This window comes from Eupeodes corollae, chromosome 3 (assembly GCF_945859685.1).
Source record: "Eupeodes corollae chromosome 3, idEupCoro1.1, whole genome shotgun sequence".
NCBI classification, from domain to species: domain Eukaryota; kingdom Metazoa; phylum Arthropoda; class Insecta; order Diptera; family Syrphidae; genus Eupeodes; species Eupeodes corollae.
Genome location: NC_079149.1, coordinates 8,714,475 through 8,786,563, shown reverse-complemented (window position 1 = coordinate 8,786,563; position 72,089 = coordinate 8,714,475). Strand labels below are relative to the sequence as shown.

At 34.5% G+C, this 72,089-nt stretch overlaps 2 protein-coding genes across 2 annotated transcripts; both read right to left on the bottom strand.

Annotated features, from left to right (window-relative positions):
• Positions 1-23,063: 23,063 nt before the first annotated feature.
• LOC129951643 (UDP-glucosyltransferase 2-like) lies at positions 23,064-25,017 on the bottom strand. The gene is made up of 3 exons (XM_056063890.1): positions 24,163-25,017; positions 23,930-24,098; positions 23,064-23,854 (listed from the first exon to the last, which is right to left on the bottom strand). Exons 1-3 carry the CDS (start codon positions 24,828-24,830, stop codon positions 23,129-23,131), a joined length of 1,563 nt encoding a protein of 520 aa, XP_055919865.1. The 5' UTR covers positions 24,831-25,017; the 3' UTR covers positions 23,064-23,128.
• A 201-nt stretch (positions 25,018-25,218) lies between these two features.
• Positions 25,219-34,108, bottom strand: LOC129951642 (UDP-glycosyltransferase UGT5-like). Its single transcript, XM_056063889.1, has 3 exons — positions 33,405-34,108; positions 26,011-26,179; positions 25,219-25,947 (listed from the first exon to the last, which is right to left on the bottom strand). The coding sequence occupies exons 1-3, from the start codon at positions 34,073-34,075 to the stop codon at positions 25,225-25,227; spliced, it is 1,563 nt and encodes a 520-aa protein (XP_055919864.1). The 5' UTR covers positions 34,076-34,108; the 3' UTR covers positions 25,219-25,224.
• Positions 34,109-72,089: the final 37,981 nt, after the last annotated feature.

Sequence of the window (72,089 nt, the reverse complement as noted above, 5' to 3'; positions counted from 1 at the left end):
TCAATTGGATTGAGATCTGTACTGTAGGGAGGCCAACTAAGTACACCGATATTATCTTCTTCAAAGTACTTTTTAAACTTAGAAATGGAAAAAAATCCAAATATTATTTTTAGTCAAAATAGTTTAAGCTTTATTTAAAGCTTAATATTAGTCAGTTATGATAAAAATAAAAAGAAGTTTATGCTTACAATTTTGGCTGTATGAGAAGAAGCGTTTTTTTAGTTGGAGCAACAGTCCGTAGAGAACCAAGGACTTACAACTCTCAACCATTCCTATAACATCAGGGATGGAGGGCACCTACAGTTTATATTCCGAATCCAAACGTTTAATTTGAGAAAGCACTTTTTCTTGAAAAGAATCACTCTTGGAGAATTTGTCAATTACTCACAACAGGTAGCACCCGTGAATAAAGCGTCCCCAAAAAGCTCTGGCACAGTGGGCTCCAATATGTTTTCGAAGGTAAACCTTTGCATTGACTTTGGATTTTAGAAAGCTTATTCTACCTTTTCATCTCCAGAAAAGCATCCCCACACCATCAAACCTACAGTTTTGGAAGGCATCCGCAAAATGCAATCAGATCAAAGCCTTTCTTTAGGTTCTTTTTGGGAAAGGATCCTCCCATCTCTAACATGGAGATTGAATTTTGATTTGTCGAAAATTTGATATTGTTCCACATGTCTTGAGTCCAATTAAGGTGATTCTGAGCCCAGACTAATCGTTTTTCTTTGGCAAATCCAACTTCAGTACTGGCTTGAGCTTTTACGAGCCTTTTTCTCATTGAGATTGACAAAATTACTTTGCCTGTAGCTCGACACAGATCGTTTTTAAGGTCCACCGAAGTCCTGAGCTGATGCTGACGACTGTACAGCACCAAAAAACGAACTTGCACTCTCGCAGTCTTTTTTGGCCTCCTTGATTATTTTTTATTGCTTGTAGTCCCGGTGTCTCACGGTTTTTGTTCAAATTCCATGGCAAAATTTGTTGAACAATATTAAGTCTTTTAAAAATGTTGCTTGCTGTCAAATTAAGACTTGAGAGACACAAAATATTGGCTTTATGTTCCGAACTGATTTTCACCATTTTTTTCCACAAAAGCACTTCGGTTGTATTGGACTACTATGACGGACGAAATACAGCTCTTATTGATAATAGCTTCAACTTTTGTACAGTGTTTGAATGATATGTTACTACCTAGTGCAAAAAAAACCTGTAGCGTTCCTTAATTCCAAGAACTGATCTCGAAAAGGGTAATAAGTTGTTTGAACATCATTTTTCGAACAGCACTGTACATTATAAAATTTAAATTGTTCCAAAAATTCTGCTTACTGTTAAGGGTTTTCTCCAAGTATGAAAGAAGTTCTTACCCCTTCTGATCTAAATATAATTTACAAGGCTTTTATTCGTGGGAAACTCGAGTATAATTCTGACAATAATGTTCTTAAGTCTTTTCGACGAAATTGGAGACATTTGATACTCTTAAGCTCCATGGCAAGGTCCTATACCGATCAATTTATATCGCTATTTTCCTTAACAATGGTTCAGTGAAAAAGCCAGTTGCATTTCCCCCACCCTCAAACAATTCAATTATAATACCGATACTTCTAGAAATGGTTTTGTATCAAAGAATGTTCTTTTAAACATTTTTATTAAACAAACCTATTTTTAATTAAGAATTTAAGTATAGACTCAATTTTTAAATTCTATTGAAAAATTGATATCCTGAATCTTCCAAGAAACTCAAACTCTTTCTATTTATGTATTTTTCCTCATTCTAAATGATGTCCTTTTAAAATTACTTCCAACGAAAATAACTCATGACCTTCTTACACGTTTTGTTCACTTTAATATAAGAGCGAGAAAAGTCCAAGATCCCAATTTTGCGTAAGGTATTTCCATAATATGCAAAAGTAGGCAAATACCTTAAGTGATGTAAGCGAACTTGAAATGAAGAAATCTTAATTCCTCCTCCTCTAAACGCTTCCTTTTAAATATTTAAATTAACTGAAATAAGTTTATTCTACGTCTTCAGGGAATTCAACCAATAAATATTTGCTTACATTTCGTCATCCTAAACAAACATTTAAATCATTTTCTCTAGAATCCACTCAAAAAAGAATTTGAATGTCCTAAATTCTAATGATAGAAACGGGTTTTTCTTATTGTTCAGGACCTTACCTCACCTCAACACACTTCTATGATGATCATAGTTTAAAATAAATAGCCTTCGGATATTTGTTTAAAGTAAAATATCCTTATTTTTGCTACAAGAAAGGCTGTATACATTGTTAAGTCCGAAGCGGGTCTATTTGCCCTCCTCAAAGCCTCATATTCAAAAAATATTTCCATTATTATCTATATCTATCTCCACCCCCTGATTCCTGGTCTCGTATTGCTTTATAAACAAACAGCTGAGGCTACAACAACAAAAATAAGATAAACCAACGACAAAAATTAATGTATTTTCTCTGTGAGGCGGTAGCGGCTATGAAACGGTCCTGAACCTTCTGCTGCTACTGGGAACTGATGTTCTGGATGTTATTTTAGTAGACTTTTGTAGCCTATCCTTGAGGGCAATTGGTTCCCGAAAACATCATATTCGTAGAAATCCCCATATGACATGATGTCCAACCAGAAGCATAATAATGGTCTCTTCATCAAAATGAAAATGTTTAACCCGAAAGTCCGCCACCACCGCCGCAGTCTATCGTCGCATCCGTCAGTGTTGTATGTAGGTACCCATGTTGTTATATTTTTGGCAGGGATTGGTTATGTTATTGTATATACCCGCTCTGGCGCGGGTTGCCTCTAGTATTTTGGTCCTTCGCTCTTTCGCTGTCGCTTACTCACGCATCCTTTTGTATTACGACGATGATGAGGATGTTGCTGATGGTAATGCTGGGTGCATATAATGTCGATGTGGAGATCGTTAGTGGCGAAGCTATTAAGGTCTATTTTTTTTTCGTCGTGATTACATGCAAAATAACGTCCTCAAGCCGTAGGAACAGAAAACAGAACAGATAAACATAATTTAACACCCCTGGGCTCGGGTATTGGATAAAATCATGGAAAACGGCTTATACCAGCTCTTCAACAAATTGGCTTGCGACGAGGAACAACATTGGTAACAAATATGGCGATAGCGATGACGATGGTGATGGTGATGGCGTTGCGTATATGCGAGGACCTAATGATAGTGGTCAGATGTCCTTTTTCGCAGTCTGGATGGTCATAATTTAAATGGTTTCGTGCGGTGATTTCAGCTTATAAGGGTATGGGCCTTAAAGCTTCTGCGGTATCAGCGGTGGCGGTGGATGTTATAAATGTTTGTTGTAAACATGTTTCGATGGATTTTTTGGCATTCCATATTGCTACTTTATTGATTTTAAACAGTTTACAAAAGTGAAATATTTTCAAGCCCCTCCCTTCTTCCAACTCAAATTCATCGTCGTGGGTTGTAAGGAATATTAATTGATATATAGACGAATTACACATCCGAATTCCATCAAAGGGAGTCGGAGTCATTCCATTTAGGAACTTGGTATAGGTTTGTCTATATGCAATTTGAATGAACACACAATAAATCGTAAATCATAGATAGGTTTGGAATTTCGTGTACTCTTATTGCCTAATTGATACAAATTGATATTTACTCTCTCGGTTATTGCTGGATGGCTGAATATGGAATTCGTGTAGGACTGTGCTGTTCCTGATTCTGTCAGTCGATGGTATATTTCCGTAAATATCCTTTGTCTGGTGAAATGGAAAGTGATGGCTAAGCTTTGCATGCGAAAGGTATGCAAATGATTTACAAATATGCACTCTATCAGCTCTCATAATATAGAACTCAGTACATATTCAAAATATAAATACAGCAGCATCAGAGACACACTGAATGGGAAGTCGAAGTATTAAATGGAATATATGTAAAGATTATTATTAATGTTCAAGGAACTGTGTTAAGTTCCATAACAGATCAAACACTAAAAGGTAGTTTTAAATACACATGACTTTGCACAATAATTTACGAGTACATATTCGTATCAATATAAATAAATGAAGGTTTGCAGGTACCTTTAGTTTTATATGTTTTTTTTTATATTTTTTATATGTTTTTGTTTTTATATTTGTTTTTGTTTGTGTCACCGTGTCTATTCTACTTAAAACTAAACCCTATAACTATAAAAGCAGGTACGTAAGGCGGCCAAGGCTTAAAACCGAAACCCATCCCGACTACCCACTATCAAGTGCCGATTGAAGCAACCAAGACTGGTTCTCCTGCTTCACCCTATCAGTTCGGTCACGTTCGGACACATCCCTACTGAACCGAAGGAGCTCTGCTCCGCCTTTTGCCATAACGCCTCGATTGTTCAGGAGACACCTATCCACGGTTCGTCGTCTGACGTGGTAGATTAGCGGAACTGCCAATCTATCCTGTATCAGACAGCATCTGTCTAAAAAGAGGAATGCCTCTGGTGGAATGAAGCCGCTCAAACGTGCACTCTTAAAATACTCGTCGCTCGGATAAAACGCCCCAAAACTTGTTGGTCGCAGACATAGCTCTTGCAATAAGACCTCGAACGAGTTTTATCGCGAAACTGTCTGTTCTGTTGATTGTAGCCCCGTTGTATAAGACCTCGTAGGACTGGTAATGCACGTAGGAAGATTTGGCTGTTCGATATAAGCCGGTACAGCGTCGTAAACACTGCCGCTCGAACACCCGAAGCTTCTACATCTGGGAAGGGGTAACGTTGAAATACACAGGACAATTAAAAATGATCATCGGCCGTCTGGGGCCATTTAGCAAATGACCTTCTTTCTGGGGTCAAGCCGACTGCTGTAAAACAGCCGCTTCGTCAGAGCGAAGGCTCCCCTGGCTCTGGTCAGAGCAGCATTTATATGTCTATCGAAATATAAATACTGATCTAACCAGATACCGAGACACTTCACAACACTTCAAGATAATGACCATATCTTGCGCCAATACTTGCGCGTATCCCTCGTGGCCCTTGCCAACGGAGTCCGAAACAAAATTGTTTTCGACTATTGGACATTTATTTTCAGTTTCCAGTCGTCGTAATATCGCTGAATTTTGTCGAAATCACGCTGCAAGAGAATTCTAATAACCTCAACCTTTCGGGCCGTTCTGTACGCAATTAGATCGTCGGCGTACGTAATTGCCTTTGTAGGACTATCCATCAGATCGCTTGTGTAAATGCTGAAGAGAATCGGCTAATTCACCGCTCCCTGTGGAAGAATGTTGTGGTAGAAGTAACATTGCCACTTTTGACAACTAACTTTCTACCGTTAAGCATATTATAAAGTATATACAGCAATGGCTATGCCAAGCCCGCTCAGCCTCTAACCATACGGTGTCAAAGGCCTTTTCCAAATCAACCAGAACAGCACATGTGCATTGTTGTTTTGATTTATCCCGTGGATATCAGAAACGAGTTTAGACGCAGCATGAATTGTGTCATGACCCGCCTTGAACCCGAACTGTTTATCCGGCATTATTTTGTTGTCCACAGCCCACTAAGTCAGAGCCCGATCTTTTCGGAAACTTTGTTGATACTCGGAAGAAGACTTGTCGACTGAAGATTTGACTTTCTTTTGCTTTTTCGGGAGAGGATGAACCACAGCGGTCTTCCAATGCACTGGATAATATGCATTATTCAGTGCATTATTGAAGAGTGTGGTGTAAATGTCAATTGCTTCCATCGGTAAATGTCTTAGTACAACGTTGGATATACCATCGACACCTACTTACTTTTTATTTTTTATTGAGTTTAAGATGAGCTGAAGCTCAACCTTCGTCACTAACTAGGGACTTGGTCCCGTTTGCTCGGTGATAATGGCATTTTCCAAGGCATAGTCGTAGAACCGCATGAGACCGCGGTTCTCAGATCGCCATTGTGTCATATCATTTCGAAGGTAAAAGTGATTAAATACGGCTATGTTTTCCAGGTCGTGGTTGGGGCGAATTTTAACATTCACCTTGTGCACTTACTGGAAAGCAGCTATACCACCGGCTCCACTTTTTCCTTCGTATCTTCAAATATTGTAAAAGCCATCGTCAGAGATGGCTTCTTCTGGTTTTTTTCCGCTGCCCTGAGTGCGTCCCTGTTCTCTTCTGTTCTTTGGAGTTTCAAATACGGAAGGTCATTATCGTTCATTTGTCTGAATATGTTTCTGATTTTAGGGAACATACTAGGGTCACTGGAATTAACTGACCGAATCTTGCGGTCCCAGTGCTTATTAATTGATAACCTGTAGTTCTCCTTAATCAACAGATTGACATTTTTTATTAACAACTTCAGTGTCCTAACCTCCAAGTCATGTGGGCCTGTAAGTCATCTGTATAAGTGTTTGAGTCCTGTTCAGTCTAACGCACTAACTATCATGAGACGGGTACTACTTCTGACCACAGTTTTTCGTCACTTTCAGAGAAATCATAAGTGCTCTTGGCTTTTATTGTTATTTCAAAATATATGAATTTAATAATACCAATTTCAAGACTGATGGATAGACTCTTCACCAGAATATACAGTGACCGACAAAATTCTTCGTACGATATACAAATTTAATATATATGTTAAATTTGTGTACATAAGTTTTCTGTTATATTTTTTTTGAACACAAGTAGTCAAATGCTATTTATAACCTGAATGACTTATCACTATACCCACTTTACTTAGTTTAATAATAAAAAGAGGCAAAAGTTCATCACGTGAAACCACAGAATTCGTCGTACGATAACTTTTAGCGTTATTTTTGTCCGTTTCTCCTTGTGGTTTGATCAAAAATTATGTCATTCTGCATTCAGCCGTTAGCAGAGAAAAAACTAACTTTATTAACTTTAGTTTTTTTCTCTCTGCCGTTAGTGAATCAACATCTTATGGAGAAAAAAGTGATATGTCAGTTCAACGAAAAAGAAATCAAACGACGCGAAATTTCCGACAATTGGTTGTGGATTTGTTTTTGAAAGAAAACAAATCTTTAGCTGAGCTTGTGCGTCTGGTTGGAAAACCTAAAGCTACGATCCATTACATCATAGAAAAATACAAAAAACAGGCCACGTTGAATATGAGCGAAGATCGGGACGCCCACGCATATTAAATGAAAAAAAAAGGTTATTTTGAATATTATACGAAAAAACACTAAGACGAATTGCCCTGCCATACAAAAAATAGTCTGTGATACATGTCACAAAGACGTCAGTACGCGTACAATTGGAAGGACTCTCAACAGACATCAACTTTTTTCAGGAACAACAAGAAAGAAGCAGCTGTTAAGTGATGTGAATAAGAAGAAACGGAAAGACTTTGCATCTCTGCACAAAGACGCTGATCTGGAATTTTGGCAGGTTTTGTTAACCGACGAGAGGATGGCCCTGTAAAAGTTTGGAGAAAAAGTGGCACAGCAATGGAAAGCCAAAAGAACGGTTAATCACGGTGGTGGCAGTGTCATGGTTTGGGGAAGCATGGCCTGGTCTGGCGTGGAAGAGCTGGAATATTGCGGCAACATTGCGTCAACTGATAAAAAGCTTCTACGTTTATAATTTAATTAAGAGTGCTCCCATTGAGTCAAAAAATTAGTGGTAAGTTGTTGTTAAGCAGGCTCTTTTTATGAACTTTTGTCTAACTTTAAGATTGTTAAACAAATTTATTAAATGCAAACTAATAATAAAGATACTCTGGGATGTGACTCACACTGATAACTTACCATTCATACCCCTCTGTCGATTTTTCTAAGAAATTGAAACCTTTAGCTTTCTTTGCTTTCATAATACTTGAGTCGAAACCCATTTTTATCAGTTTTTAGTTGTTTTTAAGGTTTTGGTGTTTTTTAAAAAAAAAATTTGTTTATTGTTTCTTTTTCGAAAAATGTACTTAAAGTTAGCAACAATATTTTGATATGATAAAATAAGCCGACATTTTTAATCGATAACCAATATTTTTCACTTTTAGTAGCATTTTTGAAAGTCTTCTTTTCTTGTTAAAATAATACCATTTTGATTTTCAACAACATTATCTTACGCCAACTACAAAATTTAGTATAGAATGAAATAATTTTAAAATCAATACCTTCATCTATTCTCAAAATATTTATTCGAATCAAATATTACATTTTGCCAAGTGTGCTTAGTATTTTTTTTGTAGATTCTTATTTCTAATGAAAAAAATTCAAATCGTTTTTAAGACAATATCTTTAATTTTTGTCAATATCGTTTGTCAATTGTCAATATGTCGAAAATTTTACCAATTTCTTTTGAAATTCTCTAAAGAGGACCATCTTAGTCTCTTTTTTGATGTAATTCTAACTTTAACACATGAATACAACAAAAAATAAAAAAGAAACACATAATGTGATTAATTATGAACAAATGTGTTTTACAATAAATTGGATTCACACACTTTTGATGTTTGTAGACGGAAGCATACATTGTAAGTAAAAAATAGGAAAAAAATGACGAATTCCAAACAAAATTGAACTCAACTCGAAAAAAGGAATCCTTCAAACTTTTTTCCATAACTTTTTCTGTTCTATCTATGAAAGTAACTTGTACTCTAGGAGAAACATCTAGCGACTCAAACGAAAATTTTAGTTTTTTTTTGAAATCCTCAAATTTGGTTCTGCTGTCAATTGCCATTATTTTTCCCCGAAAACAGCAGAGAAATTCAATTTCAAGTTAAAAGGTTGTGAAAGCGTATTTTCTTCTTCTTTTATTTTTTAGTCGAACTCAAAACAGAAGCGGCTGTTCACCGCCGCCGCCGTTACCTCCGCTGCTTTCTCGTTATCACTTCACCGCACTATATATACGTGAGACATTCGTATACCGTGCGGCTTCATCGTTATAAATTTCCTGCCATATTTAGTATACTATACTAGGTCCTTGCATATACCTATACCAATGTACCCCTAAAGTGCTATATTTTTGTATTATGATGTGAATGTTGTTTGTATCCTTCGGGAAAGTGTCGAAAATCCAGTTCTCACACACAAAAGAAATTAATTTCATGCACCGTAGAACTTAAATTGAAAATAATTGTTTGAAACTTCAACCAAGTGTATAATGGTTTAACTGCTTTTTTGGAGGTACTATATAGTACATACTCTAGGTACAAAGCGTTCATAGGTAAGAGAGGTTTATGGTATGTACATATATATTCGACACCCGACACGTTCATCGTTCCCGTATATACCTATATAGATTTTAGCTTTAGAAAGTTCATGTACCTACCTATTGTATTTTATCGTAGAGTCAATGCCAGCCAGCCTTATAGCACCTATAGTATATCCTATATTTATAGCAATTGAAATAAAGTCTACACAAATTTATAAACCTCCTTCTTTGCAAATAAAATATTAATTATGAATTAAGCTCAAAAACTTAATCAAAGGAAAAGGAGAGGCGTGACGAGGGGTGGGAGGGGAGTTGGTGGAAGTAGAAGGTGGTTAAGAGACCATAAACATGTAACTTCAATTATGTTTACAATTTAACGGGAAATGAAATACCGATTAAGCCGTAAATTCAAGATTTTAAAATTGTCACCGCATCATTTTTGTGAGAAAGTGTTAAAAAAATTCCTAAAAAGAAACATGGCCAATTTATTGATGACTTCAGTTTTCCTTTTTGAACAATATTTTCAAAAAAAAAGACAAACTGAAATGTCATTAAGAGGATGATTATTGTATTGTGTAAAAATTGTTCTTAGATCATTATGGTAAAGGAATTCTGGTAACTTTTCAAAATTTGGTTTCTAAAGCGGGTTTACTAGTTCGAAATTTTCAAAATATTACAAACACATTAGTTCCGAACATAACAAAAAAAAAATATTTCATGTGCACAATATTATTATTAATTTAAAAATTTTTTAGGATCATTCAATTGACAAAACATGAAAACCTAAAAATTTTTTAAGCAAGACAAATCGCATCCCAGCCTTTTTTTTTTGTTCAATTGCAAAAGCTGCAATTTTGCAATGCAACCTTTAGTTTTAGCGTGATTAAAATAAGACTGCATTTCATCAGTCTTATAACCATTTATAATAATTAAGGGTACTTTTTTAGAAAATGTCAATGGGGCATAAATGAAGATTTCAACCAAATCTAAGTTTTTTTTTAAATTAAGGAACTTTGTTGGACCTAATTTCCTTTAACTATTAAATAGAGTTAGTCTTGAATATGGCTTGAATTTTATCTTTATCTAATGGGGGAATTTAAGAAAAGCTATTCCTTTAAATGAAGTTATTATTAAACTTGTTTGTTCGTTCGCAGTACCGTACATACGCAACTTCGAAATACCATTTTTGTCGAGCATATACAGGGTGAGCCGTGGTTACTTCCTTATATCTGAAACTCTCGCAACTGAGCAGCTATTAGTAGTAGAGCGTTGGTTTATGGTTTGCACAGAGGCCTACTTTTCTTTCAGCCGTTCGATCATCGCAATTCAGCGTGCCTTCAGAAACCATTTCAATATCGCACCTGCAGGTAGTGTGTCTGAACGGAAATCGATTTTTTTGTGAATGGACACGTTCAGAAATACCGGTAGTGTGCAGAAGAAACATAATGGACCTTCCAGAACCGTCAGGACGCCAAAAAACATCGAAAGGGTAAGGGCGGCGATTTTGAAACTCCCTAGGTGATCAGATCTTCATACAAAACATTCGGCTGCTTTAGGGATTTCTAGTCGCACAGTGAGACGAATTCTTCATGAGGATCTTAATTTTCACCCATACAAATTGGCAGTGGTGCAATAACTTAATTCACGCTATCATGTTGCGCCAAAAAATGCATGCGAAGCCTTCCTCGAAAACATGCCTCAGGACGCCCTTGTTTTCTTTAGTGAAGATGCACATTTTCATATTTCAGGATTTGTGAACAAACAAGATATGCGATATTGGAGACCCACTAACCCGAGAAAACTTCATGAGCAGCCTCTGCACACAGAACGTGTTGGTGTGCAATACCCAGAATTGGCATTATTGGCCCATAGTTCTTTGAAGATATCAAAAGAGCAGTTAAGGTCAATTCTGAACGTTATGTCAGCATGATTGTGGATTTTTTTCTGTCCAAACTTGACTAAATGAATGTAGGGGAAGTGTGGTTTTTGAACAGGATGGCATCACAGCTCAAACGGCAAGAAGGTTAATTAATATTCTGCGTGAACACTTCCCCGAATGGGTCATCGCTTTCAGAGGCGATCTTCAGTGGCCAGCATCATCGTCAGATTTAGCCCCATGTGACTTTTTCCTGTGGGGCTACCTTAAATCGTTGGTACACACTGATCGTCTAAAGACACTTCGTCATCTTGAAAATAATATTCGTGCTGCTATCACCAATATAAGCACAGATATGCCATAAAAAGTGGAAAACAATTTCAAATTCCGATCTCAGTGCTTTGATGAGAACGGTGCCACCTTCAAGATCTCGTTCTTAAAACCAAATAAAAAAAGAGGCTTGGACGTGACCCACAATGATAACTTCGCATCCCATCCCGTCTTTCGATTTGTCTTACTTTTTTTAGGTTTTCGTATCGTGTTAAAAAAGTCGTCAGTAGAATTATTCTTAAAAAATTTAAAATTACCAACAATATTTTTCATACAAAGAAATAGTTTAGTTTGAAAATTTAGTTTTTTATTAGCATTTCTTCAATTTTTATAAATTGGATGAATGAAATTAGTTTGAGAGATAAAGAACCGAACATCATTTTTTACCAAATTTGCGTACTATCTTTTGCATCTAGATTTTATTTTTTATGAAAAAACTGACTGTTGGATTTTTATAAAAAAAAAAACTACTTAATATCGAAAAAACAATATTTACAATGCAATATAAAACGTTTGAAGAAAATATTTTTTTATTTTTAAAAAGCTATTTGATTCGAAAGTAAATTTTAACGAAGTTTTATAACTGTTTTTTATGTTTTTAGTTTTTGTAAAAAAACTGCCAATTTGATTTTTCTCAAAATGCTACTGAGCTTACGCATACACAGACATCTTTCTACAATCTTTTATTTCGACTCTAGGGACCTTGAAACTTCGAGAAATGTCAAAATTTTCATTTCGACAAATCGGACTCATTACAATAACTTCCTATGGGAAGTTAATAAAACAACTCAATCAAAAGTTTCAAACAATTGGGTTTTGGCTCAAATATCTTTAACAGTTAGAGTTAAAATTCGAATATTTCCAATATAGACTTCAAAATTATTTAATTTAATGCAAAATTTTGTTGTTAACGTAAGAACATTCTTAAATGCAATGCTTTTTTCAAGAAATAAAAGCTGAAATTGATAAAAATTGGTTTTCGACTTAAAATGACGGGACAAATACAGATATCAGCGTTATTTTATCATATGTAACATTGTTTTACTAACTTTTAGTATTTTTTTTTAGAAAAGATCCAATTGACAATTTTTCTTACAAAACACAAAAACCTACAAAAATAACAAAAAACTAATAGGAAATAATCTTAGACTCAAAAGTTATGAGAAAAAGAAATATATTTACCTTAAATTTGTATATCATGCAAAATTTTGCAGTGCTGCAATTATTTTTTTTGAGTTTTGTAATGAAACTTTCAGGGATTGGTTATTGGGGGTTTTACACCCTAAATATAACAATTTTTTAATTGAACCTTTTCAGGTAACAAAGTTGAGACCATCTTTGAGGTGTAACCACATGGTCACGCTAGCAGCAGTAGGGTCCGTATATTTTTTTTAAGGAAATCATAATAAAACTATATATAAAATGTCGATAAATAAATGTTAGTATTTTTTATTAGGCAAAACACCTTACAAAGACCAACATTGCATTTTTTACAATATGTGCTCATAACACTTTTGCAGTTATCTCCTGCAAAGCGTCTTCGCTTCTCAAGTGGGCTTACAAAATAATCGCTTCTATCAAACCGAATATTCATCATTACACAATCTTCATTTCGTTTTCTTTTTGGGTAAGGTTGGTTTGGGGGCTCGCCGTTGTGCGCGCAGTAGAAAACCGCAATGGACGTCTTGAACTCTAATTGCGATAAGGGTTTAGTTCCCCTTTGCAACTGCCAGGCACTGTTTTTCCAGCTGCTCTCGAATAGCGAGATGCTGTTGAAGTTGGAAGAGGCCCATAACATGTCGAGGCAATGCAAACAACAGAGTTGTCAACCCATTTTATAATTTGTGTACCCGTTTCTTGAGTTTTTTTGGGTTTATATGATCCACGAGGCATTTTTTTATTTTGTTTTTATGCTCTAAAGGGCAACTTGAAGGAATTCGATTTTCCCTTATGGTTCCTGTCCCATTATAACCTTTTGCTTCCAAATAAGCGTGGAATGGAAAACCGGTAAACAAATTATCAAAGTTAATTGAAAAAGGAAGATTTCAAATATCTTCAGGAAAGTCATCTATCATTGATAAGAGGGGTGCAGAGCATTTACCAAAGCGTTCTTCATACTTCTGGTTCGATCGAGGATTTTTACCTTGATAAATCTCAAAATTTACCATATATCCGGATGGAGTACAAACTGACCAAACCTTATAGCCAAATCCTATTGTTTGTGACTCCGACAATCTCGGCAGTCATCATAGTTTGACTCAGGAAATATTGGGATCCCAGAACTTGACTTGTCGTTTGTCCATGTAAACTTTGTTGCTTTGGATAGAGGTAAAGTAACATCTGAGGGAACGGAAATAATTTTTCTTAGTCGATTAGCTATAGGTTCAATAGAATGGCTTCCCCCTTCTTCATCGGTTGAACTTCTCGCCTCTATTCTCGGCACCTCGGTAACTGCAGCTGGTTGATCAATAGAAGAACTTAGTTTAGACTCCTCCAAAATATTTGCAAGAAGACTTTCAATTTCTTGGTCCAAGACAGTTAGGTTTTGAAGTGGAAAAGCGTCAATGTGCTGGCCATTTTTCATGACCAGTTCACAACCAGCTCTTAATTGGTTTCCGTTGAGATCATCAATTGTTCCGCCTTCATTTTCAGCTTCTTTCACCGCTTTTATTATTACCTTCTTTCATGTCATCAAAAGTATTATCATCATCAATCGTCTGCTCCACGTAGTCCATTACATCTTTCAACCATAGTTTACTAAGCAAAATTTATAAATTTATAAAAAAAACTTTTTAAAAAATTAACTCTTTAAGTACCAACATAACCGTACAGTCACATTCTTATATAGAGTGAACACGTAATCTGGCAGTGCCATCGTGACTGTAGGGTTACACCTTCAATAAAACCTTGAAAACTACAATAAAAACTATTTTTTTCGAAAAAATGTACTAATTTAGGAAAGAAGAGGTTTTTGTCTTTCTATTGATGCTACCCGTCAGAATAGTGTTAAAAATTCCAAACTTACTTTTGCTTATCTGCCATATTATGTTGCAATTTTTTGTAGGCTGAAAAAAAATCTGAATTTCAAACAATTCACTCTTTTGAAATATATGAAGCAACTGACACAAAAACAAAAGATAATCATATTTACATACATTCATGAAGAATATAAAACCGCCTACTTTGGTCATTTTTGTCAGTTAAAAATTTAAATAAACGATTTTTTTCATAACTATATTGAATGTTACCGTATGGTCACGCTAGCACAACCTGGGTATTGTAACAATTTTCTGTCAAATCTAAGACTTTATTAATACATTTCTATAAGATGTCAAAATTGAGATGACAGCTAAAAAAAGATAAGAAATAAGATGGCAGAAAGATAAAAACGTATTTTTTCTCTTTTGTCTCCATTTTTATATAGAAATAAAGGAGTTGAAATCTGCATATTAAACATTCGTTTTAGTTGTCATTTTCGATCAGCGCAACAATATTTTGTTAAACTTTTAAAAAATCGACAGGTGGGCACTGATGGGAAGTTCTGATTCTGGGTCCCATCCCAGCCTCTTTTTTTATCCATACGAACGCAAAACTCATAACTTCTAAAAACTTATTATATACAACACTGCAAAGACTATACTTTTAGAGCTTATAGCAAATAAGACAGTTATTCATATAATCTTTTTGTTTAACACTTTCTTGTGCACGTCAAATAAAACCTGCATTTGGCTTTTACCTTTTTTAGTTGGCCTTGGTCGGTTAGAATGTTTGTACTCGTAGTACACAAAGTAAAGTGTCAAAATACAACACCAAGGACGCACAAAAAACACATATCACACCTAAATAATTCTGTCGCTTTTATCTTTCTTCTGACGGATGTGGATAATGCAGATGATGACGATGATGGAATTAAAAAAAACAAGAGTTGAAAAAGCATCAACTCAAACATCAGCTTCGTTTGGTCTCTCGGTCTTCGTATTATTTTGGTATATTTTTTTTCGAAAAATGCTTCTTCTAGCCAAAAAAATACCAAAAGCTATCTTCAAAGGCATCTCTGTGATGTTTGTGAAAACTTTAATTGCTTTGGGGGCGTCCGCTCGTTGCCGACGCCGCCGTTGAACCGCCTTCCATATCCTCATCTCAACTATGTGATATAATACAAAAACTTGTGCAATCCCAGGTAGGTATAGGTAGCCGGGACGGGACACAAGATCTTCATCCTTAGAGATATACTCTAAGGACACATAGAATACGGATAGATGAGTATACGTCTACATAGATATGTGGTGACGGTGAGGTGGCTATAAAGGCAATCCTCGGGTGCATTTTGCGCAAAAGCACTTTAAAACAATCAGCAAAAGTTTTAATGGATCCTGTTGTCTTTTGGCAAACTAACTTGATTGGATTTCTATTGACATTGCATTTTCTATGTTTACCTGGAAGCACATTCCTATGCTCACACATCATCATATCATATACCTAAACCTTACCTAACCTTACTTATATTCTGTGAGTTTTACCCTCCCTATTCCTTACCTTTCTACATTACCTATGCTAACTCTGACTTCTCTATAGAACTTTACGTAGGTACCTTATCTTTATAGAGCTAACATAACTCTGAAGGTGCATTAAGTCACCAAAGTACAATATAGTGATGACGACGATGTCATTTATACCTGGAGTAGGACTTAATCTAGCTATGAACTTGTATACGTATGTATGTCGCTTCGTGTCGTCGTGTCTATAGGAACACCACCTTTTATGTAAGGATTCAAAATGCGAAATTAAATGTGACGAGGAGACAACTCTGGAGCAACTCGCTGTGACATTTATATCCTCTTTATCTTTCAGTAAAGTACCTAACCTATTCGTACGACAACGAAAACAACTACGTCGACGTATATTCCTACCTTCAAGCTATGAGTACAGTATTTGAACTTAGCTGAATACACGGTAATGAGGGTTGGCAGAGTAAATTTTGATATCACATGTTTACATCTCGAAATGTAAACGACGTAGACACATCATTGATGGTGAATCTGGATATTCTTTGGAATGAAATCAAATTAACTTGATTTGATTGGGATTTCGAATTCAAAAACGATGATGTGAACATATTTTTGAAAAAAAAGAACATTTTGTAAGTTTTTGAATAGGAAGAGGGGCGTCGAAAAGCCCAAAATAGCGCAGGCATCACATGCAGACCCACACGATCTTGAGTCTATAGGTGGTCAGTAGAATGACTTTTACTCGTATGTAACCCACATGACTTAAGGTGAAACCCTAGTATCTCAAGACCGATCCATATTTATTGTTGTTGGTACACTCAAAAAATTTTCCTGAATCTGGTAGAAAATACCAATCAGAAAACTGGTACAATAGTCCAGATTTCGTGGTAAATAACTCCAGATTTCTTGGTAAAAAGAAATTTGGTTTTATTTACCAGAAATCTAGCTTCCTGGTAATATTTTTGACAGAAAATTTTCTGGTAAATTTTACCAGCATCCTGGTAGAAAGTATTTTTTTTTCCTGATAAAATGAAGATTATCTGGAATCTATTAAATAGAACCAGGAAATTTATTTTCTTTTATATTTTTTACTGGTAGATAACACCAGTCTTCTTGTTTTTATTATCAGAAATACTGGAAGTCTAAAAATTACATTTTATCTATAAAATAAAACCTTGAATTTTATTGTCTAGTAGGTATATATTTTCCTCTTAAATAAAAAACTTGTCTTCTGGAGCATTTCACTATCAAATTTTAATACAGTATACCTATCAAGCCCTTCCGTCCAAATAATCGTAAACTACATGGATGCAATTAAATATATGCTATGCATAATTCATAATTTCATAAGGTGCCATAACTTGGCGGGAAGAGCTTAATATTCTACCATAATTCAGCTATAATAAGTAAGAATTAAGTAAAAGTATATTCTAAGAGAATTCTGCTACATTTTTACCAAAAAAAAAATCCTGTTATATTTTACCAGAATTCTGGTACATTTTTACCAGTAAAAAAAATATTGTTGGTATATTCTACCAGAATTTTGGTATATTTTTACCAAGAATACTGGGGAAAATTTTATCAGGAAAAAAAAAACATTCCTGGCATATTCTACCAGAATAATGGGTTTAATCCCGGTATAATATTTTCCAGGAAAAAAATTATCTTGGTATATTCTAATAGAAATCTGGTGTATTTTACCAGGATTTCTTCGAAAATTCTCCTGGTAAAATTTAACAGGATTTTCTGGAAAAAATTACCAAGATGCCTGGTAGGAATCTAAAAACCACTTTTCTGGATAAATTTATCGGGCAATCTGGTCGGTACCAGTCCTTTTTTCAGTTTAAGCTTTTACAATTGTTGTTGACTTTCTTATTATTTTAAAGTGGCTCCTTGCTCCTGAATGAAATCACCCAGCAAACTTTTCAATCTAGTTCGGTTCCTATTCAGATGTCTGCGGTTGCGCACTCCAAGTTGGTACAGGTCACTTTTAACTTGTGTAGTTCACTTAATTCGCAGTCATCCTTAACTGCGTCCTGCGTACATTCTTAGACTTTCCGGGCCGGAGCATACGGTTTTCAGGCGATCTACGTAACACTTTACTCCGCAATTCCTTTCTTAACCCAAAGAAACATTGGCTAGCAAAAGAAGTCCTTCGTTTGATCTCAGCGCTGGTTTTGGTTTTAGCTTTAAAAGTGGAGCCTGTAGTTAAAAGAAAGTCCTTAACTACCTCAATTTTAAGTCTGTCGTCTGGACCGAAACCGACAAGTTGGTGTTGTAGGCCCTTTCTTGGTGACAGCATATATTTTTTTTATAATAAACACACACTCAAGGGGATATTACTAAATTTATTATGCAGTGGCACAGTGTGATTACTAGGAAGAGGAGAGAGGGTCTAAAAGGAGATGTCGGTGCAAATTGGTTTTTAATTAATGAATATTGCAATGACTAGGAAAGACAGAGTGTGGTAAGGCATTCCACATTCGCATAGTACGGCTAAAGAACGAATCTCTGTATTTCACAATACGGCCGAAGTTGGCCTCGAGGGTATACTGATGAGCGCGAGTATTACGGTTGAACTGTTTAAGAGGAGGAATGCAATTGGCTATTTCACTAGAGCATACGCTGTTAAAATAACGGTAAAAAAGGGTCAGACAAGAGACCTTATATTAAATTATATTGGGTGGCGCAACAATCCGTTGTGAACCAGGGCCTAGTGACTTACAACTCGCAACCATTCCTGTGTGCGAGTACTGTTGTCAGGAATGGAAGGGACCTACAATTTAAGGCCAAATCCGAACGGCTAATTTGAGAAAGCACTTTTTCACGACAAGAATTACTCTTAAAGGAATTGTCACTTCCTTGCAAGAAGCAGTACCTGCGAAAATTATTTTTTTAAATTAAGGTGGCACAGGCAGGGATTGACCCAAGACCCCAACGCACTAACCATCGTGCCACGTAACAAGAGACGTTACGACGATGTTCAAGCGAAGTAAATGAACTTATGATGATATTATCATCTATCAATTTAAATGCTTTACGTTTAATACTATCCAAGAGGCTTAAGTAAGTTGCAGGAGCACCAGCCCAGAGATGGGAGTTATACTCAAACCTTGGACGTAGATAACTACCAGATCAGAAGGGGTGAAAACCCAAACACCTTGCGGCATTTTTGGCGACATCGCATATGTAATCATTCCACAAGAATTGGTTGGTGACACAAATATCGAGAATATCGAGGTGTTCAGTCTCATTGATGCAAGTGCCATCCATGGATAATGGAAATGGGGGTATATCTCGCGTTAACGATACAAGACAGCATTGGGTTTTCGAAGCATTAAATTACACGCGTTTTTTTAATCCTCATTGAACAATGCTGTTTAGGTCAGCATTTAACGAGCTTATCATATTTTGTCGTTGCAGTTCCACATCCGAAGGAGAGGGGTGTGAGTCTGAAAACGAATATGAAAAGCTAAGAGTAGTATGGTCAGCGAAACAATATATTGGATTAGATGTTGCAGACAGGAGATCATTAATAAAAATAAGAAAGAGTGTCGGAGATACAACAAAGCCCTGGGGCACACCAGCATTTATTTTATAGTTTTCAGACTTGAAATACTACTTGTATTGAACAATCCGAAAGGTAATTACTAATCAAATGAAGCAGGGATTCACGAAAACCGAAAGCAGGCTTTTTCGATAAGAGAGCCTGATGCTAAACCCTATCAAATACTTTTGAAATATCAAGTCCAATAATCCTACTTTCTCCAAAACTATTTAACGATTTGTTTCACTGTGCGTTGAGATGAACCATGAGATCACCAGTGGACCTATTGCTACGAAAGCCGTATTGCCGGTCATTAAGAAGCTTTCGATCTTCAAGATATTTCTTGAGCTGATAATTAATCAGCGCTTCCATGACCTTGGAAAGAAGGGACGTAATTGCCATCGGTCGGTAGTTAAAGTTTGAAGAAGATTAGCCTTTTTGGGAATAGGCTGGACAAATGCGGTTTTCTATCCGCTCGGAACGAAACCTGAGGAGCAGGATAGATGAAAAAGCTTACGCAGTGGTTTTGCCAGTGTTGAAGAACACCACTTCAGAACAATAGCGGAGATACCATCCGGGCCAGCGGATTTATGTGTGCTTAGATCTCTAAGGACTCTTGCCACAGTACGAGTGCGAAAAAAGATTAGTCCCATAGCCTCACTAACTCTCTCAAGTACAGGCTGAGTCATAACACTCACTGGCAGCGTAGAATTGGCGGCAAACTGCTTAGCAAAGAGATAGATTTTATTTCTCTAAAAAACTAACAAATGGAGTGTCATTCACAACGAGCGTAGGAACCGAGGAAGAGGAACAATTCCTCATGACCAAACATTTTCACTGCCTTTGGGACATTGCAGTATTTTTTCCGTAACTTTTGGTCATGTTAAAATTTTGTCTGTCGAATATGGGCGTTGCAGGCCTTCCTGGCTTGTTTAAAAGATAGAACACTAACTGTGTACTTATCAGGGTTAGAGGTAAGAACCAAGTCAAGGGTGTTTTCTCCTCGACCTACCACGTCCGATATTCGGGTGGACTCGTTGACTAGCTGAGTTAGGTGGTACAACTCAGCGAACATTTCTGCACACACTCCATCGGGTGTTGTCTGGCCTGAATGTCGAAGCCATGAAGAATTGTGTACATTGAAATCGCCCGTAACAACGATTTCAGTGCGAGGATAGGACGAAACAGTTCTTTGGATGGAATCAGACAAAGCAATAAATTCGCGAGAAGATGATTTTCTATCTAAATTTGGGCTTTAAACCACATATAATTAAAAGATGTATTGGTGCAAAGACCATATTGTAGTAAGAACTGATAAGCAACATAATTCCTAATGTAAATGGCGAGGTCATGGTGGGAAAAGAATAAAGGCACCAAGTTATAGCCATGAACACAAAATTCAGCAGGATCGGAATCCTCACCTACTTGGGTTTCACTTAGTGCCAAAACAGTTGGCCTGTATGAAACAGTATGGGGTGGCGGTATGCCAACACAAAATTTGCCCTTAGCCCACGAATATTACAATAATCTTCTCTGAATTGTCCAGTCATTTTTCTCGATTTTTCCATGGTTAACCTGCGCAAAGGGACGAGTTGGGCATGGATGCCAAAACTAGACATGGCTCTATACAATTCATCTCTTTAAATGCTTTCATATGCGACTTTGATGTTCTAGGGGTTTTTCCAGTATCTGCCGTAATGTGAATATTTGATCGACTTTGGACTTTTCTGGTATAAGGTTGTTGACTTTCGGTAAAATTAAAAAATATATCAATATAAAAATTGAATTTACGACTTGGTCCTGTATTCAAAGAGCTACTTATAATCTACCTGAGCAACAGCAGCTTCGTTTTCCAACGAGTTTAACCTAGAATCTCTTAAACTTCAATATTTAGAATGAAAAGGCTTGCAACTATGAATGTTTTGATTAAATTAAATGGCTTTTTTTTCAGAGATCTAAACTTATACTGAGTAACCCCCTTTTTCCATAATATTGCTATATAATGTAAAAAGGAGCTACTAACTATATCAACCTATTTTCCTCCCTACTTTAAATCATGGGCATGTCCTTAGAATGAGTCTCACATATTCAATAATAGGTCTCTTTTATATGCAACCTCATAAATCTCGAAAGTCTCAAATCGCTTTATTATTTAGCATCCTCCTTTTCCAATGACCAGTATAGGATCCTCTATATATTTTACGTTACGTTCCTAGAGGACTTTCTGGGCTAAGCCAAAAAACACAAAAAAGGATACACTCAAAGTCTATTGAAATAGTATCTGCATCACCCACAAAGAAAAAAATAACTATCTCTTCATAATGAATTACCTTCTAAATCCTATACCAAGTGCGCGATACTCAAATTCAAAGCTGATGCTATCCTAAAAAGCCAAGAGCCTCCAACTCCCTGTGGCAATATTTATGAGGTTATATCCTTGGCGAGTGTGCATTTTTTTATTACCCACAATATCCTTTTAGGAAAAAATCTAACCAATAGGAGCAAGGATATAATGTACGGGTACTATAGCGCAGTGTACCTATAAACATAAATTCAAAAATAAAATATAGAGGACTCCTCTACATGGATTCCTTTTCTTTATTTTGCATGGTCCTGCGGTCCACAATAATATCACCAACCGCCTGATAAGAGATCCTCCCGTTCTTAAGGGAGCATATAAGCAAAAGTAATAAAGACAGTTGTGATTTTTATGACATCCAATCCACATTTTTCCAATGCGGTAGGTATACATAAAAAAATGAGAAACGATCCTTTTGGCCCAGGACGTTATTAAAACCAATAATACGCGTTCCTAAATGAAATATGGACCTATATACCTTCCTCCTCCATCAGAGAGCCAAGAAAATAGTTTCGTTCATGACTTTTGTTTTGGAGATAAAGAGAAAGAGCGATGCGCAGTGAAAATTCTTTTACAAGTTTTTTCCGTATCCTTGCTCCGGTGCACACTTTACTCATGAATAAATCCGCAATCCTTGAAAAGAGGGATATAGTAGTAAGTAAGTACAACTAAAAAGCCAAAAAAAAGATATATGAAGCATAAAAGTCCATTCTATAAAGATACTAATGTGATTAAAAGAACCAAATTCCAATTCCAATTCCGACCAACCAAACCAACAAATAACTACAACGAGGACGAGAATAAGGACGAGGTTGAGGACGATGACGATGTGCGGCAAAACAATAAACGAAAAGGATTTGTCTGGGCAAATTAATGATGGAACCTGTCAAAGGACATTTTTGTCCATCTAGCATAATTATTCAGTTTAATTTTTTTCTTTTCTCTTTCTTAAGTTTGCCTTTGGATGGAGGATTTTTATCTTTCTTTCGCTTGTTTTTATTTTATTTTATTCTCTAGATTTATATGAGGAAAAGTTTAGCTCATAAACAGAAAGGATAATGGTCGACATCATTAATCAATGTAATCCAATGTACATAGTTGGTACTATAACCAGTGAGCGAGCACTGATTATTTTGATGCGCATCAGGGAAGGAGAATGCCGACCTTTTTTGAGTGACTGACATCTTACCGTCTTGATTGGACACAAAGCAACTATTTTATTTAATCAGTGCACTAAAGGGATTTTTCCTTGTCCCTTCTCATAAATGACAAATGTCTGGAAAATAGCAGATAAAAGGTATGAATTTGCAAGAAGTGACTTGAGAAGTAAAAATTTGATAGGACTTGCATTTCTTATCTGATTTTATTTAAATTATGACATTATTTACACATTTTTGACCTTTTTCTTCTCCCAGAACAGGCCAAGGATCAATGAGAACATTACTTTGATAATCCTAAAAGATATGTAGACAACAGCCAACAAAAATCCAATAACATCAAGTGACAGCAACTGGAAATTGTTCAAATAAACAGCTGGACTTTGCATATGTGGTGCACCATGATGCCTCAAGACATATTCCACCCAAAAAACAGCTGTGTCCTTAGCTGTCATTGGACGGTCTTTGTAGATTTCCGCAAATCTTCTCACGTTTTCAGTGTATATTTTGTTCGACAAAACCTCCTGAACAGCATTGTTGAAGTCTATCTCAGTCAAAAATTGATAATCCACTGATAGACCAAATCCTTGTTTTGCAACATTTTCCATATTTGAAGATTGGTCACTAAACAGTGGTATACCAACCATAGGTACCCCGTGGTGTTGTGACTCAACAACACTTCCCTGCCCACCATGTGTGACAAAGAGTTTGACATTTTTGTGTGCTAGAATATCATCTTGAGGCAGCCAACTCTTGTAGAAGATATTTGGTGATATTCCAGGAGGAACCTCTGAGTCGCTCCATTTCCAGAGAACTGTTTGGGGAAGTTTTGAGAGGACATCAAATATTATCTTGACTTTTGAGCTGTTTAAAAAGCTTCCTTGAACATTTGTTCCAAGACTGAAGTAAACAACTCCATGTTTAGTGGAGCTATCCAAAATGCTTTTGATATCCTTAAAAATAAAAAAGAAACAATCACATACGTTATTTCTGAAAAAGTGACTGATACTGAGAAAATAACTTTATACCTCAGGTAATGGATTAGGTTTTTCCTTAATTTGAATTCCACCGATTTCTACCATAGCTGGAACATTTGGACGAATCGGTGTTTGACTGAAGTGATGATTTGTCAAAATCAGTGAAACATTCTTCTTCACTTCGTCGAGAGACGGATATTTGTCGGGCGGGAAAATTGATCTAGAAAAGAAATCGTTGAACGGTTTTCAAAAATTTCAACTTTGTCAAACTTTAAAACACTTACTTATACACATCAGACTGGTACCATTGATAAAAATACGTCAGCATCAATTCTTCCAATATGTTAATGTACATGAAATTTCTAACTCTCTCCACAAACCCTAACGGCTGCTTATCACCACTCAGCAAACTGGGAACATAGGAAACTTCGGGAGGATTTCCAACCAAACCATTGATACTACCGAGTGGTCGAACCGGAAGCGATATTATTACCGGACATTGAAAATGAGCTTGTAGCCCTAAAAGAAATTCATTAAATAGATAACCGAAGATTATCAAATCAAATGATTCTTCATCCATCAGTTTCTTCATTTTTGGAGTATTGAAGCTGTAGTTTGAGTAATTCGTAGCTTCCTGGATGTTTTCGTACATCTTGACATACCATGGTGGGCGTTCATTTATGAGTTTGGTATAGAAACCCGGTCGAACATTCCGAGTTTCCAGTTGAATATGTCGGAAATGAGTATTTTCAGTAACCAATGGTATTGTTGTTAAAACTGTGATATTATGGCCGCGTTCGGCCAAAGCACTCAATATTGCAGTATGAACTATTAGATGACTTTTGCAAGGAGTTATAACAACTCCAAGAATGCGAGCTGAATAAGTTATGTTAAAGTGTGATGTTAGAAGAACACACGCGATGGTTAGAATTGAACTGTAGGAAGACGACATGATCACAACAGGGTTTTCCTTCTAACTGAATACAAGATTAATTTCCATTGCTTTACCTACAGCATAGTTTTTTGTTTATCATCTTACAATAAATTCCAAACAAAGTTCAAGATAAGAGAAATATAATCATACAATTTTTTATCACCGTATCAGAAAACTCAATAGTTGTTGTTATTCAAACAAAAATAATTCGGTTATCAATTCGAATCTATAACGATTTTATTTGAATAGAATTAAAATTCTCCTTAGTACATAAAAACGTGATTCTCCAAAACGTATATCAATAAAACTACTAAGAATTCTTAGGGTACTTCAAAAAATTGTTTCTGAAACATTTATTTTTATTTTTTCGAAAACTTAACACACAAAGAAATAAAAACTTATATCGTCAATTTTAATCGACTTTACTTTTGCTTTTCCGGAACACATAGAAGATCAATAAGACTATTGTTTTTATAACTCTCCAGCTTATGTATAGAACGGCCAACAAGAATCCAATAACATCAAGTGACAGCAATTGGAAAATATTCAAATGAACTGCTGGACTTTGCATATGAGGAGCTCCATGATGTCTCAAGACATATTCCACCCAAAAAACAGCTGTTTCTTTAGCAGTCATTGGTCGGTCCTTATACAACTTTGCAAACCTTTGTACATTTTCAGTGTACTTCTTATTTGATAGAACTTCTTGAACAGCACTGTTGAAATTCTTCTCAGTTATTGTTAGATAATCCACAGATAAACCAAAGCCTTCTTTGACAACATTTTCCATATTTGAAGACTGCTCCCCGAAGAGTGGAATACCAACCATTGGTACGCCATGGTATTGTGACTCCACAACACTTCCTTGACCACCGTGTGTGACAAAGAGTTTGACATTTTCGTGAGCTAGAATATCATCCTGAGGTAGCCAACTTTTGTAGATGATATTTGGTGATTTTCCGGGAACCGGATCAGAATCACTCCATTTCCAGAGAACTGTTTGTTGAAGTTTTGAGAGAACTTCGAACATTACTTTGACTTTTGATTGATCTAGAAAACTGCCCTGGACATTTGTTCCAAGACTGAAGTAAACAACTCCATGTTTGATGGAGTTATCCAAAATGCTTTTGATATCCTAAAGAACAAACAAAAAATCATATAAGTTTATTCTGAAAAAGTGACGGAATTGACTTTTTACCTCAGGTAATGGATCAGGTTTTTCCTTAATTTGAATTCCACCAATTTCTACCATGGCGGGAACATTTGGTCGAATTGGTGTTTGACTGAAATGATGATTTGTCAAAATCAGTGAAACATTCTTCTTCACTTCATCAAATGATGGATATTTGTCTGGTGGAAAGTTTGATCTGAAAAGAGAACCAAATTTAGCTTTAAATATTGATGAATTATTGCTTTTTAAATTCTGCTTCCAGTTTAAAATGAAACACACTCACGTGTAAACCAATTTCTGATACCACTGATAATAATAAGTTACAACAAGCTTCTCAACAAAATTAACATAGAAAAAGTTTCTCAATCGTTTCACAAATCCCATAGGCTGTTTTCCACCACCCAGCAAACTTGGAACATATGCCAGTTCGGAGGGATTACCCAAGAGCACATTTACACTATCGATGGGACGCACCATAAGTGACATTACCACTGGACACTTAAAATGTGCGGCAACACCCAACAGAAATTCATTGGCAAGATATCCTTGGATAACCAAATCGAAGGATTCTTCCTCCATTAATGTTCGCATTGGCGGCTCATTCAAACTCCGATTAGCGTATTCGGTTATCATTTCAATAATTTGTGGAACATGCTTATACCATGGAGGAGTTGCGTCAATCCGGTTAGCATAGAACTTCGCTGAAAATCCGGTAACATTCAGTTGAATATGTTGGATGTTGGGACTCTTTCGTAGTAAGGGAATAGTTGATACGACTGTGACGTTATGACCACGCTCTGCTAGAGCATTAGCAATGGCTGAATGAATAATGAGATGACTTTTTCCATGCGTGATAAATAAACCAAGTATTCGAGCGCCATCACTCGCTGCAAAAAGTGTTATTAAAATGACACACACGGAAGAAAGTTTCATCTCCATTATTGAATAGTTTAGGGACTACTTATCGTTTCAAAAAAACTTGCCAATAAAACCGAAATTTGTGCCTACAGTTTTTTGTAATCAATTTGATATCAGCACTTTTAATAGGCATAAAACCGAAGCCAATAACTTTCAATAAAAAGATATAAAATACTCACTCATAAACACCCGATTGATACCATTGATAAACAATCTTGAAGATCAGTTCTTCCAAAAAGTTAATGTACACGAAATTTCTGACTCTTTCCACGAAACCCAGGGGTTGCTTATCACCACTTAGCAAACTAGGAACATATGAGACTTCTTGAGGATTTCCAACCAATCCATTTATACCCCCAATCGGTCGAACCGGAAGAGAAATTATAGTTGGACAATTGAAGTGAGCATGAAGGCCCAGAACAAATTCATTAAACAAATAACCGTGAATTATTAAATCGAAAGATTCTTCTTCCATTAGTTGCCTCATTTTAGGGCTCTTGAAGCTGAAGTCAGAATATTCTCTGGTCACGTGCATGTGATCGTAGAGTCTCTCATACCATGGTTGGGGCTCATTAATGAGTTTGGTTAGAAAGTCCGATTTCAAATTTTGGTTTATCAGTTGAATATGTCGGAAATTAGTATTATTCGTTACCAACGGAATTGTTGTAACAACAGTAATGTTATGACCCCGTTCAGCTAGGGCACTTAGAATTGCAGTGTGAATTATTAGATGACTTTTGCAAGGAGTTATAAGCACTCCCAGGATGCGGGCTGAATCACTTATCGCTAGATGCGATGATAGAAAAACACACGCGAAGAATATGCTAGACCTGAACATAGGCGACATTTTAACGTTTAACGACCGGGTCTGTTCTCATGAACTGCTATTTAGTTATAGTTTGGTTTTCAAAATTGTATATTTTTCTATTCCGCAGTGTCATTATAAGTTTTTTGATCTTTGATAAGGAAACTATAGTAAGTTCAAAATAAAACAGCTTGATAAGATTTTTCGATTGTTAATTGAGGATTTGTTTGCCATATAGGGTGTCTATAAAATAATGAAGAATTCTGAAGAATATTTCCAATGTTATTAAATACTTATTCCATTATTAATACCTTTGGCACGTTTTTTCGAGATAAAATAATTTCACGCCATTTCTAAAATATATTAAATTTTCGGCAAAACAAAAATTAATATTCCAAACAAAATAATTGCCAATTTTTGCACGGTTTAAAACTAGACACCCTATTAAGATAGAAAATTATCACTTTTTGAATGAAGCCGGTACAGCAATAAAAATGTAATCTAGTTGCTGCTGCTGAACTCATATCTCTTGTTGAACAAAGGAAACAAAGATATCTTTTAGAACAATCAATGAATTAGTTTAGATAACTTTGGTTTTTGGGGAATCTAAAATCTGTAAGATGTAGTAGGGCAGGGTGAATATTGGTGTTGAGAAAAGAAAAACAAATGGAAATAAAACTCTTTTTTTCATTTTACGTGAAGTGTCAAGAAAATACAAATGTCAAGAAAACATAAAAGAAAAACTACTAATTTTATAAAACTGTTTGATAAATACTTTTTATTAAAGTTAAAGAACATAATGTTTTTGAAATGGGTTTTAAAGTATTAAAATCTGTTAAATTATTTTGTATAATTTATTTTTACTTGTGACCTTTAATTAACTATTTGACAACTACTCTACTGGTAAGAAATTTTAAAATTCGAAATTATAATCAAACAGAACATTGCGATAGTAGAAAAATCAACAAAAGTGGGCCTGGTGATTACGTTGACCTTTCATAAGGTGAATTAAGTTTAAATTTGGAAATTTTTGGTAGATTAGCAAACGGCCCGATAAATTTTAAGAAAATTCTGTATTGTGATAAAAAATAGTTACAATTCCCGATTCTGAAATCATTTTAATATTGACCGACATGGTCGTGTTAAAAGGCTTGATAAATGAATGGGGAAAATTGAATAGCCCTCACATTAATGGATCTTTTAGAACTGTATCTGGGTGAGGAGGTGGACTACAGAAAATATTGATCGAGTGCTTTAAGCAGTTGAAGCCAGCCGCCGTCAATGATGTATGTCATGCTTGGGCTCTAAGGATATCAGACCTCTTAATTTAACGAATTTCATTTTCATCCATACAAGATGATGAGATGATTGTTCAAGAATTGCAGCAAAACAACTTCGTCAGACGGATGAGGTTTGCAGAAGCGATATTGGAAATCTTGAATCCACAGTCCCAAGGTCATACTGTTTGGTGCGGTATTAGTTAGAAACTCCATTATTGACCCGTACTTTTTTAGTGAAAATGATCGGATTGTTTTTGTCAAAACAGATCGTTACTAACAGATCCTGCGGGATATTTTTTTGCCGGAACTGAGAAGACGGCGCACAGTGTGTTGAGTGTAGGGGTCACCAGGAAAAAAATGAAAAATAGGTTCAAAGTGTGTTTTTTTTTTATTTGTTATGAAAATATACATATTTTAATTTTTTTAAACAAAATCCGTAAATATAAAAATAAAAACACTTAATTTTCCTCATCTGATGAGGATAAGTGTTTATCACAAGTTAGATATTTTTTAACTACGGGATCATATTTCTTTTCTGTTTCGTTTGATTTTTCTATGAGAGGAAAGAAATGGGTCCGACATCAAAAGTAAATGATTCATAACGTCTTTACAATTGTTTGACCTTGAAGACTTTCAAGCGTGGTCAAGCCTAGTTAGACGAAAAGTTTTGTGTAAGCCTTCTAGAGCATCTGCGGGCATTTGTCCTATTGGTATTTCAAAACTTTTCATTATTCGGGCTCCAAAATACCTTCTACATTTAATTTTGTTAGTACAAACTGGAAAACATGTGGTATTTTGATTGAAGGTGCAGTCAACCATACCTCAAAAAGCTCTCTATTTGAACACATTCTGTTAAAAATGCATGAAAAAAATAGGTTGTATTAAGGAAAAAGGCAGGTAAAGGCAGACGAAACTTACTTTTCTTAAAAGATCTTAATCTTGTCTTTATTTTCAAAAATATATTTTTACAACAAGTACTGACACGCGAAAAATAGGCCAATTCAAATACAGCACTCTCTACGCAATAATAACCTCGAAGTTAACCTTGATTTAAAACCCTACAACTGCAGTTAACGAACTAAAAAAAAAACAGTGAAAATAACTGTGCTTATCAGAGATCATGAAACAATTACAAATTAATCCGTTATTATTTATTAATCTTAAACGCTACGCATATTGCTTCCCTCTCTAGTCTACTCTTATTTTGAGTTAGCCACTTAATGTTACATTCAGCGAGTTGTGCTTATAGCTGGCGCTCGAGCTTTATCATAATAACCTCTAAAATGTTTTCTCGGGAATGTTAGCTTCAATTTGGCTTATTTGGAAACAAGACAGTAAACATTTATTTTTCGATTTTTTTCCACTGTCCAACACACTGTGCGGCGGCTTATTAACTTAAATACTGTATGGTTTCAACAAGATGGGTGCGACTGTCCATACATCACGAGCAACAATGTGTTTTTAAAAGGAAACAATACGTCAAAATTTACTCCGAAAAGAGATGTGAAATGGCGGCTCGATTACCGGAATCCTCACCGTGTAATTACTTTGAAGAAGCTATTACACTCGAAGAACTTGGTGAGGCAATAACCCAAGACATTCGAGCAGTTCCAGGTCAAATACTTCAGAACTTCTTACAACGTTTGCAGGAGTGTTTTGACAAAAGTGCACAGAACTTGACTGATGTGATTATTCGTACGTAATCAATATTTATTTTCATTTTTTGACTGGTATTGTAATCGTAACTTCTAAAGTCTACATTTATAAATAAAAGTTAAGTTTTGGTGAAACAATGAGTGTGTAACAATTTTTCCAAAATTCAGTATCCCAAACGGGTCAATTTTTTTTATTGAAATTCAAATGTAAAAACCACTAAGTTAAAGATTTTTTAAGAAAGTAAATGGCATTTAAATAAATAAAGATAAAATTGTATGCAGGTTTTTTTTTAAATCTTAAATTATAGCAATTATTTCGTAACAGACTCTTTGGAAACAAGAGCGAGTTCTTGAGACCTGGCCCAGCCTTTTTCTTTGCATGAACTTGAACTTGGAAAGCTATTCTTTTTTTGGCTTTATCAATTTATTGTTATTTATTTTTATTATACGTTATTCTAGTTTCACAATTATACGAAAGGTATGGCCCCTTTTTAAGCTGAAGAAATTTACTTTTGAAGTGAATTTTCTTTGGATCCGTCAGAACTAATTTTTTCATTATCTCTTAAAACTATTAAAATATTTTCTGAACAAAATATGCTTAAAATTATTCAGATAAATATTATTTTCAAACTGTTTGCAACTATACACTATAATGGGCTATCAGAATTGCAAACTTATTTTAAGGCATTAGAGTCCAATGGCCAATGTTGTTAGTTACATTATTTATCTAAGTTGTTGTATGTTAATACTTGATTATTTTTCTTATTTAAAGGCACTCAAGGACTTATAAGTACCCTTTATATGTTTGTATTAAAATAGGGTCCAAGCCTTAGGCATATAGGAAAAGATTTAACAGTAGATACCAGTGCACATTGGTCTTTATGGTAGAAAAAAACAGAGTTGACCAAAGAATCCCACATTCTCGAAGTGTTGTTTAAGAAATAATCTCTATACTTGAGAGTAAGCACATAACTGAGCTGAAGGTTAAACTGATGATATTTTCCGGGAAGCACGAGTATTACGGGTGAATAATTTACGAGTATTACGGCTGAATTATTTAGTGTGTGGAATGCTACTGGCTAATTTCGCAGAACATTGTTTGCAATAATATCGATAAAACAGCGAAAGGATGAAACATTGGTTAGGTGTTCGAGGGATGTAAATACTTCGGCTATCATTTTCAGAGCCCTTTTTGAGATTCTATATAAGAGATTAAGACTTGTTTTTGCGGTTCCTGACCAGATATGTGAGGGACATTCAATCTTTGGACGAATGGAGGCTTTGTAAATTACGTGATTTGTGATACACATACCGAGTACTAAGAGTTGATTAGTTTCCTGGATGCAAACGCTAATCAAGGATAGCGGCATCGTAGGTGGGTTACGCTTTATCGACATTAGACAATGCTGTCGAGATCAGCTTAACAAGCGCTTCCATTGAATTTCTGTATTCGAAGGTTAAGATTTTGAATCAAGAAACGAATATGAAAAGCTGAGGAAATTTTTTCCAACGAAACAGTTTATTGGATTTGAAGTGGCGGATAAAAAATCGTTTATTAATATAAGAAAGAGTGTTGGAGACAAAACGGAGCCCTGGGGAACACGAGCATTCATTTTATGAAATTCAGATTACGAAACCATCCAATACAGTACAACAGTGGAGTATATTGGAATATTTTCATAAGTAAGAAGTTTCAGGACTATAAAGACCATGTCCATGTCATTTTTTAAAGAAAACCTTTACGTTTACCATAAAGTTAAAAAAGAAAAGTTTGATTGAATTTAAATAAAAGTCCAATTTCCTTAATTGCCTTCGTAAGGCATTAAATTATTATTATTGAGCTGCTAAAACCTTAAATACATGGTGATTGTCTAACCACCACAAATTACCCCCACCCCCTTAAAATCAGAATCCGCCCCTGATCAAACTTTGATCTTACTTAGTTTTCAATATAAAATCGTTATTTGAAAACACAACCTATAATCAAAGTATTTTAACAAAATTGCTTATAACCTACAATAGTTGTTTAATTTGTTTAAACATGATATTTGTAGCTATAATTAAAAAAATTCAAGTCTAATCAACCATTTAATTTTTCATGATCAATATGCAAAGACATAGATTCCCTTTTCGAATCAAGAAAAGCTTTGCACACTATAAGAACAATGTAAGCATTTAAATAATTAAAAATACAGTAAGACCCAAATTACTGCCTCTTGCTTAAGTGCTTAACCGGCGTATGCAGCTTTTATTTTTGAGAACCAAAGCCTTAATAGTACCCGTGGCATGATTGTTAGTGCGTAGGACTGTCATGCCAGAGAACTTAGGTTCAACCTCTGCTTGTGCCACTTAACTTTTTTAACTAGAACTGTGGGTCCCCTCCATCCCTAAAAACAGTCCTCACACAAAGTGATGGTTAAGAGTTGTAAATCACTAGGCCCTAGTTCTCAACGGATTGTTACGCCACCTAATTTATTTTTATTTTTAAAGTCTATGGATTTTTTTGTGTCATATATAACCTTCTCTTTAAGAAGCCTTTTTTATGCCTTACAGATTTCTTGTGTTGCATACGTAAGTAAATAATAATCTTAATCTACTATAGTGGTGGAGACTAGATATAATATTACTACACGAATGTCGAAATTAATTTAATTTTTTTATTTTATAAATATGTATATACTTTATATAAATGGAGAACAACGGAGCATTTATCCGGGTTTTACTATACTTGCATGCACCAAACACAATATAAATTCAACTCACCCATAAGTGCCGACTTGATACCACTGAAATAATTTCCTCAACATTAATTGCTCCACAACACTCACAAAGAAAAAGTTTTTCACTCTGCCCACAAAATCCAGGGGCTGTTTAGCTCCAGACAACAAACTCGGGACATAACTTATTTCCTGCGGATTCCCCACTAAAAAATTTGTTATACTCGTCGATTGAACCGTAAGTATCACCACCAACGGACACTTGAAATGTCCAGCAACACCAAATAACAATTCATTCAAAAAATAGCCATGCAACATAAGATCAAAGGACTCTTCCGCCATTAGTTTTCTCATTTTCGGATGATTTAGACTTTTCTCAGCGTAATCGGTTACAAATCCAGCAAATCTTGTGAAGCGTCTGTACCATGGTGGGGTATAATTTATTTCGACTGACAAAAAATTCGCCAAATCTCCGGGGATATCCAGATGAATGTGGCGGAAACGATGTTTTTTCTTAATTAAGGGTAAAGTTGTGACCACTGTGACGTCATGTCCCCTTTCTGCTAAAGCATCGGCTACAGCGCAGTGAATGAATAAGTGGCTTTTGGAAAAAGTCGAGAAAAGACCGAGAATCCGCGCTGAATCACCTACTACAAAAAACGTAGTTAAGATAAATAAGAAAAAATTGCCTGGAAACTGTAGACTGCTTGGTGACATGGTAATCTAAGTGAGTTTCAGACGACGACGACGACGCGACGTGAATACAACCCCGACGGTTTGAAGAATGTTTTCAAACTACAAAAGATCAATTGAAATGTCAGTTTTTGTAGAGACTATTTGGCAAAACAGGTTGTACATCGAAAGCTTGAAGATAATATTGTTATTAAGTAATTTGTATCGACTAGTAGTGGACTATCACGTATTTTAAAAATTACATTCCAGTGGCGTATTAGTAAAGTTTTTTGGAATGGGCGGAGAGACTTCAGATTATCAAGGGCCCACGGTCCATGCATTAAAGTACGATGATAAGCTCTGCAGTCTTTTGTTGACCTTAAACAAATGCGAGTTTTTGTGGGGATTAAAACAGCTCATTTAAAAAAGTTGTCTTCGTCGCGTATTTTTTTTTTATAAAATGGGGTTTTTAGTAAAAATGATTTTTAGAAAAAATTACTTCTGATGATTTTAAAAGCTTCCTAATTCCACACTTTATAGCAAAATGATTGAAACATATAATAACATTTTATGCACAGAACGATTTAGGAAATAGTTAATTTATAATAATATATTTTTTTCATGACAAGTTATAATTTATTCATTTTTTTTTAAATTACAAAATGTTACTAAGTCAAAGCATGAGGCGCAGAACAAGTGAAATAATGAAGGCTATAAACAGTTTATACAAAATTATAGTACATGATGTATGAAGATAAATTTCTATTTAATTTGAACTAATTAAATAATTAAAAATTTATAATAATATAGGGTCACTTTGAAAATGAGAAATTAAAATTTGTATATGTTTGCAATCTTCTTAATATTTAGTAATTTACTAGAAAATTTCACAATTTAAAATGCTTTTGTTAAAAATGACGAAACTGAATAAATCTAAACAGAGTCTGGGATGCGACCCATACTGATAACTTTTGTTAACGAGATTTTTAGTTGAAAACCAATTTTTACCAATTTTATTTGACTTTCTTAAAAGTTTTTATTTTTTGAAGTCAACATCTTCTGTTGTTCACATGATATCGAGAACCGAACGTCAACTTTTAACAAAATTTCGTACAATTTTTTGTAGATATTATTTTTATATGAAAAAACTGACTGTTTGATTTTTAAAATTACTGAATGTCAAAATCAATATTTTCTGCGAGATAAAATAAGTTGAAGATATTTGAGTCTAAAATCAACTTTTACAACTATTGTTAATTTTTGTGTTGGTTTTTAATTTTTTCGTAAAAAAACTGTCAATTAAATTTTTCACAAAATGTTCTATATTTCTTATAAGATTAAACTAGTTGGAAGCCAAAAACTCAAATTTTTAAAAAAATATTTTAGTCCAAAATCAATTTTTACCAACTTTGAGTAATGTTTTTTTTTAACTTTTTATTTTTTACTAGCTGACCCAGCAGACTTCGTCATGTCTCAATCGATAAAAGACCTAAACTTTTGTATAAATTAATTTAAAAAAAAAAACGTATTGAATAGGTAGGTAGAAATGGCGATCTCAAGGCAACCTAGCCTGAGATCCAATTAGCGCTGTAGTGCGCCGTTTTGATACCAAAAACTCGTTTGACCTTTGATTGAAAGGGATAAATTGATAGAGAAGCTTCATAGCCATTATATTAGAGCCATTTTGTCGTATTGAGAAATAAAATTAGGTCTCTAATCTTTGTCTCAGATAGCTCATCAAGTTCGTGAAAGAATGCTTTTCCAAAGTATTTCATTCTAGTGTTTGCCAAAGCAGGACATTTGCAGAGGAAATGGATTATCGTTTCACATTTTCTTTGGTCAATACAACTACGGCAAAAGGTGTTGTAGGAGATACCCTAGGAGTTCTCTGCATGAACTCTTATAGGCCAATGTCCGGTACAAACCGCAACAATCCTGGCTATGTCTTGCCTTGGCCTTTATAGAAGATCGTTTGTACGGGTTTTATTATAGGTGGGCCATATCTTCCTAGATATATTGCGGTTGCGTAAATTGCTCCACCTTCGGTTTGATTCAGTTTGGTAGATAGAAAAGATTTTACCCTTCATAGCACCAAGAGGAATGTTAACCATTTCCGCAAGTGATCTATAAAGGGCGGATCCTTGCCTGGCTAGCTCGTCAGCCACTATACCACTATGGCCCAGATCAGGGTGACACCGAGGTTAATATTCAGGTTCGCTAGCTCATCGCGACATTGCTAGACCAATTTTGATGAGGATATGACCGAGTTAATGGCTTTGACAGCTGTCTGACTGTCTGTAAAGATAGAAACATTTCGGTTTTGGTTTGGGTTGTGTTTAAGTATCTCACATGCCTCCCTTATTGCCAGCAGTTCAGCCTGAAAAACGCTAGCAAAGTCAGGAAGCCTAAAGGATTTGGCTACATTTAGGGACTCAGAAAAGACCCCAGAACCAACTCCGCACTCCATCTTTGAGCCGTCAGTAAAGATGGTTGTGTCGAAACCTATCGACACGATGTCATCTTCCCAATCTTCTCTCGATGGGAAAATAACCCTAAAACCCTTACTAAGGTTCAAAGTAGGAGTGCAGTAGTCAGTGCCTACCGAGATAATATCTAAGGGAATCAATTTCGTAGTGTTTCTGTGACCATAAGGTTTTGACAACCAGCTGTTTGATTCCTTCCGCCTAATAGTGCTGCAGGAAACTATGTATTTAATAAAAAGGTCGATTGGTAGAAGATCCAAAATAACGTTTAAGGCGTCCGTTGGGCAAGTACGCATGTCCCCTGTGGTACCCACGCAAGCTTTTCTCTGAACCTTCTTTAGCTTATTAATGTTATAGGCTTTGCTAAGAGCAGGCCACCACACAATCGAACCATATGTTAAGAATGAGCGTACTACGGCTGTGTACGTCCATAAAATCATCTTCGACTGAAGTCCCCACTTTTTGCCAACACAGGCCTTCTTATCCCGTACTTCAGTTTAGTCTAGGGTCGAGTATAACTCCCAAATATTTTGCACTGGAAGACAATGATAGGATTTGAGCGTTGAGTCGAGGTAGCGTGAAGGGCGGTACTTTAGTTTTGGTGGTAAAGAGCAACAGTTCAGTTTTACTTTGGTTAACTCCTAGTCCACAACTCGTGGCCCAGTTGCTAACTTTCTTCAAAGCTGACTTCGTGATTTCATCACAGAGGTGTAATTTTCTGACACCTATAGCACCAAATCATCCGCGTAGGCTACCGCCTTCACTCCACATCCCTCTAATTTAACGAGAATTGTATCCATGACCAGAAGCCATAGAAGAGGTGAAAGGACACCACCCTGGGGTGTTCTCCTAATCACGTGTTTTGTTGCGATTGTATTGCCTAGAGTGGCTCGAATCTTTCTACCACTGAGCATGGAAATAATCCATTTTCGAATGAAGTCTTGTACACCGAACTTAACGAGCGATTCTTCTATGGATTCGGTAAGGACGTTGTTAAAAGCATCTTCTATGTCTAGGAAGGTGGCAAGAGTAAATTCTTTATACCATGGATTGTTTGTTCTACAGTACGCACTACCTAATGGAGGGGCAGTCTCCGTAGGTTTGCCCTTAAGAAAAGCATGCTGAGAGCTTTCGAGAGGTCGTCCAACATGAATTTATCTAATATGGTAATCAAGAATGCGCTCCAAGGTTTTAAGCACAATAGATGTTTAGCTTATTGGTCTGAAATCCTTCGCGGATTCATGACCTCACCTACCCACTTTCGGGATAAAAACTACTTTGACCAGTCTCCATGACATGGGCACATGTTTGGGAAGAAGACATCCTTTGAAAATTTTTTTCAGCCATGGAGCTGCCACATCATGCAACTTTTGAAGCATAACTGGCAGTATGCCATCCATGCCTGGGGATTTATATGGAGAAAAAGTATTGATGGCCCACAAAATACGTTTAGCTCTGTGGTTTCAATCGATTTGGGGTTATCACTTTCTCATCAGTAGCTCAAGAGATTCAGCTGAAGAGGCTGTCCAGGTTCCATCAGGATTTTTTAAAAATGAAGGATTACAATGTTCCTCCGATAAAACTTTGCTGAGCCTTGCGGAGTCCTTTATGTCTTCGATTGATTGACAGTATTCTCTCCAGCGTTGTCTTTTGGCTGGTGGCATTGTTTGCTTGTAAATTTTAAGAGAGTCTTTATTTGGTTGGTAAAAGTTATGTTTGTTTCAGATATTGAAAATTGTCCTTGTCATTTTCCTAAGACTGGACAGTTCTTCATTTCACCAAGAAGGAAGGGTCTTACGGCTATATTTAACTGGGCAAGAGACTCTAAAAGCTTTACTTATAGAAGTTTCAAGGTTTTCACCTTTGATTCAAGGTCTCCTATCGATTCAGTGAGATTCGGTAAGTTGCTTAGTTTGGAATTCGCAATTTGACTGAAATTCGAAATTTGAACTCAATCAGCCCATTTGTTTGGGGCGAGAACAGACAGACAGACAGAGATTTGTAACGCGAAATTATTGTTGACTCAGATTTCCATGAAAACCTCTGATATTTGTCGTTTTTTCGTCAATGTAGAGTTCCTATAACGATTCTAAATTATTGGCATAGCAAATTATTAATAAAAAGTATCTAGGTCTTAAATCACTCTACTAACGCAGCCAATTTTTTAATGTTTCAAGGAACTATCTTATTCGTGACATTTTTATATTTTGTAATCAAAGGTTGAGCAAAGAGATTGTTTTAACGTAGTTTCTCAAAAATATTCCCTTTGTTATTACCTCGTTTTTCATATTGATTTTCCACTACCGTTCAAGAAAATAAAGATACTTTATCAAACCAAAGTCTACCGACAAAAATAATCTCATTTTATTGAATTATTTTTTCATAAATAAAATCCCAGATCGTCCTTTTCCTAGTTTTCAACTTATGAAAATCTATTGCACCACTTTCCAACTATAAGTACTTATCTATGTATCCTTCTACATTACAGTAGAAGATAGATACACTTAACTTAACGAAACATCAGGATAGAAGAACACACAGAATAAAAACAAAAAAAGTAAACGCTTTACGAGCTGCAATCAAATAAATTAAGTTTATTACACAAACTTATGTGTAGCTATAAACTCCATTTGTAAGGAAAAAGGACGAAAACGAAGACAAGCAAAAAGGATGCACATTTCACATTGCACACCAAAAAAATACACCCATAATACAGGATGCAACTAAACTATATATAAATATTTAAGGCGAACATGACTATGGCACTACCTTACCTACATATGTAGGTACACATACATATATAAGAAGTCTTAAGTGTGCTGTTGAGGACAAATAATAATAAAAGCTAAGATGTGGATTACCCGCAAGGGCTAGGATAAATTTCTACAATAAAAATGGCAATTTGTCCCGATGGAATTGAATTGCCCCATTTAGTACAGGTAAATAGGTACTTCGTGCCTTACCTGCTTTATTTGAAATGGGAGGATTGTGTTTTTTTTTGGATATGTGTTCTAGAATCTATGCAAGGATTTGAGCTATTAAAGTAAATTGCAAGGAGGATATTCGTTCATTTTAGTCTTATCGATTTTATCACGATAAATAGATGATGGCTCCTTGACCTAATCGTCTCTATCTCTACCTGCAGATCTGGGATAAATTAACGTCATATAGAAAACATATCGTTTGCAAAAAGAAAAAGTCGGCAGCTTATTGAATCTAATTTTAATAAATTTGATTTTATCTTTGAACTTTTTTGAATGCATACACATGTGTGTTTATCGTTTTTTACATGGGAAGAATTGTTTTCTTAAGAGGGTAAGGACATGGTTTGACGATTTTTCAAATTATTGAAATAACAATGAAGTTTATCGAAATATATAAAAGGTGATTTTTTAGCTATTATCTTTTTGGCAACACTGGTTTAAACAGCAGACGCACGTTTTGTGTTTTGTTTTACTGTCCAATATCTTCAGCTTGGTCTATAATTTAACCATGAATCGTTTTACAAACGAACAACGCTTGCAAATTATCGAATTTTACTATCAAAGTGAGTGCTATTTTAAGAAAGTTCATTGCGCGTTTCTTCCATTTTATGGCCAGTTTAATCGACATACTGAAGCGGCTATTGCGACTAAATTTCGAACCAAGTTTCCATTGTTGGACATTAAACCACCAACGTGCTTACGTGTGAAGAAAATATCGTAGCTGTATCGGCTAGTGTTAATGACCATCAATTATTGACTCTGTGGCATTCAGAGCAATTGGGCCTCTGTTACGTCGAAAAATGCGGAAGGATTAAGGTGTGATGCCTTTTAAATGGGAATGGAATGGGCTCTTGGAAAGTTGGCCGAAGATCCACCAAAGATTACCGAAAAATTGTGTTCCGCGACGGAGACAAGTTTTTGTCTCAAAATTGTCGATTTTCGAGCGAATATCAGCCATAAGCATTGCAAAAGCTACCAATGCATCCAGAAAAAGTCACAGTTTGGTGCGGTTTGTGAGCTGGTGGCATCATTGGACCGTACTTCTTCAAAGATGATGCGAATCGAACCGTAATCGATATTCAACTTTCTTTTTGCCCAAAATGCAAGAGCTTGACTTGCATGGCATGTGGTTTCAACAAGAAGGTGCAAAATACCTCACAGCACGTGCAACAATGGACTTATTGAGAAGCGAGTTCGTTGAATATTTTATTTTACGTTCGGGACCGGTCAATTGGCCACCTAGATCGTGCGATGTTAAAGCTCATGTCTATACAGACAACCCCGCTTCAATTGACTCATTGGTAGACAACACTGAAACAATTATTCTTGAGATACCGGCCGAAATGTTGGAAAGAGTATGCCGAAATTGGAATTAGCGGATTAAACATGTGAGGCGCAGTCAAGGCTAATATTTGCATGAAATAATCTTCAAACATTAAATTATATGGGCCCTCTATCGATTCAAATAAAGATTTCATGCATTTTTCTGAATTTTATGTGTTTTTTTTTAACTTTCCTTAAGCTGTACCGATATGGCTGAAAATTGGTGGGTAGGTAGCTTAGAGCCAGGAGACGCACATAGGATATCGTTTATCCAATATTTGACAATTTAATTTTTGTAAGAAATTAATATTAAAACTATTTCTATTAAATAAATAATTAGCAATCATAATGTAATGATGAAGCCATGAAGTAAACTTTAAAAGGTGGTAAACCAAAAACGCATCAGACTTGGAATAACAAAACGCTCATCTAGAACAGCTAAGTAATTTTGTCTATGGATGAATGGTTGAAAACTTGAGTTTTTAGGTGAATTGATGTGAAGTTTAATTAACAATGCAGCGACCCAGACGATGGAATCTTTCCCGACAAAGCCGTAATGCAAGAAGTATACGAAACACTGCAAATGAAAAAAATAAGGAAGAACAAGAAATCGCACGTGAACAGCACTGCGTTAGTATGGCTCGACTTAGTGCTTCTCAATAACAAGAGCAAAGTGAAGCAGCCCCTGAAACGGCTCGGTTGACAATGCCAAATCGTCGAGCGAACAACAGAGGTCAACAAATAGATAATTTGCGAAGAACAGGAAGAGATTTATCAAGTGCTGATTTGAATCGAGCAGCGTTTCGATAAGATTGCAGCAATGTTTACAGCTTACTATCGTTTTGATTGGGAAAATGGCGATTGTTTGCCAGTATTGTAGTGCAGTGAAGTTTTCCGGAGAAATGCCCGAATTTTGCTGCCTTAGTGACAAACTGATATTGTCTTTGTTGACTCCACCACCTGAGCCAAATGCTATTTGAGCCGAAAGTAAATTTTTACCAAGTTTTAGTATTGTTTTTTTTAGAGTTTTATTTTTTGTAAAAAAATTGTCAATTCGATTTTTTACAAAATTGTATCGAATGTTGAAAACAATATTTCTTATAAGATAAAATAAGCTTGAAGCCTAAATTTCAAGTTTTTGAAATGGTATTTGAATCGATATTCAATTTTTACGAACTTTGAGTAATGTTTTTTTGTTTTTGGATTTTTATTTTTTATAAAAAAACTGTCAATTAGATTCTTCTCAAAATTTTATCAGATGTCAAAAACATTATTCTTCGTTGCACAAAATTGTTTTGGAGATGAAATCATATTTCAGTCGTAAAATTTTGGAGGTGAAAATTTTTTTTTCAGTTTTATTGATTTATATAAAAAACCGTTATGTTGATTTTTGTTTTCAAAAAATATACCTGCTTGGTATCACGTTACAATATATTATATAAAATTTAATTCAAGTCTCTAGCGTTTTTGGTTCGTAAGATATTTAGGTTTAACCAAAATTTTCACCTTTTTTTCAAACTGTTATGGTAAAAAAATCACCCACGAAATTTTCTTGAGAGCCTTTTCTGCATCTTTCTGCCTTATTATCTGTATAACAAAATTTATTTGAAGTTGATATCTCTTCTGCTTCTTGAGCTATGGACAACGAAAAAAATGTCGCGAACGTACGGACGTACGGATGGAAAAATACAATGGCTGTTTCCAAATGACATCAATTGTTGGCAGATATCATCGAAGAACGAGGATTTAATCCGACATTTAAGATATTGAATTAAAGAGAGAGAGTGAAGTGCAACACATATAGCTAATAAGTGCTCTAGTTTTTTTTTCTTATGCCTTATTATCTGTATAACAAAATTTATTTGAAGTTGATATCTCTTCTGCTTCTTGAGCTATGGACAACGAAAAAAATGTCGCGAACGTACGGACGTACGGATGGAAAAATACAATGGCTGTTTCCAAATGACATCAATTGTTGGCAGATATCATCGAAGAACGAGGATTTAATCCGACATTTAAGATATTGAATTAAAGAGAGAGAGTGAAGTGCAACACATATAGCTAATAAGTGCTCTAGTTTTTTTTTTCTTAATAAATATGTATCAAATCGCATCTATAAAAGTCAAAATTACTTTGGTGTATATATAAGCATGTTGTGCATCTAAAAGTTAAAAAAAATATAAAAACAAACAAAGGTAGAATTAATTTAAGTCTTTTTAAATCCAACCCAGAAGATCGGCATTTTTTTTTTAACTGGCCCGCTATATGCAACCAAAGAGAAAAATCAACGGAAATATCTCCGATAAAAACACCAAATAGCAAGAAAACCGTAACCAACTTAAAGATGATAAATGCTGAAGAACTAAAATCTGTTGTGATCCAATGTTTGGCCGAAAATCTTAAAAACATTGCGACGAAAGAAGACATCTCAGCTGTCTCAAAAGACATAGAACTTCTTCGTGTACAAAACACTATTTTAACTGAACGGCTTTCTGTCCTTGAAAGCTATTGCGAGACTCTCGAGAGACAGCTCGAAATGCTGGCACAAAGAACAAATGAAAACACTGTTGTCATGCATTTTCCTTCAGACAAGACGGCAAACAAGTTTAATTATGCAACACAAACTTGTCTAGGCCTTCTTGGTCTCAACGAAAATACGGTTTTGAATATTCAAAATTCACAAGAATTCACTAACAGCGAAACAAAAAAAACTACAATGGTTCTGAAGTTTGATAACACCGACACTGTCCGACCAAAACTTGCAAAAAAGACTCCTTAAAATTTGTTTAAGATGTGGATATAGTCCGGTCAAAAACTGGTATGATCTTCAGTAATGCGTTAATTAAGGTCTTTGATGTGGTGTCATCTAGGGAAGATAACCCTAGAAGTGGCCCGGCTTCATGTGGGACTCAATCCACCGAGCATTATCTACAATTACATCATTACTCAAAATGATTTTTACTGCCACTCCAGACTTATTTTGATCTTATATAAAATACCGATGACAATACCCATTCGATTTGTATATTTACTGATTTCTATGGGTTTTTATAATTTATATCAGTAAGTCAGCCTCGAAACCATAAGGCAGGATGACAGTCCATCATTGACCATCTTTCGAGAGATTTTATCTTTGGTAGGAAGTCAGCAGTAGCTTCTTGCGTTCGCTCACAAGTTAAGAATTTACTCATATTATTATTCATAATAACTATGAATTGCAACAGTATCAATCATCATCGAGCTGCACTGATTTCTATAACTTGTGCCCAGGGTCCACCAACGTGGAGGTGCAAGTAAGCGCTTCTTCCTTCCAGATTATAGACAAGCATATAGCTTCCTTACATCTACATGGAAGTCAGTTTGTCCCCCCCAAAGTTGGTTAAGGTCAAATTCCACCACTTGTGCGCGCCACCTGATTCGCGGTGTCCCTCTACTGCACTGTCCTGCGGGTGTAGATTCGAAGTCTTTCCGGGCTGGAGCATTGGTTTCCATGCGGTCTACGTGAGCCAGCCTTCTTGGTCGTTCGACTTTTACCATTTTAGCTAAGTCTACGTCGCTGTTAAGCCAGTACAGTTTGTCGTTTAGACGAATTAGGCGAATTTAAATTGTTAATCTACACAATGTACATAGATTCTCCAAGGAAACTTCTGTAAGATTACAGAAAATATCGAAGAATTAGTGCAAAACGTTGTTCCAAACATTGCACAAAACTACAAAAACCATTAGTAGCTCAATACTCGTTCTATCTTATCAGCCAAAAACATCATACTTTCAGCATGGAATACCAAGTGAAACGGCAACATATAAGTTCATTGATACTGTGGAGAGTCAAGACGATATTGTCAACTATCCAATTGAAGTTTTCAATTCGTTAGGTTTGCCATCAGGCATGCCACCGCACATTCTTACGCTGAAAATTGACGTACCCATTTTTCTTCTTCGAAACATAAATCTTCCACAACTTTTCAACGAAACTAGACTCTGAATCAAGAAAATAATGAACAATGTTACCGAGGCAACAATTTTAAATGGAAAGTTCAAAGGTCAAGACGTACTGTTGCCACGTATTTTAAAGATCCCGACAGATATTCCCTTCGAATTCAAACTTTTGCAGTTCCGAGTGCGACTCGATTTCGCAATGACTATTAACATTTCGCAAGGACAATCGTTACAAATGTGTGGATTAAATTTCGAGAATCCATGCTTCTCACATGGACAGCCCTATGTGAATTCCTGACGTGTTGGAAAACCTTCTGATTTATTTGTCTACGCACTATATTTTGTATCCCACAGCACTTCAATTAAACTTTGTTATATCACAGCTTTTTGACATGAACAAATTCAATAAAAAGTCTTAGAATTAATTGAATATGTGTGTAGTGATTTTTCTTTAAAAATATTTTTCTTAAATTTATTTTATTTGTTGGTGAAGCAACGCGTGCTGGGTACAGCTAGTATTTGAATAAATTAAAGAGTATTATTAACCTCTTAATTTATAAGTATTTTCAATTATTATAAATCTACTCACTAGGCTAAGATTTTAATATTTCATTAAGTTTAGTCAAGGTTTTAGATCTGTCCAATATTGACTTGAAGATTTTTATAAAAATTCACTTTCGACAGAAAGGGCTTAAGATTTTGCCATGAGTCTCTTTTTGAATCTTAAACTAAAGTTTTTCAAACAGTCTTTTTGGATATAAGACTAAGTTTGTGCGACCCAATCGTATGTCGGGGGTTTTGAAAGTACCATCTGTATGACTAAGAAGCAGGCGTTGGTCCTGAAATGACCGCAAAAGACAGAGTGTGGTAAATTATTTCACATTCACATTGTACGGTTAAAGAACAAATCTTTGTGCATGACGCTATAACCAAAATTGGTCTCCTAGGTATACGAGAGTATTATGATGGAATAGCTTATGGGGGGAATGCAAGTGTAATTTTACTACCTCACAATACTTTGAAATAATTGTAAAATAGTTAAGACTAAAGACATTGCGACAGTGTTCAAGCGACGTAAAAAAATCATAAACAGTTAAACATTTGGGAGTTATACTCCTGTTTTGGACTTTTATAAGTGTATAAGGAAATTCAATAAAGAAAATATTAAGGATGTAAGTTGAAATTATAAATATATATTTTAAAAGAATTTTCAAGATTTAAAAAGTTAATTCGTCCAGTTAGACGAAATCAAAGTATCAACAGTTTGAGATTTTCAATCTTCTTCATACTCATGTTTCATCAGAACTGTATGTGACTTCTATTATGTGTAGATACAAGGTAAATATTTTATCCCAAAGGACCTCTACTAAACTCAAAAACCACACAACTAAAAAGGTACTTCAAAATGTTTTCTTTGTCATACAAAAGTTAATTTGTATTTCTGAAAGTTCCAAAAACTAAATCTAATTTTAAAATGATTTCTCAATACATTTTAATATGTACACATATACCTAGAAGCTATGCATATTCCTAAAAGAGGAAATCTGTATATTATTCAAAGGAAAGGTAGCAAAATCTCATATACATAAATGTACCTATATTCCTATATCCGACTCAATATAAAACGAAACCAATTAATTCATTGACAGTCCAATATAAAATTCAAAAGCAAAAGCAATATTCCTGGTGAATGACTTCAGTTCCGGTGAATTGATGTCAATATCAGAGAGAAGGGCAAGAGAGGGCAAATCCATTTCCATTTCCATGGAAAGACCTCAACCTCAAACCCCAAACAATATAGAGAGGCAAAAGTATAGAATTCCAACTCAATGTTGTATATGTATAAATGTTGAATAAACATTTTGTACTCTCCCCTCCCCACCCCACCATCAGGACATACTTGTATACTTGTACAGTTAGGATAGACGACGATGACGACGAGGATGCTGTTGCTTTGCTAAACCATTTAATTGCATATCTCACCTCATTGTGTTGTTTCTGAAATGGGAAGTCCCGCAAAAGGATATCACACACCACACAAACATCAATAATAAACCATGAAGTGCGATTGAGGGACAGTGAGAAAGGGGCAGAGGGCAGAGGTGGAAGCGAAAGCGGAGGCGGATGCGACATCACAACACCAAAACACTATGGAAACTTTGCCACAAAGGAGACTTTTGCGGTTTCACACAATCAACTTGCGGTCGGGTCGATTTCAAAAACCAATCATTGTCAGGACAACGACAAAATTGAATCTTGGACGCGCTCTATGTTTGGATAAAAGGTATCGTATAGGTATACAATGTACATACATACATACATACATACAGATATTGTCAATGAAACAACGACGACGAAAGGTGATATCTCCAATTGTGGTTTTTAAAAAGTTTGTTTATTTTTCCACTGATACAATACCGTAGTTTTTGCTGTAAAATAACCAAGATTCGGTATAAGGATGTTTGTTTCTTGGTTATGACAGAATTTATAGCGTGCGGCATTATCTGTTTTCATTTTCTTATTTCTCGAAGCCACACATCAGGACTTATTATTGGTTTTCAATTAAATCTTTGCGGATGATTTTATGAGTTCTTCGAATCTTTGAATGTATTAATTAAAGAAGATTTGTGCTAATGTTGGGTCCTCTTGAACAAAATTATTTTACATTTTTTAAAAATTTTACCTAGTTTAATTAATGCAAATAAAACATTAATTCACAGCTTTTTGCAATAAAAATGTTTTTGGTAGGAATGTTTTAAATGTGTTGGCTTTTGTAGATGATCTCATTTTGGTATCTCAAAAATAATTCCACGGATTTTAACGCAAATATTTTATACTTTACACATTTCCTCTAACACCCCGAATCTGTGACATAATGAGACATAACACCATTGAATTAAGTAGGAACAACCATTGCATACTCATATACAGATGCCGACTTAAGACAAAATTGAGTTTTTGACACCATTAGATTCAGCGCGTTCGAATCTATTTTATAAATTTTTTTTTACATTTTTATCATAAAGTTAAAGTTGGTCTACTTTTGTGCGTGGAAAAAAACCGCTTAAGTCGAGTTTAATTGTTCTTCCTCAATGAAATTGTAGTATTTTTTAAATTTCTATTTGTAGAAAAACAACTTAACTCAACTTAAGTTGTTATTCTCCGAGAGATAAATAAATTTGTTGTATCTTAAGATGAGTTTAGTCATTATTCCCCAAGAAAATATTGATCATGAAAAAACTAAATTTGACTTTAGTCCTTTTTCCGCGTCAAAGAGTCAGTTTATAAAAATCTAATGTAGAGTTAAGTTGTTATTGCGCAACCAAATAAAAAACAAGTGTGTACTTAAGTCAACTTTAGTTATTTTTGCACGAAGATAAGAAAATAAAAATAACAAATAGTTTTGTCATAATTCGACTTTAGACCTTAGACACGTTCGATATTTCCTTTTTTAGATTTTTCAAGTTTTTGGAATTTAAAATAAGTGTAATTAAAATGTCCTCTCAATCTTGGCCCGAATGTTGAAGGAAAAAGCTATTAATGAAGGTTTGATAATTTTATAATTTAGTTTTGTATGTGTGTGATTTTGTCTAATTGTGTGACTGTCTGTCCTTATGTCTGCCTGGCGTTTTATATGCCTGGTTGTGTCAATCTGTTATAATGCTTGGATCACGATAACTGCAAATCTGGGCTATGTATAAACTCAATCTTACTCTGCCTGTCTATATTCGTATTGCTTGCCTGTCTCGATCTCTACTAAAAGGGTTATCTGTCTTTCTGACTTTCCATGCGACCGTGCGCACCTGCATCTTTCTTACTTATATAATGGACGTGAGGGATGTTTTTTGCTGGTCTGTCTTCCTTTCTTGCAATGTTGGCTGTGTCGATCTATATTTATGTATGTGGTGATATGTTTGATCCTTATGCCTTATTTGATTTGAATCTGCCTATGCCGACGTTGGTCTGAAGAATATTTGTTTTATGATTTACAAAAACATCGAATCGATCATATAATTTTTTAATGCAAAGAAGTTCTACACCAGAAAATAATAAAGTTAGTGGTAAGCAAAAAAGATACATATTTGATTAAAAGGCAAAGAATGAAACGAATATTTTCTTTATGATTGCCCAGGGCATATAATACTTGAAGCTTGCCCATCTACACATCCTGTTGAATCTTTTAATGAACACAATAATGAAATATCAATAAACCTATGGCCACTAAAATATTCATCGTATGATTATTCAAATAAAACAATTGAATCAGATTATTATTTTCAATCAATTCCATACAACGAGTTCGAAACAAAATCTAAAATGAATGGATTTGACATCGATATAAGATGTTTTTTTGACAGCAAGAATCCTATTTTTTTTATTCAAAACTTAATATTTCTTAGTATTTAACTATTACACTTGTGAACAATATTTGGCAACAGCTAGCAACAATGACAAGGAAAATGTCTGTATTAACTGCGATGATCTTCCTGAATGGGAAGATTCTGATGATTTCTGTAAGCATCCCGATTTTCAAATTACTTCTCATGATTCATTCACCGATGACAAGGAGATTGAAAATATCCCAACCCAACCGCCAATTGTCATAAAAGAATCAAAACGTGAAAATAAAAGACTTTGCCGACAGATATCCAGAAATGTTGGAAAAGCTTATGAATCCACTTCTGGAGTAATTAAGCAGGGCAGAATTTGTCAACCTTTTGGTAGGTGTCGATTTAATTGCTAGGTAAAATTTTCATTTGAGAACGTTCAATCCATTTTCAATCACTATCGGTCCCTAGGATCAACGTATTCTTTCTATTGAAAACCTGTTAGTTATTGACAAAAAAAGTGATACACGGACAAATTAAACTGAACTAAAACGTAATCGTCAAATTATCGTTTTATATTTTTTAGAGCATGCTGACAAACGTTCTATAATTTGTCGGAAACATTTTACACAGTGCGTTGATGAAACTGAAAATTTTATTAGGAGTGTAATTTGTAAAAAACTGTCATGTCAGACTTTGCCATTAAAAAATTGTCGTGGAAAAAGAACTCCTCCCAACAAAACTAGTCAAGAGAAAGAAGAAGAAATAAAGCGGCACATACAAAAATTTCCGGCATATGAAAGCCCCTAAAGCCGTAGGGATATATCCCAAAAATATATTCATGGAAGCTTAAATCTGGGAACAATGCACCGCATGTATAAAGAAGAAGTAGCTAGCCCTGTGTACATGACCAAATATACTTGTTCAAATTGTGACACATTTATATCTAAAATTAAAGTTGCTCAAGACGATGAACGCCTTTTCTAAGAAACTCCGTAAGTTTTTATAAAAAGACAACTATTGACTTTTAATCTTACGGTACATGATTTAGAGACTAATTTTTCTGGCTGCTATATGTGGCACGAAGGTTTTGCGCGTGGGGGTGGGAATGAGATTTCTTCCGACACTTTTAAACTCCTTAGGTCGTTACCACCAAGTGATCGTAAAATAACATTTTACAGCGATTCATGCTCTGGCCAAAATAAAAACTCGTTCGTGGCTGCTATGTTTCTCCTTTTCCTAAAAGCAAATTCATCAATTGAGTATGTATATTGATCACAAGTTCTTAGAGCCTGGCCATACACATATGGAATGTGATTCTTGTCATGCCCTAATTGAAAGGAAAAAGAAAAATTCAAATGTTGAAATTAGTGTTCCTAGAGATTGGTACCTGTTTATTGGTGGTATTAATTAAAAAATAAAGGTATATGAAATGCAACAAGCTAAAATTTTTAATTTTTGTGATATCTCAAAAACCAATTTGAATTGGAAACGATCTAATTTAGAAGGAGAGAAATTTGTTTGTAATACCGTGTAAACAGTAAACAAATATTTTATAAAACTACTTTGAATTCATAAAAACCATTCAAAATATTATCATTGGCAAAAAGAGGATCTTCTACTTCTCCACTAAGCGAGCTTACAATTATTGAAGATGTACTAAATATATCTGCCGATAAAATGAAAGAAAATTGATGCAATATATTAATCCCTAATTTCATGAGTTTTACCGAAGCCTTCGCACAACTTCAAGTGCACTAAACACACATGGTGATTTAGAAAGTGAAGATGATAAAAATGAAAGCTATTTTTCTATATTCACCTTATTTCATAGTTCATACTATTACCATTGCAATTATTTGCAGAGCTTAAAAAATCTAAAACCTTTTTTTTCTAAGAAACTATTTATGATCTCAATATTTGTAAAGATTTTCAATTCAATTTTAGTACGTTAATAAAACGTTAAATACATATTGACACTTTTTTCTCAAATCAAATCAAAAATCAAATGGGGTGGCGCAACAGTCCGTTGTGAACCAGGGCCTAGTGACTTACAACTCTCAACCATTCCTGTGTGCGAGTACTGTTGTCAGGAATGGAAGGGACCTACAGTTTAATGCCGAATCCGAACGGCTAGTTTAAGAAAGCACTTTTTCATGACAAGAATTACTCTTGAAGGATTTGTCAATTCCTCGCAAGAGGCAGTACCCGAGAAATTTTTTTTTTTTTAAATTAAGGTGGCACAGCAGGGATTGAACCCAAGACCCCTTGCATGACAGTCCAACGCACTAACCATCATACCACGAGTACTTGATACTTTTTTCTAATAATACAAAAATTTCGAAGTGTGAATTCTACCCTTTTTGTTATTTTATGTTTTGTTAATTTTATATTTTTCAATGGATTTATCTTGACGTAATATTTATTTTTATTATTCAATATTGTGTAAGATATTTTTTAATAAATTGGTGTCTAATACAAAAACAAGATTGTATCTTTGATTTCAAGCGTGTAAATATCTTATCTCAAAATTTTGTTGTCATATCTTACTCCATATATAGTTATGGACTAACAACTAAAGTCGAGCTACTCGGACCAAAATGTCTCATTAAATTAGGGAAAAACAACTTAAGTCGACTTTAGCAAACTATGTTTCAAAGCTATGTTTCATAATTCCCATTTTATATCATTTTATTTGAATGAGAATAAGTTGGATGAACGAAACATATTTCTTTTCTTTTCTTTTAAAACGAAAGACAGCTAGATGATACGATTGACATTAAGAACGATTGATTTGGTTTACTACGATTGCAATCACTCAATCTTTTTGATGACCGAATCAATCACGATTGGCACAGGTCTACTACCAGCCAGTGCCAACGGATTGTGAGAACCTCCTGTTTGTGGATGATTCACTTACCTATTCGTCTCTCATGTTTCCTACGATCGCAGCCCGAAGAGTAGAAACAAAAATAAGCAGACTTTACGAGTACATCCAGAAGTGGGGAATAAGGATAAACACCTCCAAATCGGAATTGGTGTGCTTACAGAGACCCGTTATAAATATCAGCCGCTGTTGATCGGCGGCAGTGGCCCGAAACCTTGTTCTGACATTTCGGGATGGATCAAGGATTAAAGCCAAGAAGAGCGCCAGATACCTGGGAATACACTTCAATAAGCTGCTGCGCCTCAACCAACACTCCAAGGCTGTGATAACGAAAGCCAACATTGCATTGCACCGAGTTCATCCTCTCTATTGAAGAAAACAGGATTGATTAAACCAACGAAACTAATATACAAACAACTGATAAAACCAGTTACCACCTACAGTTTTCCGATATGGTTCACCATATCCTAAACTACGATGGAAAAACTTAAAGTCTTCGAGAGGAAGATACTAAGGATATGCACTGATCTTCAATTCGACCGTCAACGACAGAAGCACCATAGCAATCGAAGAAGCTGAAGTCAATCCACTTGACCAGTTTCTTGCACAGGACGTCTGCATTTATGCTGGCTTGGAGTCAGCAGACTACCGCGTCTGAACACCACCACACAAAACCAACCTCCATTAGAACAACCGTGATTGAACAACCGGAGATGAACTTCGCCAACGACACACTTTTTCTTAGCCATTAACTTCATGTTAAACCCACTTTAATTTTGTAATTTGCCCCCTTTGTGCCAACAAATGTTATAATATAAGTTATTAGTAAATATTATTTATTTTAGAATTAAGCCAAATGTATATAAAATTGTGTGGTTCAATAATTAAATAATAAAAAAAAACACAAATTCGTCTTCTTCTTTAACCTTCTTGTATACATTTAAGGAAAATTTATGATCATAGTAAGGGCTTGGAGTTTAGGATTGGTTTGTAACTTTTTTGTTTCAAAATACCGTTTTATCGCTCCCGTTTATTCCACTCTCCGCATTTTCTAAGTGTATGAAAGACAGGCTTAGCGCTTAGGTCAATCCTTTATTCTTTAGTTTGCTGCTAAAAACAGGATGCTTATTTCCCAGCCGATTATTCCGTGGGTACCTACCGTCTTTTGAGGGCGTTGCGGGAATAGTCCTGTGAGTTAAAGCACCAATTATCTTCTGGTTTGTTGCCAGGGGTACGAAGAGAATTAAGTAGGCAATATGCCTACTCACTATTTTCTAATTTGCTGCTAGGGACCTCATACAAGCCTTGAGTTGTGGTAAATGCTCTGATTACGATTTATTACCTCAGTTAAGGACAGGTTTCAATATCAGTACTGCCTAAATAATTGTATTAATATGTAAGAAAGTTGGTTCTAAACCCAAGTTTGAAAACTTAAAACTAAGTTGTTTTTTGTTTTTTTTTCCGGAAGAATCATGGGCACCGTCGAGCTTCTACTTCCACCCTGTGCAAAAAATACCACAAATTTGCACCCGAGGAAGGACTAAATATATTGATTCATTGTATTGGGTTATTTAAACACTGGGTATTTACATGGTACAATATTCATTTACTACCAAAATTAACTTATTGTAATTAGCCGAATTGAAAATTGTGAAAATTTTCGACGTTTTAAAGTCCTTAGAATGTTTAATTCTATTGTAATTTCAAAATCAAAAATATATCATATTGATTCGGAATAAATTTTGTTTTACAGAAAATTAAAACAAGATTTAAAAAAAGGCTAAATTTCAAGATTTAAATACATACAAACCTGTAAAATCAATTTATTTAAACTTCATTTCATTTCTCATAAAAATACTAATTTATTATTTATGTGATCATCCTAAGAGCATTTCTTTTATATTGAAAAAATTTGAGCTAAGAAAACAATTTAAAAAAAAAACTTAAGGGGAGTTTTTGATACAATCCAAAATTTTGATATGGTAATTTATATATGTCGCAAGTTAAAAACGATTTAAGAAGTGAAGAAGATCCTTAAATCAATGTGGTATCACACAACACACACATTTTTGGTTTTAGGTATGTAGGCTTCTCAGTCAGTAGCCACTTTAAAACTCTAAATGCAACGATAAAATAATATGGTACACAAGGACCTATGCTTCCTTTCTTTTTTTATTAAATTTCTAACAATTTTTTCATCAATATTCTTAAATACTTTTGAGCAAGTTTGGTAACCCAAAGTAGCTTTAATACAGATTTACTTCAGCAGTGTTCTTAATTGCTGACAAAATCTTCAATACCTAACCAAGAAAATCAAGGTTATGGTATACAATGTAGCACCTATTCTTAACATACTCCCTCGTCCTGTAGATAGAAATGACGCATGGCACTTTGTGATTTCTTCTTGATTGTTGTTTTATTTTATTTTTGTCTTCTACTTCATACAAAAAAGGGCAATCAATCACATTCACTACCCAACTGTGCGCAATCTAGGACAAATTTATAGATTCTGAACGTTCAATGTCGGCCCATTGTAATTTATCATTGTCTTCGTCGTCATTGGATCCGATATCCACTCCACCTATATATAGGGATAGGGAGGTGGATAGGATAGTTTGAGTCAAAACATCCTTCTTAATCAATAGGGTGGGTATAAAGTCTAAGCGCCACCACACGGCGGTGATGGGTGGTGGTAACAGCAGCAGGCGTTATATTATAGGTTGACCTAGTTATGAAGTGAACATAAAGCTAAGGATGACTACATCTAGTCAAGTATGTGATTAATTTGAACTTTGAACTAAGATGAATTAATTTTTCACATATTACAATGATAGAACAAAAAAGAATATCAAAACATCAAAACACTCATTTCATATACCTAATAATACATATCTACAAGTCTTGCGAACTCCCGTAAGCAACTTCAAAACAGCGCAACATCCTCGTCTTCTGGAAGCAAATCATTCAATTTTGGTATAAACATTGCTTCCTGTTTACAAGCGGATACGATTTCCTTTTTCAAAAGGAAAAAAATCCTATAGTTCAAGGATATTATATTCGTTTTCGTATAGCAATATACTCGCAAGAAGAAGAGGAACAAACATATTTCAAATAAGGATCCTGTTTACAACTAACAAATAATAAACAAATAAATAAACAAACAAACATATCATCTCTCCCTCTTGAACTTTTTCCTGAGATGATTTCAAAACGACGACGCCGAAGATGAACATTGCACCCTTAGGCATTTTTCTTTGAAGATATTCGAGGAGGATAGAAATAAATTTGATCCGCGTCGAGTTGAGAGGAGTATCTATTATTTTATTGATTGCTTCTTTATTTTTTTTTTAATATTGCTTGTTTACTAGACTATACTTGTAAGGAATATTGGAATATCTATAAATAAGAAACAAAACAAGAGATAACAAGGATTGAAAAAAATATCCTTTCGTCATTATTTCGCTGAAGTTGAAGAAAGTTGTGCAATGCGATGAGGTATACGATATGTGTTCTGTTTGCTCCATTTTGATTCCAATTAATATGCACTTTTCTTACTCCTTTGAAAATTTGTACAGGATCTAAAAATAATTTTGGGTGTGTCGCAAATGCTCTTGAAAAGTCGATTTTGAAATAAAACTGCTCTTGTTATTGAATTAAGTTCATAGTTAACAAAAAACAAATGTAGAATAATTTCCTAAAAATCAGTCAACACAAATTCAAACGAAAACAAACCTTATAACAAAAACAAAATTATTTCCTTATGACAATAAATTGTGGGTGAATTACTCTTCCGCAATGCTCTGTGACAGGACTATGGCACCAGGACCTACCACAAAAATAAAAACTTTACAAACATCACCATCATTTTGCTTAATACATGCGACAATCTATGTGACTGGATTTCATAAGTTCATGTGTTAGCAATTTATGCTGAGGACATTCCAGGACGTGTCCAAAATTTTTAATCATTTTCTACATTCTACATAACTAAATATATCTACACACATATGATATTTTACACATTCCTGCTGGATGTTCCGCAAAGTTTCCATTATATGAGTTCGAGAGTTTGAGGATATTATAAGCCTGATGGGACAACCCCTTTTTATATCAGCAGCAGGACGTGCTGTATGCAATTGCATTTAAAATGGATCAAGTACTTTTGGTACAATTAAACCGGTATTACACTTGATAGTGTGTATAGAAGAATTGGGTGGCATTTTAAGTAGATAGGTGGGGTTTTGGGGATGAAACTGTTTTTGTTTGAAAAATTAATGAAAACACAAGGATGTGCTTGTGTTTTTCTATTAAATCGTTAAAAAACTAATGATTGTTATTATTGTTGTATTTTTTAAATTGAGTGAACGTGAACCTGCATTTGACGTTATTATTTAATTTCTAGGAACTACTCGAAAGTTGATGTTTTCATAGAAAAGTTACAAGAACAAGTATTATGAATATTTTTTAAATCAATATAAATCTGAAACATCCCTTATCTAAATATTCAACAGTTTGAGGAAAGGGTGACATTTTCCTTTAACATTTTTTCTATAGCAAATGCATAAAGTGGTTGTCGATTGCATTTTAATGCAAGAAATTTGCTTTTATATCCTTTTCCTTGATATGAAATCCTTCAACTTGTGGAAAATAAATAGAATACATACAAGAATAATAATTGAGGGTTTGTGTGGGAGTTTTTCTACGTTGTTCCATCTGTTTTATAATAATTTATGGACTTTTAAATTATGAATAAATGAAAATTGCAATTTATTCATTTTATACTTTGTTGTTGTTTTTCTTTGTAGGTGTGTGTTACATAGTGTCGTTTTTATTGTGGTGTCAATTTACCAAAGTTTAAAAGAATAATTGGACATTAAATATTCAAAAAGGGTTGATGAACTAAACAAAATTGTATAAAGATAATTTTAGTACACAATCATCAGTAATCTTATTACAATATTGAAATCAAACCTGTCCTTAAGAAATATAACAAGAGGCTGAAATGTTGTTTTTCAATTTTAATTTAAGGAACTTTGGAAAGAATAAACCAAACCAATAAATTAAATTTCATGCTGTTTTTTGTAGAAATATTTCGGACGGTATACCAATTGAATGTGTCATTTTGGGAAGATTTTTTTTAAGCTTCAAAGAATTTGTTTATAATTTAAAAATAATATCATATAATATTGTAGGGTTACAAAGGAAAACACAGTTTAGGGAATTTTTTGAGTTAATCAATCAGTATGATATCTTTTTCTTGTATGAAACTTTTATTGAATCGAACGAAGATGCACTCACGCATTGCTTTGATGATTATGAATTGTACTGGATCTTTGCATCAAGAACATCAAACCATGGAAGGGCTAGCGGAGGATGCCTTTATGCATTAAGAAAGAGCATTAAGAAAACCTTCCACTACTGCTTCGTTCATGAATTAGACAGAACCTTTGTACAAATCATAAATAACTTACAATCATTCTTTATCATTCCAGTTCATATTAATTGCAGCGTTTGGCAGCAAATTTTCTGTTCCCTGTACAACTTCTTCTTGGAATTTAAACAACAAAATGTAATGCTTGTTAGAGATTGTAATGCTAGGGTCGGTGACACACAACTGTGGCTGTTCTATCCAAATTTCACTAGTGATACTGCTTAAACCCCCAGGAAAACGAAAGACAAAACAATCGATAACAATGGCAGGAAATTCATTTAAATGTGTGAGTCAATGAGCCTGTCACTTCTCAATGGTCGATCAAAGAGCGACAAAGATGGATCTCTTACTTTTTTCAGAGGCAATGCTGCTTCAACGATAGACTACTGCCTAGTAAGAGATGAATGGCTAAAATGCATGCCTGATCTTGAGATAGGCGAATATCCATACTCCGATCATCTTCCACTATTGGTAACGGTCAAACTTACCACTGAAAACATGAATACCGAGCCAGAAAGACAGTTACTCCCCAAATTAATGTGGAATGAAATTTTTTTACAGCGATACCAAACAGAACTAGACCGAGCTCTTGATACAATTGACCTCTCCGAATCGTAAACCAACCAAGGAATAGATACCTTGAGCTTGACGTCTTGTATAGCTGCTGCGGCGAAACCTTTTCAAGCCGATGGATGGAGACGATCAACCAAAAAACACCTCTGGTATGACGCAGATTGCCTTAATACTCGGAAAAAATCCTTTTCTTGCTTACGTTTGGCAAAAAAACACCAACCTCTGCTACCAAATTAGTTTACCAAAAAGCAAATAGTGAATACAAAAGTATCTGCAAGGAAAAACAAAGGCAATACTGGCAAAATCCCTCGCAAGAGTTGAATGAAGTTTGAGACAGTCGTGACTTTTGGAAGCTAGCCAGAAGATTAACTAGCAAGGAAGTAAATAATCGCTGTCGAATACAAGTAAAGGTGTTAGCAGAATACTTAAAAAATTGTCAAATCAAACTCTTCGATAACCTAAATCATCACTTATTTGCCCTTCCTTACATAGAAAATGTGGAACTAGATGCGCCTATCACACTTTTAGAGGAAAAAAATGCGCTTGACGCTTGCAATCTGAATAAGGTTCTAGGAATAGACCGTATACCCTACGAGTTTTATCAATACTTCACGAATAAATTCCAAAAATACCTTACTGTATGTTTTAATCATATTTTCGATGAAGGTGTGGTTGAAGAAAACTTCAGGAAAAGCATTATCTTCCCAAATTTTAAGTAACTACCGAGGAATATCTTTCTTCAACACTGTAACAAAAATCTTCCCTGCTGCACTTATCAATTGTTTAACGAAGTGGATAAAGGTCAATGGACTTCTTAGGGAGTTTCAAGCAGGCTTTCGCAAGGAATACTCCACTGTGAATAACATCTTCACGTTAACAAGCATAGCTAAGACATACCTTGATAACGGAAAGAAGCTATATGCTTTTTTCGTGGTTTTTAAGGCTGCCTTTGATTCCATAGACAGAAATTCTTTATTCCTTAAACTAAGCAATGTAGGAGTTTCAACGAAGATCCTTAAAGTGTTGCAAAGTATATACCAGCAAAAACCAAGCGGCAGTTTGGGAGGGGAGACAATTGCCTTCCTGGTTTGATACAAAAATGGGCGTCAAACAAGGTTGTTTACTGAGTCCTTTGCTTTTTTCGATATTTCTTGATGACATCACTACCTCTCTTGCAGGAGGAATTGATTTCAATGGAATAAACATCAAATGTCTAATGTATGCAGATGACATCGTCCTACTGGCAGAAACGGCAAATATGATGCAACTGATGGCCAACAAATTACAGCAATACTGCTGTTAGTGGAATCTTAAGGTTAACACCGACAAATCTAAAATTATGGTTTTCAGAAACACTACCGGAAGATACGCTAGGGATGAGAAGTGGACCTGGGAAGGTGAGGAACTTGAAAAAGTCAAAAAGTACAAGTATCTAGGAGTAATCTTGACTCCCAAACTCTCTCTTGAAAAACACTTCATAGCCAAGTTACATGATTTAAAATGGCCATCAACTGCAGCTGGAAAGGGCTCCTTGGTAAAAAGAACGTCGCAACAAGCGTGAAATACAAACTTTTTGAGACGGTAGTAAGATCAATAATATGTTATGACGCGCAGGTCTGAGGAGTTTTCCAATACGATGACGTTGAAAAACTCTTAAGATACATCTTAAAGAAAGTCTCCAACGTACATGCTCCATTTAGAGACTGGACTTCCTCCTCTCTTCTTGTACACTCTGAAATTTCACTTCAGCCACATAAAATAGTGGCCACCTATATCGTGCAACGCAAGTCTCAGTTCGTCGGTGAGTGGTCAAAATTATGCTTGGAACATAACCTAAATCTGGACAGCGATACCCCCTGAAAGAAGGGAAGAAACTATCGATGTCCTGTGAAACACTATTAAGGAAATTTGAACATTTCCATGAACAAGGAAGACAAAGTGAATCCAGGAACCTATATTGAGTGCTGGATCACAACGTATTAAGCAATTATTCTCACGACAACAACAGTATAGATACTATTTCAACAATCCTTAAAGCAAGAGGAGAGCATTTGCACCTAAACTATGTGCCCCATCGCCACGACCGATCCACTGAATGTACAGTACACTGTGTAATCAACACGCAGCAGAGGACGTTATACATTTTATTGGTACCTGACCTGTTTTAAATTCCATTAGACGTGCCCACTGGAAAAAAATCAGTCTAACTATGGATGAACTAAAAAATATATTAAACGGTGGCACTAGCTGGTCGACTCTAGTCAGCTACGTTAAAACGGCATGGAAATACCGCTCCTAAATTATAAATGAAAGTTTCTGATTAACTCTTAAATTACCCGTGATAAGTTATATGTTCTTAGATTACAATATTATAACAACAACTGTCTCAATTCGATGCTAATATATTTTCTCTTTTTTTCGGCTGACGGCTAACGCCATGCTTTAATTGTGAACTATATAATGTATGTATAAAAATAAAATAAATATCAAATAAAGATCAAAACTAAAGTAGACTAAGAATTTCTTTGTATTTTACAGAAATAAAAGCATAGATATTTTTAACGTTTTTTTTTTAGAGGTATATAACTTTAAGTTGGCAACAAAATTTTAACTGGTGGCCATTATGTCAGCTGTCAAATTTGGATTTAGCACATTTTTGGCTGAAACAAAATTGGTAAGTGGTTCCGAAGATGTTGCAAGCATATTAAATATGTCCTCGTTCTGCCGAATCCTGGAAACTTTACACGTATTTTGATATAGATATTTCTTGAAGTCTTTATTTTTGCATTCCTAGGCTTCTTCTGACAGTTCTCCAAGTGGAAGTAATTGATATTCAATGATATTTTTATTATGAAATAACATTTTGTGTAGAGTAGGTGTGAGTAGTTTTTCAGGATACTTTTGTTTTAAAAGCTCTGCCATTTTCTTAGTGTACTCCCAAAATTTAATTGCATTCGCTACTTCTCTGCAATTCTAAACGTTCAATATTACTATGAGTTTCATTATAATTTCTCCATTGACTCCAGTTATTCGAGCGGTTGCATCTAATTGTTCAAAAAAATCTTCTTGCAGTGTTTTCATCATTAGTGTTTCCAAACCCCTGCTTTGGTTTTTCCACATCAAGGCCAAGCTCATCTCGAAGACACCTTTGGATCTCTTGTCTTCTTCTTTTTTCCTCCTTCTTGGTCCAAATCGATTCATCAGTACCTTCTCCTTCTTGTCGAAGAGTATACGCAAGTTGGCAAGCGTGTAGTAGAGACATTCCATATTCGTAATTATATTCGTCCTCAATTGATGTATCTTGTATGATTCCTCATGTTTTGAAGTTTCACTCTAGCTATAATATTTTCGTGACTTCGCAGTTTTGGGAAACTGTTTATTTTTTCGCAACTGTAATCATGTTGTAGGGTGGCAAGACATCTATATGTTGTAATGTCTTAACGAAGTTCTCAGAAGTCCCAAATCCATAAACAAAGCTAATGCATTCTCAATGGTGTATTTTATGGGAGTGTCAATGCTTTCCTTTACTCTTTTGACACGAAGTGGACTTGCAGAAGATATTGCCTGAAGTATATCACTACTCCCATTTTCATGTTCCTCATTGTTTCTTATACCCAAAGCTTCAGATGTTTTGTACATATCTCCTTTGAAGCTTTGATTAGTCTTTGTATTTTTGTAAATGTTGCGAAAATACGCACTCATTGAGTGGCTTCCTTATTCTACCTCTTAATGTAGTTGGGAGATCACCCATTTCTTCTGTTTGTTTGGTAGCTGGTATTCCCTTTCTACGGCAGATATAAAATCATTACAATTTATTTGTTATTGACAAAAAGATCAAACAAATCCCCAATCGGAATATCCATTTTAAATTTGTTTGAAAAATAAAAGCAACTGCTTGTTGTAAGTCACCAGGCCCTAGTTCTTAAGGGACTGTTGCGCCACCTTATTTATTTATTTATGTTCAGTGTGCCAGTTCAAAACTTTAAATGTAGTTCAAATTTTAAAACCTTATTAGAATTGTCTACACTTTGAAATTGTACCATTTTTAATATACAAAATATTGCCCAAAACCCACCTATTTTAACTTCTTATTCTTGAATTAAATCTTTTCAAATTGTTGCGAAACCATCGAAAGTGGAATGTTATTCAGCTAAAAAGTTCTTTTAAATTCGTTGTATTGCTGTCTTCAAAATGAGGTGGATGGGGTTGGTGGTGGAGTTGGATTGAAGAGGTTAAATTGTATGTTAAACAGACTTTCATTATAGCTAGATACAAGAATCTTGTGTTAAAAAGTTATATGAAAAGAAACCAACTTCTCTTGCTCAACTGCGGCGATGGTAAAACCCCATAACCAAAAACTCTATACAAAAAGATATATACTTGTAGATAGTTATAGTAGCGCTCCGGCACCATCGCCGCCACCAAGAACACAATGGAATGCAATTATAAATTTTAATTGTACCCAACCGCACAAAATGAAATTGGTGTGCGGATTGCAGATTGCATTATAATAATGGTAATGTTTGGGAAGGGGGTTTTGGAATGATGTGATGCTTGAAGCTTGATGCATATACTTTATACACAATCATAGAAGTGCAAACGTAAAAACACATAAATCTCACTCTTTTAAGAGTATTTAATATGTACCTAACCCAGTACCATGCCAATCTAGGATAATTAATTTTCGTTAATTAATCGGGTTGGTTGGCAATGGCATCAGTGGAATTCAGAAAAGTCCTTTTTTATTCGTGAACATATTGCAAACAAAGTTGGAGGTCAGGATTTTTGTTTTTAATTGTCATAAGAAGAATTGGCTAAAGGAGATTTTATTATTTTTTTAAGTTAAATAAAATAATTAAATTTTATTGTTTTTTTTTATTATAGTTGATATGTTCCATTTAGCTCACAAAAAGGTAGTGATAGCGAGCGTGTTCATTTATATAATTCACCAATTAACTACATTTTAAAAATTGAAGTCATCAAATAAAAAAAGGAAGGTGGAATTGGGATACCACCCTCACTTTGGGTTACGATGAAATAGTTTTGATATCAATGCCTCTTACAGACATCAGTCTTACCAATTTTGTAAAGTATTTTTGTAGATTCTTACAAATCTTAATAAATTTAAAAAATAATATTTTGTATAATATAAAATTAGTTTGAAGTCAATATCTTTAAAACATGAATAGATATTCTAGTCAATAATCAATTCTTACCAACTTATACTAACGTTATGTCTAGAATAATTTTTTGCAACGAAAAGCTTTTGACATCTAGTACAAATTTGACAAGAACTGAGGCAACGATTTTCTTACATAAAATGAAAATCTTATAAGATTTTATATTCTTGTCCAAATCTTAGAAGTCAAACACTTCATTTTATTTATTTTGGTTCGTGACATATTTGGCGTCAACTAAAATTCTCTTATTTTTAAGTTATTTCTGCATTTTTCGCTGTAAAACCATATTTATTTGAAGTCGATATCTCTGCTAGTTCTTGAGGTACGGACTGCGAAAAATGGTATCCCAGTAGATTTTAGGAAACTTGAAACGTTGAGAAATGGCACCGATTAAAAAAACATTCTTTGGTTATAATTTTAGACCAATCTCAAAACTGGCGTCTTTCTCGAATTTTTTTTTAGGAATTCTTCAAAAAGAAATCGATGTTTTTCTAACGTCAAATAATATGTTCACTCCAAAGCGATTTCGTGCAAAACACAGTTCCAACAATATAACTTTTCATCAGCCTTTTTTCCTAACTTACTTATGGAAAAAAGCTGTTTAAGTTGGTGCCAAGTTGTATGACTTTCTAGATAATGTTAACAGTGTCCCCTAAGGTTCCATTCTTGGGCCTCTATTATTTTCGATGTACGTTAATGTGCTTCTACCTAAAGTGTCTTAAGTGTTAATGAAGATTTAGAGAAAATAGTGAATTGGTCTAGTTTAAATGGCCTTATTCTAAACCCAATGAAGTCTAGATAGATCTGTCTTATTCTCCCTCTAAAGAGCTGAGCAACGTTCTCATCAAATATTACGGGATAATTTTCAGCTCCTATCTTACTTGGGATAATCATATTAATGCGTAAGGGTATAGGTGTGCTATGTACATTTATTGATTGCAAAGTCATTAGTTGGGACAATAGTGTCCTCGCGCAAGCCTCCTCAATTAATTTATCTCAGATATTCTTTTCTGATTTCCAAGCGTCAGTTTTGTAGTAAAAATTATTTGTTTGTGGAATTACAAGACTCATCAAGAGTTAAAAAAAGTATTTTTAATTTATAGATTGAGTTTTATTTAATTGGCCTATTGGTCTGGTGTTGAAAATTAGCTTAAGACTAATTTATAAGATATTGCATCTCAGAGGTTTTCAGCAAACTCGAAATTAATAAATAAATAATAAATTCTGTGTTGCATAGATAAATGTTGACTTAATTCAAATGAATTTTACGTTTTTTTATATTCCTCCTAGTTGTTGTTTTTTTTTTATAATTTTGTAAGATGTTAATATGCAAAATCATTTCCTGTTTGCGCCAAATTGATTCCGGCAGTGAAATTGACTGCCACAAAATGTATCTTTAATGTGGTGCTGGTGATGTTGCTGTTTGTTGCATTCATTATTAATGGTGGTTCTTTTGCACATCGTTAGATTAATAAAATCACTATAGGTACATACGTATATAGGAGCTGACCATCATCAACCATCCATGTCTATTTCCGGGATAAAATATATTATATCCAAAGGCCACACTAATGGCTTATAACAAAGGATATCTACATTCTACAATGATGTTGCAATGAATTGCGTGTTTTGGCTTTATGATGCGGACAAAATGAAAACCAATTAAAAGGACCATAACTTTTCGCACTGACGATGCTAACGTCATTCATATACATATATTTTGATCTATATTGTGTACTTGGATGGTGTACATATATAAAGTGACCAAAGGATTATTGTGTTACGCATTTATATAAGTTTAGGTACATAAATATTAAATACATTATTATGGTCATTTGAATGAATTTTCAATTGCATTAGAATCTAACTTTATACTAGTAAATGCGTAGCTGTATTGTATAATGAATTTATTTCAATAATGGTTAAAATGGTTTGTTTCATCATAGAAAAAAATTCAATTTAGTTCGAGATTGAAATAAGCCGAGTTTATAGATTAGGTCAATCTAAGTATACGATAGACAAATAAATAGTCAAACCGCAATTGGTATGATGAATGATGGTATGAAAAATGTTGAACCTTCTGAAAGTTCGGTTAAACCAAATGGATTATGTAGAAAAACCTTGGCTTTGTTTTAATACCAAATAAGCTTTAAGCATGGAGGTTGGTAGTTTAAAGAAAAAAATGAACTAAGCTATCGCGTGACGAAATTTACATAGAATTTTATAAAAATGGCAATTGGAACTTTCTTGTATTTTAAGATTCTTCTAAAAACTACGATTTACGAGTTATTCTCAGATTTGTTCTATAACAATATTTGTTCTAACCTTAAAGCAGGGACAACTGAATAACCTTTCTAATATGTGTTTAACGTTTTCAAATCTGTTGCATAGTCAATAATTTGTTCTTCATTAATCCTTTTGTAAAATGAACGATATTTTTAATTTTATTTTTCATATTTTGTCAATTTTTTTTATTAACTTAACTATATAAACGACAACAAAATATCTCATCCATGGCTAAGAATTCTTTCCTTTTAATCCGATTAAGTAAACGAAGATGTCCCCTAAATTTATAAGTTCATGTCCATCTAGAGTGCATACAATATCGATCTTTTGTTTTTATTTCTAAGTATAAATGTTCATCTCTAGCAAGATATAAGAACTCAGAAGCTCTAATGGTTTATGTTCATTTAGGAATGATTTTATCTCGTAAATCTTTCTGGGTCATAACTATTTAAAAGCACTTAGACGATTAAATTCTGAACACATACAAAACCTTGCAGTTCTTGAATCTGCAGACAAACAAAATTATATTCGTAAAGCACCTTTTAACTAGGTATGGGTAAGGTACACATTATATAAGTAGGTTAGTGAAGTAGTAAAATTTGTTCACATTTAATAATGTTAAAGTTCAATTTATTATTAAAACCTCTTACAAAAATATTGAAATAGATTAAAACGCAAAATTTAGGAGTCTGTTTGCAAGAATAGTTTTTTAAAACCTAAATTTCCAAGTTTTTACTAAACAAGTCTATTAGTTAAGCGTGCCCGACTATCTGAATATCAACTTTGATTCAAATAAAGTTGCTTCGGAAATGAAAATTGAAACATTTGGTTGATCAAAAATATCTCCCGAACTAATAAAAAAGTATTTTGTATTTAAATTAAGAAAACTGAATACAAAACATTCGGTTCGATTTGAATATTATACGAGTTATATAAATTTCAGAATATTTTTAACAAATATGAATAAATTTTAATAGATCTTACTTAAAATTAATGTTCCACTTATAATAAATGTTGTTGTTAAAATTTTGTTTTGAAAAGTGATTTTTGAGAACGTTTTTTTTCAGAAATATTTTTTATCAGTTTCAATGGGTGATGATTGATTTGTTTACATTTTGCGTCTTTTTCTTTTAATTTTGTTTCTTTTATTGTAAAATAATTTTGAACTCAATTATGTAGTCTTAATTTATTTTCTTTTTATAAAAAAAAAAAACACAAAAACACCAAAGAAACTAAAAGGTTACTTTAATCTCTTTAAAAAGTCTTACTCCAGCCGAAATTTTGAAGGCTGAATCTTTTTTTTTAAATAAAGGGTTTTTTGTTTTTCATTTTTGTTAATAAACAACAATAAAGGTCCAACATATATCTTTGGGCTATACTTGTATACAATGCTATATAATTGTGTGTATATATTAAAAATATTTATGTTTTCTTATTAAGTGCTCATACTGTTTCTCTGCCTTCCCGTCGAATCTAAATTGAATCATCATTTTCCAAATAAACATTTGTTATATCTTTTTTAGCCAATTAAAGCTAGTTATGAAAATAAACGAAGCAAAGCGGCCTTCGCCGTTTTTAAATTCAGCAAAATACTTCGTTCACTTTGATTCTCATTAAATGGTGGCACTATTCCTACATTATTAACTTCCAATAGGAAGTTATTGTAATCGGTCCGATATGTTAAATTGAAAATTTTGACATTTCTCGACGTTTCAAGGTCCCTAGAGTCGAAATAAAAGATTTTTAGAAAGATGTCAGTGATGCGTACGTGTGTACGTACCTTTGTACGTCCTTACGTTCGCGACGTTTTTTTTGTCCTCCATAGCTCAAGAACCAGAAGAGATATCGATTTCGAATAAATTTTGTTATACAGATAATAAGGCAGAAAGATGCAGAAAGGGTTCTCAAGAAAATGGAGTGGGTGGTTTTTGTACCATAGCTGTTTGAAAAAAAGGTGAACATTTTGGTTAACATTAAATAATCTTACAAACCAAAAACGCTAGAGACTTGAATTAAGTTTTATATAATATATTGTAACGTGATATCAAAGAAGTATATTTTTTGAAAAAAAATCATTCAATGTTTTTTTTTTAAAACAAAAAAAAAAAACTGAAAAAAAAATTTGTCACCTCCAAAATTTTACGACTAAAATTTAATTTCATCTCCAAAACAATTTTGTGCAACGAAGAATAATGTTTTTGACATCTGATAAAATTTTGAGAAGATTCGATTTTTCAGATTTTTTTTATAAAAAATAAAAATCTAAAAAAAAACATTACTCAAAGTTGGTAAAAATTGAATATCGATTCAAATATCTATTCAAAAACTTGAAATTTTGGCTTCAAACTTATTTTTTCTTATAAGAAATATTGTTTTCAACATTCTGATGAATGTTGATCAAATATTCACATTACGGCAGATCCTGGAAAAACACCCAAGGACATCAAATCGACACCCACCATCTTTTCATCGAATTCAAGGCCGCATATGACAGCATCTACAGGGACGAGCTGTATAGAGCCATGTCTAGTTTTGCCATCCCTGCCAAATTCGTCTGTTTGAGCAGGGTGACCAAGGGGAATTCACTCTGCTCTACAGGGGTTGGAAACAACTTAACAGAACCTTTAGATGTCAAAAAAAACTTTTAGCGAAGGTGATGCGCTGTCATGTGATTTTTTTAACATCGTGCTTGAAAGAATAGTGCAGAGCTCGCACATCAACACTAAAGGCACTATCTTTCAAGAGTCTGTCAAATTACTGGCATATGCTGATGCATTAACATAATCGAAAGAACTCAGCGTGATGTCAATGGGGCTTTTGTGAGTATTGAGGCAGAGGTGGCAAAAATGGGTTATACGGTTAATGAGGGCAAAACAAAGTACATGCTGTCGTCAAGAAAGGACATACAACACCGACGTCCGAACGTCACCATCGACAGACGTAACTTTGAGGTAGTCAAGGACTTCGTCTACCTAGGCTCCGCTATAAACGCAGAAAACAACAGCAGCGCTGAGATCAAACGCAGAATAACTCTTGCTAACCGCTGTTTCCTTGGACTAAGAAAGTAATTGAGGGGTAAAGTTATTCATGTGATCTACGGTCCCGTTTGCATTGAAAGGGAGTAAAGGAGACGATGGAACAGCGAGCTGTACGGGCTGTGTAGCGAGTTAGACTTAGCCAGAAGAGTAAAAGCTCAAAGACTAAGTTGGCTGGGTTACGTAGAGCGCATGGAAACCAATGCCTCGGCCCGGAAAGGCTTCGAATCCACACCCACAGGACAGCGCAGTAGAGGAAAACCGCGGAAGTGACCTCACCCAACTTGGAGCGCGAAACTAGAGACATCTAGAAAGGGAGCGACCTACATGGAGAAGTTTGTTGGGTGAAGCCCTAGTTTACACTAGAGCCTAGTGACTTACAACTCTTAACCATTTCTATGTTGTCAGAAATGGTAGGGACCTACAGTTTAAATTCCGAATCCGAACGGCTAATATGGAAAAGCACTTTTTTATGACAAGAGTTACTCTTGGAGAATTTGTCAATTCCTCGCAAGAGGCAGTACCCGTAAAAAGACTTCAGATGGCATAGGAAGGGATTGAACCCAAGACCTCTGGTATGACAGTCCAACGCAACGCCATGCATAATACTGTGTTATTTTACCATTCCCAATATCAAGTAATTGTTTGGAAAATTTCTAACACCAAAAATTGAAAAAGTAAAATTCACTGCATTTCGTTTTCTAAAAAATAAATTTTACCTATGCTTAAGTCTCAGCAACATATGATAATTATGCTTTTGAATTGTAGCTTATGTGGAACGTTTTTAATTGGCATAGCGCCATCTATTGCAAGTAAGTACTCAATCCAGTCAACAGATGTTTCATCTATTGTTTGGAGCTACCAGATAATTGTGACTGTCAAATAAAAGACAACAAATTTGCAATAAAATAGTATTGCGATTATCAATTGACATAATATTTTTTAAGTTAGATCAAACGGCACACAGTGTTCAAATTTGATTAAAATCGGTTAAGTAGCTTAGATTACGAAATTAATACAAATTTCAATATTCAATCGACGGTTATATAAAACAAATATTTATCAACTCGAATATTCTACGAACAAAAAATTGATATTACATACCTACAGAATAATTGTATGCAACGTTTTTGACATCCGATAAGTTTTGAAAAAAATTTAAGCAACAGAACTTGTACCATAATAACCTTGACAAAAAGAAAACCGTTACTAATGATTGGAAAAAATTTATTTTCGACTCGAATATCTCGACAATTTATGTTGCTTTCAAACTTATATTATTTAAAAAAAAATTTACATATTTTTAACATTTGTTAAAATGCTTATAAAAAATCGCCAGTTTATTTTTATAAAATATATAAGAAGATTTCTGTATTTAATGAATACAAAAATTATGCGCACAGAAATCTTCTTTTTATGTGTAGATATACATTTTCCCCCCAGAGCACCTTATTTTTAAAAAATTGAAGCCAAATGAAGCTTCCCAAACTTTAATCAATACTTTTAAAATAACAAATTTCTTCATAACTTCGTTAATCTTAGATCCAAGATAAACATGTATAAATATTTAAACATCACCCAAAAATATTAAAAATTACCTACTCAAAAGGCAAATAACAAAATTTCAAATTTTATAATCTCATTAGCGAATTTTTAAAGTATCCCTAAAGTTCCTCTAAAACCCCTTTCAATTTGTGTTGTTTCCAGTTTATTTTTTTCCAAAAACGGCTCCTTCTTTTGTTTTAGAGGAAACCTAATAAACCGTTACTTTCTAAATCTCTTTCAATTTTATATCCATTTTCCATATAGGTACCAAACCAAACCATCCCAGCTTAGCTACCTACCTACCTATAACTTTTTAACTTTTCCTTATAAGATATTTAAACTCTTTGCAAAGTTACTACTATTATCTTAACTCGCTTACTCTACCCACTTCAACTCATAACTACCGTTATCTTCCGGTATAAAGTATAGAATATAGTATAAGAACCGTATATATCAAAATCTACGGTACCTATACAAGACCCATAAGATGCCTGTGTTTTAAACTTAATCGCTCAATTCGTGTTGTGTGTCGTTGTAAAAGTTATGATCTAGCTTTTTGTTTCTTCCATCAGCATCAGCATCAGCATCAGCATCACCGAATCATATAAGAAAATTAAAGTACAATTTGGTGAAACGGTTCATTGAGTTGTTTAGCAATACGAACGTAATGAAGGTATGAAATATATCTTTGTAAAGTATATGGAAAGGTTTATCTTCTTCTTACTTCTTGTATATCATCTTTGAAAACCTCATTCGCCCTTAAAAACTTTAACGTATCTAACACAAAGTTTATGTATGCCTAACCTAACACAAAACGAGCAACACCATTCCCATCTCTTCTCTTCACTTCCACCCCCTCGAATATTTTTAGTGAAATGAACATTGAACTGAAAACGGGAACATGAACATAGTACAATACCATTTGTCTGCTGTAACAGGCAGACGGAAATGGAAATGACTCCCAAGGGAACAAAACCAAGCCTTGAGGACACGTTTCAAGAAAGTTGTAACATATCTATATAGGTTTATAATGAGTATTGGTTGGGAGGCGGGTGCTAAGATGGGAAAACTTGAAATGGGCCAAGGCGTAAAAGTTGTTCGTCATTGTGTTGGAATTTCCGTTTTTCACGCGGTATGTTCATTCAACTTCAAACAAAGATATAAGGGGGGATATCTACAACTGTTACGTTTACTACTTACTTTCTCGACTTGAAATATTCTTCTATTCGTATATAGTTATACGGTGTGGTAACAAGAAATAATAATTAAGGACTTCATATGGACTTAAATGGTGTGGGGTAGAGTTAATCAATAAGTGAGTTATAAAACCGCATAATAAGAGAATGATAAAGAAGATGGTAGTTCAAACTTTGTCCCTGGGTCTTGGAATATGTGGAAATTATATTTAAAGACCTTAACGTCATAATTTAAGAAAAGAATTAAGTATGTGAGTTAGTCTGAGTATGGGGGACTAATTCTGGGCTCCCGTTAAAGCTTAAGTATTGACTTTAGTTCATATTGCCAAATTTTATATTTCAAAATTCAGAAGGTTTTGAATCAAAAAACTGATATGTTTCCATCAGTACCTTTTTGTATCTTTTATGTTAAAATATTGTATAATCCTATCTTATAAGCCAATGCGAAAAAGAATAAAATCATAACCACAAACTTTGCCTCAAGACACCGACAAATTTCACCCTTATTATTGTTGACGAAAAAGTTAACATCAATTTCTTTTGTGTTTGTTAACAAAGTTTCGGTGCATCTTTTTGCTCCATATTTGTGTACATAATAATCATGATAGTTGCACCAGTTTTCACGTAATTTACGAAAAACTTTATAAGATTTAAAATTTTACCCGTTGAAATAAAAAAAATCTAACTAAGGTAGGTAAAGGTAACTATCAACTTTTTATCCTCACGTTACGTTATACAAAAAGAAAAAAGCTGAGAACAAAGTTTCAAGAAAATATTGGCACGTTTTTCTATGCTATGAAAAGGATTATGAAGAAAGTGATGATGATAATGGAACCTTGCCTTAAAAAAAAAAGAAGTTATAAGTAGGT

Bases quoted from the DNA above. Each gene is read 5' to 3' on its own strand.
- LOC129951642 (XM_056063889.1), bottom strand. From the start codon at position 34,075: ATGTCACCAAGCAGTCTACAGTTTCCAGGCAATTTTTTCTTATTTATC. The intron at 26,180-33,404 runs GTGAGTTGAATT...TTCTCTTTTCAG, and splicing joins TATCAAGTCGGCACTTATGG to ATCAAACTTTCCACCAGACA. The intron at 25,948-26,010 runs GTAAAAAGTCAA...TTTGTTCTTTAG, and splicing joins AACCTGATCCATTACCTGAG to GATATCAAAAGCATTTTGGA.
- LOC129951643 (XM_056063890.1), bottom strand. From the start codon at position 24,830: ATGTCGTCTTCCTACAGTTCAATTCTAACCATCGCGTGTGTTCTTCTA. The intron at 24,099-24,162 runs GTAAGTGTTTTA...TTTCTTTTCTAG, and splicing joins TACCAGTCTGATGTGTATAA to ATCAATTTTCCCGCCCGACA. The intron at 23,855-23,929 runs GTATAAAGTTAT...TTTATTTTTAAG, and splicing joins AACCTAATCCATTACCTGAG to GATATCAAAAGCATTTTGGA.